This window comes from Panulirus ornatus, chromosome 33, assembly GCF_036320965.1.
Source record: "Panulirus ornatus isolate Po-2019 chromosome 33, ASM3632096v1, whole genome shotgun sequence".
In the NCBI taxonomy this organism is placed as follows: Eukaryota; Metazoa; Arthropoda; class Malacostraca; order Decapoda; family Palinuridae; genus Panulirus; species Panulirus ornatus.
This window is the reverse complement of record NC_092256.1, coordinates 22,720,986-22,792,759: the sequence shown is the minus strand read 5'-3', so window position 1 is coordinate 22,792,759 and position 71,774 is coordinate 22,720,986. Positions and strand designations below refer to the sequence as shown.

General features: G+C 45.7%; 4 protein-coding genes across 5 annotated transcripts; 2 read left to right on the top strand and 2 right to left on the bottom strand.

The window, feature by feature from the left end:
- Window positions 1–752: 752 nt before the first annotated feature.
- LOC139759597 (techylectin-5A-like) lies at window positions 753–9,758 on the bottom strand. 2 transcript variants are annotated; one of them, XM_071681901.1, is made up of 5 exons: window positions 9,629–9,758; window positions 6,918–8,027; window positions 5,697–5,863; window positions 3,703–3,885; window positions 753–3,202 (listed from the first exon to the last, which is right to left on the bottom strand). In XM_071681901.1, the coding sequence occupies exons 2-5, from the start codon at window positions 7,530–7,532 to the stop codon at window positions 3,052–3,054; spliced, it is 1,116 nt and encodes a 371-aa protein (XP_071538002.1). In that variant the 5' UTR covers window positions 7,533–8,027; window positions 9,629–9,758; the 3' UTR covers window positions 753–3,051. The 2 variants fall into 2 exon arrangements, with proteins under 2 accessions (XP_071538002.1, XP_071538004.1); XM_071681903.1 differs by having other exon boundaries at window positions 9,652–9,747.
- A 4,384-nt stretch (window positions 9,759–14,142) lies between these two features.
- On the top strand, window positions 14,143–23,902 carry LOC139759596 (phenoloxidase-activating factor 1-like). The gene is made up of 9 exons (XM_071681900.1): window positions 14,143–14,185; window positions 16,594–16,695; window positions 17,588–17,727; window positions 18,113–18,338; window positions 18,510–18,615; window positions 19,242–19,432; window positions 20,167–20,372; window positions 20,723–20,818; window positions 23,405–23,902. Exons 1-9 carry the CDS (start codon window positions 14,158–14,160, stop codon window positions 23,519–23,521), a joined length of 1,212 nt encoding a protein of 403 aa, XP_071538001.1. The 5' UTR covers window positions 14,143–14,157; the 3' UTR covers window positions 23,522–23,902.
- A 5,727-nt stretch (window positions 23,903–29,629) lies between these two features.
- Window positions 29,630–57,667, top strand: LOC139759670 (uncharacterized). Its single transcript, XM_071682074.1, has 31 exons — window positions 29,630–29,705; window positions 29,904–30,110; window positions 30,652–30,825; window positions 31,215–31,357; window positions 31,668–31,812; window positions 32,049–32,141; window positions 32,761–32,822; window positions 33,415–33,780; window positions 36,038–36,158; window positions 37,191–37,490; window positions 37,762–37,861; window positions 38,257–38,355; window positions 39,668–39,870; window positions 41,382–41,548; window positions 42,053–42,114; window positions 42,324–42,514; window positions 42,855–42,942; window positions 44,341–44,468; window positions 45,332–45,576; window positions 45,667–46,060; window positions 46,559–46,741; window positions 47,315–47,713; window positions 48,288–48,470; window positions 48,630–48,812; window positions 49,489–49,708; window positions 50,158–50,198; window positions 50,549–50,838; window positions 51,058–51,119; window positions 51,352–51,629; window positions 53,036–53,214; window positions 53,692–57,667. Exons 1-30 carry the CDS (start codon window positions 29,630–29,632, stop codon window positions 53,110–53,112), a joined length of 5,280 nt encoding a protein of 1,759 aa, XP_071538175.1. The 3' UTR covers window positions 53,113–53,214; window positions 53,692–57,667.
- Window positions 57,668–58,642: 975 nt separating this feature from the next.
- Window positions 58,643–67,426, bottom strand: LOC139759595 (uncharacterized). Its single transcript, XM_071681899.1, has 4 exons — window positions 67,290–67,426; window positions 60,841–61,053; window positions 59,801–59,978; window positions 58,643–59,511 (listed from the first exon to the last, which is right to left on the bottom strand). Exons 2-4 carry the CDS (start codon window positions 61,046–61,048, stop codon window positions 59,352–59,354), a joined length of 546 nt encoding a protein of 181 aa, XP_071538000.1. The 5' UTR covers window positions 61,049–61,053; window positions 67,290–67,426; the 3' UTR covers window positions 58,643–59,351.
- Window positions 67,427–71,774: the final 4,348 nt, after the last annotated feature.

Below are 71,774 nucleotides of genomic sequence, written 5' to 3'. Positions count from 1 at the left end.
TTCTTCCTGGCTACTAATGCTCGTGCAACAGGAGTTGTGGCCAGCCTGACTGCAGAGAACAGCGGGACGACTACACCACATCCATAGCTTACGGCTTAGTAATACCCGAGTTGTTAGTCATGATCCACCCCAAGCAGCTCATCCGGGTAGAACAGACTCTGTCAAAGTTTACGTATTATCTAAATGAAAAGAAAGACATAAAGTTATACGTATATATACTAACAGGTTTCCCCACCACTTTCGATTCGAAAGATGATCTGTTTGACAGACTAATTACTAGAGTGCAGTGTAGCTGTGCACAGTGTAGCTTAAAGAGATGTAGAGTGGCGTAGTGTATTCTATTCCCTTCTTTCGTATGAAATCCCACACTTCCTTCACTGCAGCTATGTATGATTTTTCTTCAATTGTCCTCGAGGGAGTGGAGAGTGGGGAGAGAGGTCTCTCCCCCACTACTGCTGTAGCCTCATCTCACTTATCTGGGTTAGTTCCAGGGAGAACGTGATATCCACATAGCTAAGTCATATGCCAACAGGATTTCTCTTATTTCCTTCACATTCGGTTTCTGTTAAGTGCGTCTGTATACATCTGTTAATGTCATACTGTTCGGGGTAAGATACAGACTGAAGACCTTGCTCCAGCTCAGCTTTTGTTCAGAGCAGATCCTCCCGGAGAACCGGTTCCACCAGAAACATGTCTCACAGTAACTCACACGAGCAGAAGGATCAAAGGAAAATAAAGGTAAACACACGATAAACTGTCACAGAAGGAACAAAATACATTTTATTGATGAATATTTTCATTACAGCTACGTAAGATACAGACACAATGAGGCTCATGGTCCAAAGAGTATGACACACACGTTTCACATATGAATCAGGAAATGAGAATTTTTGCTTATCAATTATCCAGGAGGGTTTTTTTCAGCCTGCGTGATTCATGGCTGCGTTCATGTCATCAGTGACGCACAGTATGAATCATCACATGCTCACTGAATACATCATTGTTGGCATGTAGGATATGAAGCACCACTATGATACTGTATGAATCTTGACCATCATACTGTATGAATCATGAGTATCATACTGCATGTTTCATCGCTGGCCCACTGTATGAGCCATTATAGACCCAGTAGGGGGAATCATCACTAGCTCACACTGTGAATCATCACTGATTCACAGTGCAGATCATCACAGGCACACCGTCAGGATGGTCACTATGAATCACGCTTGGTTCACTGTATGATTCATCCCTTGCACAATATGGCCTTGAGCTTTGTATACACAGACTGTCAACTGATACCACAGCTCAGCTGCTTCCCAACCCTCGCTCATTGTTGATGACAGATTTTTTTTTCTCTCTGTCGTATTTTAAACTCGTGAAGATGAAGCAGAATTTTGGCTGTTTGGTGTTTTGGCAGTTACGGATCACGAAATGCAAAGCTTGATCATTTCTCACTGTATTACTAGACTTTCGCTTCGTGTTTCTTATTACATCATGAGCCAAGAATAAAGGATAAGAGTAGAGAGAATTAAGTTGGGTAACAATTGCGGTGAAGTATATCCTGGTGTCGCCGGAGAGCGAAGCATATAACTAGGGAGGAACTGCTGTGATATGGTTGTGGAGTGGTGGACTGCGGGAGTGGGGGAAGAGGCGCGTCACTTGAGAGGAAGAAGGGAACGTGCTTGAACTTGACAGGATCCACACCAAACTTGACATCACTCAATTGTTCACCACAAGAGCAGCGATGGGACGACGCAAGGGTCAAAGTTAACTCGAAGCTACGCTTAAAAGACGGAGGAAATCTGAGGATGATGAGGATTTGGGAGAAGATGAGGAACTAACTTGACATTTTGAATGCGACGGGGAGCAGGGAGGACACACAGTGGAGATGGTGATCGTGGGTTTGTGTGGTGAGGCGCGGGGCATCAGTGGTTCACTAGGACTGATCAACGAACCGCAAGTGAATCTTTCTCTAGGTGACTCCCAGGTTCTGAGAGAGTGAGTAGAGGCGGCCAAGTTTGTGTTCTTCCTCGACTGTCAAGATAAATCGAGTCTACGAATAAACGTCTGAGTTAAGGTCGAGTCCAAGAGTTTGGATATCTCCCTGATACAGACCAAGATTTTGTGTCTCTGATGAAATATTTGAACACATGTAAACACAGATCCCGTATATGATACTAATCAGAACTAAAGAAAAAAAATCTAAGCTAAAGAAACAAACTCAGAATTATTTGAACTGTTTCAATGATTAATGAGTAAAACAATGATCAATGAATAAACAAAATCTTCTTATATAAAATGAACTTTTCAGACAAAGTTCGACGTCATTTGTGAATTCCTTTTTCAGCTTTCGCAAACCTGTTGATAATAATATTAGTTTGATATACTTTACATCCCTCATCTCTTAATCAATGCATCTTAGATATATGGCAATATGTCTCATTCAAGAAACACTAAAGAGGAAAAAAATTTCGATACCTGAATGTCGATTGACATTTTTGAAAGCGAGTTAAGTTCAAGGTTTGCTTAGGTTCGACTCCTTGGTCCTCATATGAGTTCAACTTGAGATTTGAGTTTAACCTCAAGTACTCCAGTAATTCAGCTGAGACTGACTTTGAGCGCAAATGAAAGCTGAAACAAATACTAGGATTGGCAAGAGATCCTAGCAATAAAAAGACTGGATTGCAATGAGGCTAAGAAAATACAGCATCTATTCTGAAAACGAACGTGACCTGGTGACATCATGGAACAACAACTTTTAAGAGACACGTATGATTTTTTTATTTTCTGGAAAAAACAACGGATTAGAGTAGAGAAGTTGGGCACCCTTGACCTGACCCTGAGGGTGCAAACATCTCTGAAGTATACGAAAGATTTAGTGAACGCTGAGGGGAGCTGGAAGCACCCTGGACTTAAGCCTGGTGGTGCTGCCAGAATTCCAGAGGCTTTGTAGATCTAACTGGACGCCCTGCTGAGAGCTCTGGACTTGAACCTGAGAGTGACATAATGCCAGGGACGCCCTAAGCTCAACCATGAACTGTGAAGAAGACCTTAGAGCACCCTGGGCTTGACCTTGATGCTGACGCTGGTGAGGACGAGGGGTACCTTCTGGCCATCCTCGTGGGCCCACCAGGTGATGAAGGAGGCGTTCTGACGGTCGGGCGTCACAGGGTACACTCCATTCAGGTGGGCGTCGTAACACCTGGGGAACAGACAAGCAACAACGCTACTAGCTGCATGGTGCACAGAGCTTGAGGGGTTATTTTGCTGAGCATAATACAGGAAGTATGAGTTTTATTGACTGGATTTAAAGGTTAGTTCGGGATGGATGGATACCTACCTGTTACACGAACCTTTGAAACGGACTCTAAGTATCCAGCAGCTGATATCAACAATGACATGTACTCTATATAGACTATACAAAGGGTATAATGGCACCTTATCAAGTCTTCCACCAACGCTGATCTACAAATCAGACCTATAACAAGCGTTAGTCTCCGTAAACTGACACTGGGACGTCAGTACGACAGAGGCCCACTCAAGGCAGACCTGTAGCCTGTGAGAGCAACAACTCAACAAGAGACTGTCACCATGCGTCAGCTAGTGGTAATATGATGATGGTGATGAGTGTACATGACGGAACCCTCTGTAGATGGCATCATGGGATGTGGCACACACTGCGACACAGCAGTCTAGACTCACCTGTCATACCACCAGCCTCCCGAGAAGTACTTAGCGCAGTTGCCGTCGTTGTAAAGGTCGTTATCACGGTCAAGGGAGGTGAAGGATTGTCCATGGTGGTACGTGAAAGCGTCCGTGGCGTTGCCCGAGTAGTTTCCAATGTCTAGTTCATACCCAGAACTCTCACTTCCCACACGGAAGGTGCTGTGTGAAGATTTGTTTCTTGTTATCGTCTGTTTGTACAATATGAGGTGATAAATGATACTAAGGAGTCAGATATACGGCGTGGTGATAGAAAGTGGTTGAGAGAGTTGAAAGGGGGGTGTACTAAAATGGTTTGGACATATGGAGAGACTGAGTGAAGAGAGCTTGACAAAGAGGATATATGCATCAGAAAAAGAGGAAACAAGGAGAACGGGGATAACAAGTTAGAGATGGAAGGATGGAGTGAAAAAGATTTTGAGTGATCAAGGCCTGACTATGCAGGAGGATGAAATGCGTGCACGGAACAGAGTGTACTGAAACGGTGAGGTATACGGGGGTCGACGCACTATCAATGGATTGCAAAAGGGCATGCGAAACGGCCGGGTAAAAAGCGTGGAAAGGTCTGTGAGGCCTGGTTGAGGATGGGGCACGTGGTTTCCATGCATTACACATGACAGCTAGAGAGTGAGTGTGAACGAATGGTGCCTTTTTTCGTCTGTTCCTGATATAAATGTTAAATCATTATAGAATCAGTCTATTTAGTATCTAGTTCAACGAAGACTACATAAGAAGTATGTTCTATATATATCTAATGTATTATCCTTTGTGAAATATTTGGATATGTACACTGCTTATGCACTTTGCAAAAATAGATTCATTCGACCAACTCAGTTCCTGCTGTTTTTGTCTCGCTCACCGTTTTGCTCTTCACCCGAATAGACACTGCTGAAGGAATAGTTTTGCCTCTATTATATTGGATATCTGTAAAAAATATCATGCTGGGAGTCAACGGCGATTAGTAGTGAGATAGTTAAAGGAATTGAGGCGCCTTTGTTGTTTATCACTTCTTTAAATGTACAAGTTCCTCCTAAATTCAATATTAAGAATAATAACCTTTCTTGATAGAAAACGAACAATTCAGGTTTAGGGTAAACATTTAAAGAGAGAATAATACTTTTACCTCGAGGAAGTTTACCTTTATAATGATACAGCGAATAAACGTTTCGTATCAACAGCCATTCATTAAAAGAAAACTTATTAGTGACACTTATTAGTGATAATTCCATATCATATAATCATGTTTGTCCCAATTTGCCACTAGCGAGTGATATTCTTTCAACCCAAGACCATTTGTATATTGAGGGTGTATGTGGTCTTACAGATACCCTTGACACCAGAAGGATTTAAACACTTCCCGGCAGTTAGATATAGCCTGTAGTTGACGGTTCCAATCACCTGGCACTTAATGGGCCCTGACCCCAACCAACCAACCAATGAAGCACGGTCTTCGATTTATCTTTAACACGTGAAGTTGTTCAACATAATTGGGTTGTAGTTATAGCTTAACACTAACGTTCTTACGACCCTGTTAGTTAATAAGCCTAGAGGTCGAATAACCAGTCAACCAGGTTACGATGATTGGCCAGTGATTTTCGAAAGAATAGAATCAGGAAAGATATCAGAAAATGGAATTGGAAAATTGAATTGCAATGGCCGGTGGTAATTATTGATTAATACTATCAATACATATAGAATGGACGTATACCAAATATGGAGCAATTCTGGAAGGGTTCAGAGAAAATAGTAATTTAGGATGAGGTTCACTATGTCAACAGGGACTCATGGCTCTGCACATATACCTGGTTTAGAATGCTTAAGAGTGTAGTCTGAAATCTTATCATTACAAAGTTAACTACCAGAATCTTTTAACATTTCATAGAATTCTAACAATAAAAGGTTAACAAACAGAATTCTTCAACAACCCCGTCTACACTTATGGGATACTGTCCTAAGACCTCTCATGCCTTCACCTGTAGGAGGCCCAGTAGGGGCCCTTCTCAAAGTCCTCCATTTTGATGTAGAGTTCGTAGGTTTTCTGGTTAGTTAGGACGTGAAGGAAGTCGTTGCCGACCCAGAACTCTGACTCGAGGTCCCCAAACCCTGCCTTGTACTCATGCCAGTCTCGGTTGAAGTCCACCTGGGAACACATTGGGGCTGATTAGATCTCTTGGATGGACGATCAGTTTGCTTGGTGATGAAACTGACTTACTTTGCAGTATGTGGTGCGTCATGTCGTTCATTTGCGAGACGATGGTTTATAAAGTCTCTTGATGGTGTTCAGGGCTTTGTGGAGCGTCTCTGGATACAAAATGTCCAACAAATTCACTTTAGAACATGATCAGTATTTGACTAACCGTCTATCGTTCAGGAGGAGGGGGAAACGGAAGGACGGACTGAAGGAGGCCTTTTGGGTATTGGGGTGTGAAGATCAAGGAGGGTAAAGGTATACACGGGAAAGAATGATCTAGATTGATGTGGTATAGGGGAGCAATCTGTCAACGGGCTAAACCGTGGAGTAACCTGTGGGACTTGGCTATGGATGGTAGGCTCTTGTTTTGGAACATCATTAGTATCAGCCACAGACGGGAAATGTGTAAATAAGGACATTGTTCGTTTGCGTCTGATGCTATCATATGATGCTTAGGCGGGAAAGGCAATCAGGTATGAAAAAAGTAAAGGAACAAATAGCCTCTAAGTCAGCTCAACTAATGACAAATCACTACTTGTGTTCATACATTAAGTACATTCGATACACATTACATTTGTTTCTTTCATTGTGATTTTATTGAAATGAATGACGGAGTACAGGAAGCTTACCTTCCCACAGATGCATTGTCTAATTATGGGTATGATTGACTTGTGATGGCAACCATTATCATTGTCCTGAATGATTACAGATCTCCAGTACCTTACATGCGAACTGTAACGTAAGATCATCAGTACCTTACATGCGAACTGTAACGTAAGATCATCAGGACTTTACATGCGAACTGTAACGTAAGATCATCAGGACTTTACATGCGAACTCTCGCAGGCGAAAGGAAAACTCACATACAAACAGCTGCTCCTCTACATATGGATTGTCAGGTACAGATTGCTCTTACCCGTCCACCACCTAAACACAGACAGACATTTCCACACGAGACCTTACGTGCTTTACGTACAAAGACCATGACCATAAAGAACCGTACCTGTTCCATGACCTTCGCTCGTCGCTGGATGACGAGCCACCCACCCTCTCCCGACTCCATCTCGCAGAGGACCTGCCGACCGAACTTCTGCAGGTAGTACACGCCGGAGGCGTTGGAACCCATGTCGTAGAGATCCTGGCAGTCACCAGCGAGAAGGTTCACAGACATCTGGCTGATCTTAGCCACCTGGTCTTCCATCTGCTTGGTCTTATGCTCTACGAAGAGCTTCACATCAGAGAGTTTGGCGAGGATTTGATCCTGAAACATCCGGAGCTCGATCTTGGTCGCATCTGCGCCATTGTTGACGCTTTCACGGACGGACCTGGCGAGCTCGTTCGCGGCCTCCAGGGAGTCGCTCACGTCCTTCATAGATTCCTTCAGCTCCGAGAGAGTTTCCTCTTTGGCTGCGGTGGTCTCCAAACGATCGATGACTTGAAGAAGAGTTTGTGTTGTATTGACCAACACGTTCTGAAGCATTCTCAAGTTGTACTCGCCAACGACGTCCTCGAGTTTGGTCTCCTCGAAGCTGTGAGCCATCACTAGGAGGCTGAGCACAGCCAGGCCGCCCCACAGCCCAGTCATCGTAATGCCTCGATCACCGTCCGCAGTTGTCATGACGCTACGACCCTAACTCTCCACTGTTGTGACACTTCGACACTGACTCTACTCTGTTGTGACACCTCCTCACTGATTCTCCAATGCTCTAACACCTCTTCACTGACTCTCCACTGTTCTAACACCTCTCCACTGATTCTCCAATACTCTAACACCTCTCCACTGACTCCCCACTGTTCTAACACTTCTCCACTGACTCTCCAGGGTTCTGACACCTTCACACTGACTCCCCACTGTTGTGAACACCTCTTGTCACTTGAGAGTTAAGCAACATCAGTCACACATTCTCTTTTCTAATCAAGGAATGCAGAACATGGAGCAGCGTCCTCCTAACACCAAGTCATATGGCATGACGTCATGCGTCGCACCGCACGCGGCACAAGGTCTCTGCTAAATCCCTTGGTCGCACCGCACGCGGCACAAGGTCTCTGCTAACTCCCTTGGTCGCACCGCACGCGGCACAAGGTCTCTGCTAACTCCCTTAAACCAACAAATCTGAAAATGATGGTTTCTTGATGTTCAAAGAATATTGACCAGCAACTTAGGACGAGATGTGGGCAAAAGTAGTAAGGCCAGCGCGTAGCGATCACCGCGCACCGCAGGGTTTTATAGGGTTACAAGAACGAGTTGCGCAATTCTAGTGGTGGAATGATTGTCTACAACCCAAATGTGGGCGAGGCAGGAATGAAAGAGAGCTGCCTGGGTCAAAAGAGTGACATATGACAGCAACTGAAGGTGTGGCTCACTGCGCCGACGTCATTGATCTCGCGGTATCCAGGCAGGTAGTACCGGTGACGTGAGATAGATAGATAGATAGATAGATAGATAAATAGATAGAGATAGCCAGATATAGATTGATAGATAGATAGATAGATAGATAGATAGATAGATAGATAGATAGATAGAGAGAGAGAGAGAGAGAGAGAGAGAGAGAGAGAGAGAGAGAGAGAGAGAGAGAGAGAGAGAGGAGTACAGTTGAGGGGAAGGGGTATAGGGGAAGGGGTATAGGGGAAGGGGTATAGGGGAAGCATTTGGTGGAGTACAGTGCTGGGAGGGAGGGAAGAGGGAAGAGGGGAGGGAAGCATTGTGTGCACACTAAAACGTAAATAAATAATTTTCGAAATAACTCAACTTTCTAGAAACAGAACGAAAGATTTGGTTCTAATTTTCAACATATCTATTCACTTTTAATTATTCATTTTTTTCAATGAGTTATCTTATGCTTAACCTTAAGGAAAGTGACTTAAATGCAAAAACTAATTCAAGTCCAGATTTTCGAAGCTGCTGAAAAGAGTGTCACACGTGGACGAGGTCACTATCAGCATACATACGTAGATCACGATAGCTTCATGAGTTAGTACTGTGTCCTTTGTACGAATAACAGTAAACAGTGGTAAACTACCACCAAGATTTCATCACAGTGCTTAATATACACTACACACCCATAGAAAAGGTGTGCAAGTCTTAACTTCTCGTAAGACTATAAAGGTAATAACTCTTTGTTTCGGAAAAAAAAATGAGGAACTCAGAACAAAGCTACAGCTGCGTCCGCCTGTGCCAGTCTCTGGGGGCAGAGCGGACGCTCTTGACGGACCCTGAAGCGTGACGAACACATGTGTCCCCCTGGTAATGAGTTCTACACTCGTGCTGACGAACAGCCTGGGATGGCACACGCTTCTCGAGGGCTGGATTGTACTTACTGGGTACAAATGACTATCATTTAAGACTTACTGTTTGTCAAAGAGTCACGTTACAAACGTCCGTTGTACCAGGTAATGGTCGTCTGTTGCGCCTGGACGTCTGTTAGTCATGGTTCGCTCTCGCTCCTCCCCCTCCCCGAGTCCCTGCTTTCCCATAGAAGGTGGTGTGTGGAAGGCAAGGAGTTTTCCTCACCGCGTCTTATCCTTCATACGACACACATCACACTGGACGAGACTACACATAGGTAGGAGGGTCTACCATGTCCTCGCATGGTGAGACGTCTTTCACACTATAACAGTAACATTATTTTCTCTCACAGTCGCAGGTTGTAAGTCAGAGTCAACACAATGAATAACTACAACCCTTCATCAAGATTATATTTCTCGCGGCCTCACCTCCGTCGGCCTCCCTGCCACACCTCTACTCCCGTGGCCTCCCTGCCACAACACTACTGGAGCTCCCGTCGTGCCCTCACCTCCCGTGGCCTCCCTGCCACAACACTACTTGAGTGAGGGAGGCCGTCCGAGGATCTGCCCTGTAGCTTCCATCACCAACCGCTACTGACGTCATCTTACCCTCTGTGGGTTTGTTTACACTCGCGGGTCAACTCCAGTATATCCTCATTTCTCTCTAATTTTTCATCTTGTCGTTTTGTTCTGCTGGCTGATGAGGTCATGCTGGTCATGCGCATATTATGCAGGATTTGACACGATTCTCATTGTTTTGTAAGGATGGTACGTAAGGTTAAGGTTAGTACCATCTGTGGCGTTATCATGATAAATTGTGCCAGTGACATACTGAAGATTAGGATAATAATGAAGGAACCAGTGACTGGTGATGATGTCCACTCTCATAACATCTTAGATAAGGGCATCCCAAACACGCGGCTCTGGAGACGAGAGTCCTATGAGCGAGACTCTTCGATATAAGATTCATTGGCATCAGATGCCATGGGATGTCATCCAGATGTGAGACTTATGGTTTCTCGGAGATGATGTTGGCGGTGAGGCAGCTAGAGATGATATTGTCATGGGTGAGATATCAGAGATGAGAAACCAAGATGATTGATACAATGATACAATTCAGTGACAAGACTCTCCCACACATGAGGCATTCTGGTGTGACGCCCAGGGAAAGGACACTCAGATGTAAGCAGGTTAGCGCGCGCCTTCATGAAGTGACCTTGAGTGAGCCAGCGGGAGGGGAGGCCAGATGATCCTCCCAGGCACGATCCTTTGTAGAGTTATGTCACAGGACGTTCTGAGGCGCCCTCGAGATATTTTAGAATCTGGAGGAGTGTTGCAACGCTCTCTAGTTGGCAATTAATTCTTTTTTTTATAGTGTCGGCATTTGTTTGTTCAAACGTTGAAGACTCCAGCCACGAACACAAATGCGCATCATGGCCGAGCCTTCAGTGAAAAATTGAGAGGTTAATGAAAGGGGAGAGAAAGGGAGACAAAGGAAAGTACTTACGAATTTAGGGGGAAATAAAACACCTGTCTTTTAAAAATGTGCGAGAAGGTAGAGAGTTCCAAAGCTTTGAGGTTTAGGGAAAGAAACAGTTATCGAAACGGCCCACCCTTGAGTAGACAACGGCCATATACTAGTCATCTTTACTTGACAGAGTTGAGTCGAAAGCGGGTTGACTCCCAGGCTACCTTAAAAACTTGACTCGCCCAACGCTGAGGTGGTGGTTCACCTCCCTCTTCTGAAACCCTTTTTTTTTTTTTTCACGAGAGCTGGCTGCCTGTGCGCCCCCCACCACTGATATCATCACTGGCGTCATTATCGTCATGTTCATCCTGGTCACCGTTGTTGCCATACCACCGTCACCTCCACCACCACCACACCGACGTACAAACAAACACTGGCAGGTCACCGTGAATATTTAGTCCATGTGATGCTGGAGGTCCGTGTGGTGGCTCTTGTGTCGGCAGTTCACAACTACCGCGAAGAGGGAGAACAAGACAACACATACAGAGAGACAAAGGGACGGACAGCAGAGAGAGAGAGAGAGAGAGAGAGAGAGAGAGAGAGACGTGAACTTATAGAAAACTAATGTGCTTCTTGCTTGTTCATCCTTGCCTTGTGGCCACATTCCAGTGTCTGTTGTGGCCATATTCCAGTGCCTGCTATGGCCATATTTCAGCGCCTTTTGTGGCCAAATTCTAATGTCTGTTTGTGGCCATATTCCAATAGTGTCTGTTGTGGCTATATTCCAGTGTCTGTTGTGGCCATATTCCAGTGCCTTTTGTTGCCATATTCCAGTGTTACATATCCACGCCACATTTTCGTTTTACAAATTCCATGAATTCGTAGCGTCACAAGTAACGCTATATTAGAAACGTTCATAAGTTATCACTCGCTCAAAATATCACTTAAGGTCGCCCAATTTATCACGTGGTGTATCAGTTATCACGTGGTGGTCGTACAAGTCATCACGTGGTGGTCGTACAAGTCATCACGTGGTGGTCGTACAAGTCATCACGTGGTGGTCGTACAAGTCATCACGTGGGGGTCGTACAAGTCATCACGTGGGGGTCGTACAAGTCATCACGTGGGGGTCGTACAAGTCATCACGTGGGGGTCGTACAAGTCATCACGTGGGGGTCGTACAAGTCATCACGTGGGGGTCGTACAAGTCATCACGTGGGGGTCGTACAAGTCATCACGTGGGGGTCGTGCTGTCGTGCAAGTTGTCCTAGAGAGGTTGTCTCCACGTGACGCTGCCGCCTCAGGAGGTTCTCAGAAGCGGCTGACGGCTGCGTTGCTGGCCAGGGTCGGCGAGAAACATGTCTGACGACAACTCTATGAAAAAAAAAATAATAACACGACGAAGGGAATATAATTGTATTCAATCTACTCACTGGTCTACAGACGAATGAAGACTTGGAGAGAGACTGTGTTCTGCCACAAACACAGGCTGTTTCCGAAAACAAAGACATGATAAGAGAAATATAGAACGTCGTTTGTTGGAGAAAGGCCACGATGAGTATGTGGCGCCACATTTACTGGGGACAACACATGTCTCCATGTCGGACGACAAGACCTTTCATGACGACGGCTGTAATGCGCCACCCGGACAGTAGTGGAACAACGTTGTAGACCAGCACTTCAGGATTCGTGGACACCAGGCAGTGTGTTGGTATGAGAGTTTGAGTGAGACGGTGAGTGCTGTGTCGAGCAGGGATTGTGAGAGTAAAGGAAGATTCCACATGGAGCCTCGAGCAGTGGCAGGTCCCTGGCTCAGCCAACCGTACCTGTTCGTGAGTCATGACAGCTCTGCTGGCGAGATTGTGTGAGCTAGGATACATACCTTCACATTTCCTCAAATTCTAGCACTATTATCTCTTAGAGATTATTGTTACATGCTTCTGTCTCTTAGATATGATTGGTACATGCTTCTGTCTCTTAGAGATGATTGTCATATGCTTCTGTCTCTTTCTTTAACAGTGGAGACATTAAATCTTTTGAATACTCACCATGATCGCATAATGTGTGATATATTTTAATGCCATGTGGGATTATATACATACAGGATAACGTACAGGAACTTAAATCTTGACTTGCGGACCCCGAGTCTGAGCCCTGCGGGAGGATTGTAGGAGGAGGCGTCCAGGTTGACCTCAGGAGGGGAAGTTGATCTGTGTGGGGAAACCCTGGTTGTGACGTACCGCTTTTTCCGAAATGTTTTCGTCACAGTGTTCAACAGAAATGGAGGTAACAGAGGCCAGTGCATTACTTTCCTAGTTTGGTTATTAACAGCTATACGTGCTATTAATCCTGGGAGTCTGGGAGGGATACCCATCGTGAGGCATTTCCATGGTAGGGGACTATAGTTAGATTCGTCTAAGAGTGATTCTTTGGGTGGGTTTTCAAGAGGAGTTCAATGTCATTTTTAGAATGGGATCATGTGGATAGAATTCTGCTGAGGATATAAATCTATGGATGCCCCAGGAAGTGCCATACAAAGGACGGGATTCTGTGATGGAACTTCTCTTGGTATGACTCTATACTCGGGAGGCTGGGGCAGAAATTTACAACAGACAAATGCCTTGGAGGACTTTCAAATGTAAGACTATCTTGATGGGATTTCTTGGTCAGAATACAATATATGGGATTCTCTAAGAGGTGCTCTTATGAATGGCACCATGTAAGGGGAACCTATTGGTCGAATACTTAGGAGGGGATCATATGATTTTCTATAAGGGATTCCAGCAGAGGGATTCCATATGTAAGAATCTTAAGATAGGATTATGGTGTTCTACAGCTGGAATACCTTGAAGTGGTGTCGCTTGGGCGAAGCCACTAATACTGAATTATCATCTAGTCATCTACAGTTCAATATAACTCCGGTTCATAGACAAATTTTTTCAGTGTCGACACACTGAGGGGCCTTCAGTACAACATGGCGATGCCTGCACCACGAGACTGGGGAAAATGAAATTGAATAACTGAAAAAGAAAAACGCAAGTTTCCCGGAATTTTGCTTGGGGGCAGCACTGCTGGTGTCGGGTAGACTCTATTATCTATCTTTTAAGACACAGGTTCAGCCATCATCGATGCAACGTGTGAGTATCAACTGTACAGCCACAAGGTACATTTGCTGTAATAAGAACGGCAAAACTCTTACGTTTAAGGTGGTAAATAGCACTTTGAATTGTTCTACCTGGTGAGCTCCGGCTCTTCCATCCTACCAGGGGCTGCCCTATATTCCCCAGACCTTCTGCCGCACTGGCGGGTTCTCAGTGTCCGTGTGTACATCCCAGGTGTTCTGACCGTCTCTCAGGTGAGAAAGTTAGTAACTTTGAAGTACAACAGTGTGGTGGGTAAAGGTGTCGTCGACAACACTTTGTCTAGAGGGACGAGTCTTGCTTGGATCGTTCACAGTCTGAGGGGGTTTTGCTGCGGACGAGTTACAAAGATGAATCATCGAGTATGGAAGGCAACAGGTAATCTGTGAATAAGTCATTTTGCCAGCTGACGACCGACGTTCATGTCAAGATTCGAGAAGTTTTCAAGAGTTTTGGACAGTAATAGATATTTTGGGGATTATGATATGAGTCTTGTGATGTAGTACCTGACATAGTGATTGCTGAATTTAGTCCGAATCTACATGACGTACGGTAAAGAGAATGGGGAACATGTTAACGTTAATGTTCACCAACTCGCAAACATACACAAAAGCACACTTACATATACTGCCATAAGCACACATAGATACAATCTTAAACAGTGCAAATAGGCAGTTATTGACCATGAGTCGACACGGGCTTTCCCAGGGTCGGGCCCGTACGGTTTTGACCCCTAGGTGCTGTAGTCGGCCCACACCCAACCCAGGTGTTCATCGCCACCATGGAGCTGGGTGATGAGTCTCTTGCTTAGGTTGGTGCGTGTGTGTGTGTGTGTGTGTCTATATATATATATATATATATATATATATATATATATATATATATATATATATATATATATATATATATATATATATATATTCTTTCTTTCAAACTATTCGCCATTTCCCGCATTAGCGAGGTAGCGTTAAGAACAGAGGACTGGGCCTCTGAGGGAATACCCTCACCTGGCCCCCTTCTCTGTTCCTTCTTTTGGAAAATTGAAAAAAAAACGAGAGGGGAGGATTTCCAGCCTCCCGCTCCCTCCCCTTTTAGTCGCCTTCTACGACACGCAGGGAATACGTGAGAAGTATTCTTTCTCCCCTATCCCCAGGGATATATATGTATATATATATATATATATAATATATATATATATATATATATATATATATATATATATATATATATATATATATATATATATATATATATATATAGGCGTAAAGACAAGGTTAAAGAATAAGGCTACACGAGTGTTAAACACTCCGACAACACACACACACACACACACGGGGACACGGGGCAACACCTGTGTATAACTTCCTCCTCTGAGCACACGGATGGTGATTCCACACACACACACACACACATACATACCTTGATACATATCTGATGAAGGAGGAGGTCCGTTGCATTCCGGGTTCGCAAGTTGCCGGGCCAAGCAGACCTGCTCAGGCCTGAGCTGGGGGAGGACGTCTGGTACCCCCATCCTTGCTACGGAGCCGGGACGGTGTTGCGGAGATCGGTCAACTCGCCCCTCCCGTGCTCACTCCAGTGGCCAGGACGCCTGATGTTGGCTCCAGGACTCACACTCATACTTTATAACCAGGGACTCAAACTCGGACTAGCTTGGATCATTCTGCTTTAACTATACTGTTCTTCATGACACCCTTTATCCTCACAGTATCCTTATCTTCAATTCGTTAGACCCACGGCCCGACAATCTTTGCAAATATACCCGTATCTTCACTACCGTCAATCACCACACCCCTCACAATAGTCTTACCTTCACCAAGCAGGGTTCATTCTGTATTTCACTATGCCCTTCTTCACTATTTCCTTATCTTCATAAACGCCTTATCATCAGTCCAGCCTTGGACCCAACAGATATCATAGTTCACAATGCTCTTCATCATCTTCACTATCCCCCTGAGTTCCTGAGTTCACAATGCTCTTCATCATCTTCACTATACCTCTACCGTCATTAGGGAGCTTACAACCGGACATGAACCTTGCTTACATTATCTGGTTTCCTGTGCTCTTATGGTCACCATTGCTTCATCCAAGATTTCATTGACCTTTGACCTAACCATTACGAGTTAGGTCAAAGATTTTTTCCACAGACACATGCACACAATACCATTATCAATAAACTCTTTTTACATTAGCTGAGACGGAACGGGGTTCATCCACCCCCTAAAGGTGGATGAACTGCTGGGTTGACTGTGGACCGACTACCACAACCGTGATTCGAACACATGCACTCGATCCTGGGCGGTCCGTGAATGCGTCACGGTCAGGAACGCTAACTGCTACACCACGGAGATTACTGCAATAGTTATCAATATATAAATATCTTTTGATATGTTTTCATTATCATTATCAGCATCACTAAATTTTTCGGTCTAGCTTGAGTCATTCTGGGTGTCAAGTCAGAAAGGCTCTATCTACACTCGACTTTCATCTTCACTATAATACACCTTCGCTATACCCTATCTTTATGAACATCACCAGTACAACATCTTCTTCACAAAAGCTTTGTCTTCATCCCTAATCATTACACCCTCATTATCATTACAACCTTACGTTAACAACAAACTCATTTCCACCACGCATTTCTTTATAACATCATCTTCACTACATCTTCATCATCATAGCTACCACAGTAAAATCTAGCTTCACCTCTGAGAAAACCAAACCTGATCACCAGCGTAGTTAACGTTCATATTTTCTCCCGTGTACAGACAGGATGGTGGCAGCTAAACCGTTGCTGGTGTTCATGGCGATGGTGTTGAGTGCACACATGATGGGGTCAACGCTCGCCAGCGGCAGACACGCCAGGCAAGGTATATATATATATTCTTTCTTTCTTTCAAACTATTCGCCATTTCCCGCGTTAGCGAGGTAGCGTTAAGAACAGAGGACTGGGCCTTTTTTGGAATATCCTCACCTGGCCCCCTCTGTTCCTTCTTTTGGAAAATTAAAAAAAAAAAAAAACGAGAGGGGAGGATTTCCAGCCCCCCGCTCCCTCCCCTTTTAGTCGCCTTCTAAGACACGCAGGGAATACGTGGGAAGTATTCTTAATCCCCTATCCCCAGGGATAATATATATATATATATATATATATATATATATATATATATATATATATATATATATATATATATATATATATATATATATATATATATATATATATATTTTTCAAACTATTCGCCATTTCCCGCATTAGCAAGGTAGCGTTAAGAACAGAGGACTGGGCCTCTGAGGGAATATCCTCACCTGGCCCCCTTATCTGTTCCCTCTTTTGGAAAATTAAAAAAAAAAAAGAGAGGAGGATTTCCAGCCCCCCGCTCCCTCCCCTTTTATATATATATATATATATATATATATATATATATGTATATATATATTACGTAGAGAGATAGATCGATAGATAGATGGATATATGGATAAATAGATAAACAGTTTGATCCACCTCTTGCTTTCTGAGAGTTTATACTTTCTTCCTTTCGCTGCACACACACACACACACACACACACACACGAGCGTATGGCTCGCTCTCCATACGGGACAAATAGGTAATCACACAGACACATTCTGTTACAGGAACAGGACAGACCTAACCTCACTATCACAGCTATGTACATTCATACACCTCTGGCTAAATCTATCTCTACTTACTGCCAGATAAAGTTCCTTATAGGACCGTAGAACTCCTATTCTCTCTCCACCAGTGAGGACCTGCAGGAGTGGCACATCGTGTGAGCCCCTGGACACCTGTCAGTACTTTCAAGATCGCCTTCGGAGACCGAACAGAGATATCATCGCCGAGATCCAAGAGTCTGTGTGTCGCTACGAACGAGTTAATCCCAAGGTAAGTTCCTACTGGTGCACTCTACTCTTGTTATTATCATCAGGATACTGAGGCATACTGACCAGAATAAAGTGCATAGGAATGCGCACCTTCATAGAACATACAAACCTCCAACAGCCAGGATCGAATCTGGGACCCCTGTATTTCTACACATCTTCAGAAGCAAACACACACACACACACACACACACACACACACACACAGAAGTATCCTGTCTCATAATTTCCTAACGGGATCTATCTTTGAATCAATACCAATGACTATACGATATACCAGACTATATAATATACCTGAGTATATGATATACCTGACTATATAACATACCTGACTATACGATATACCTAACCATACGATATATCTATATTCCTGTTGTTTTGATTTCCAGGTATGTTGTCCTGTGTCTGACAGCGTGACACCCACACCCACACCCACATTACCCACTCTAGGCACAAGGCCCACGCAGCCCACGCCCACTGTCAACCCTGGGAATGGTGAGGCCTTGTTGCCCGCATCGTGTGGACAGAGCCTCTTACAACTCAAGGTATTTCACGGCGAGGATGCTCCCCTCGGTGCTTTCCCGTGGATGGCCATCCTTGGATTTAAACCTCCACGTGAGTAACGAACACAGTCGAGGAATGAGGAGAGAGAGAGAGAGAGAGAGAGAGAGAGAGAGAGAGAGAGAGAGAGAGAGAGAGAGAGAGAGAGAGAGAGAGAGAGAGAGAGAGAGAGAGAGAGAGAGAGAGAGAGCAGCACAACTAACTCCTACATCTGGCCCCCCACAGGTTTAGAAGATCTGAATTGGTATTGCGGAGGATCGCTCATCACAGAGAGATACGTCGTCTCTGCGGCTCACTGTGTGGCAAAGAATTACGCTGGTGGACACGTACTGTGAGTATAGCCTATCACGTTGCTGTGAGGACTATAGTAGACATTCATATCATTACCGCCTTCTACATCCTGTGAAGATTTCCATGCTCAATCCAATAGAGTATGGCTACCTGCAGGTACGCTGAAGTTCGAAGCAAATAATGTTAGTACGTTTGTGTCTGTATGACTGATGGTGCTTCCTTGTTGTATTTCTTATACATCACAAGAATCCTGTTCTTTTGCCATGTTTTTGAACTGAATCTCTAACATGATAACGAACGCTATTTTCTACTGAAACAACACGTAAATATAATTCAAAACTTTGCTTATACTCATTGTAAGAATAACTTGCAAAATAGATACAGTCGAAAAGAACTTCTGAAGAGCTAAAGAGATCAGTTGCCTTTTACCAGATATTTAAGAAAGTGAAAGGACGAACCAATATCGCTAGATGATCTAACAACTTTGCTAAGGGAATTACCCGAACAGGTAGACATATATACACCAATCATAAGGAAATCGTTATTCTATTTATTAGGGAAGTCAGAGAGACATGTTTCTCCATAGTCACTGGTGACACTGAGCAAACATACTGCACCTTACTTACACCTGCCACTAATTACAACCTTTTTTCCACATTCCTCCAGAACTGTTGTGAGGCTTGGGGAACATAACCGTGACACCGACCGAGACTGTCCGGCGTCAGGAGGTGACTGTGCACTACCCGTCCAGGACTTCAAACCTGAGGAAATCATCATTCACCCAAACTTCGACAAGCGCGGCGCAGCCAGCGACGACATCTTCCTCATCAGGCTGGACAGGCCAGCCACTTTCAACAGTGAGTCATCAGAGAGGCTTGAGGACCGAGGTCTTCGTCTGCCTCATCTGAGGCGCCAGGGACGACATGACTGGGTCTTCACCAAGATATAATGAATCCTCAGTGGTTGTGAAGAGTGACAGTTCTTAGCTCTTGCGTGCTGAGGTTTCTGGGGCGTTTACTCATCATCTGGTGCCTCCCAGGGGTGTTGAACCAAGGGTTCTCGAGGGGTTGTGTAAGAAGGTTTTGGAATCTCACTGATTTTATGATTACAAACGAGCGCCATATTTGACGGTCCTCTTTTCGGGAATCAGTGTTGTAGCCCCGGGTACTTGTGTGCCCCTGCCAAGGGAGAGGAAGGAGTAAGAAAGCAGAGGGAGAGGGTGGGATCACTTGACCCACACAAGGTCCTGTTGTTTCTAGCATCTGATTTTTCTGCTGTTGTTGACCATCACTTCTGAGGAATGTTTTTGGTCATTCTTCTGATAAGATAAGGATGGCAGGGTTGGGGTGTGGGGGGATCAAGCGTTTAAGTTCTGCAGGTCAATCGCAGTGATGTTAGTCGTAAGACAGTCTGATACTCACGAATTTTGCTCTGCTCATAAAAAAAGCATTCGTCGATCATTTTTACTACGAAAGAGGGAACACATTTACTGAACTGGTGCACATAACTATACTGAGCTTTGGAGGGCTTTTGTAAATCTGAGTTGATGCTCTTGAACCTAACTATCTCTAGCTTTGATTCTTCTCCTCAGCGTACGTGAGGCCGATCTGCCTGCCTCCCGCTGACCTGGACGTGGGATCCTTCGTCGGGAGTAGACAGGCTGTGGTGGCAGGCTGGGGCAAAACGCAAGAGAGCGATCAGGCTTCAATTCTTCAGTATGCTCGACTCCCTTTCGTCGATCTGGAGACTTGCCGAACCTACTTTGCGACATCCGGAATCAACCTCTCACCGGAGCAGGTACATCTTCATTTTTATCTCCTCTTACCTTAGATTTGACCTTGCCTAAGGTTTAATGTTCTTTCTGATCTAATTCTTAAAGAAATCTTATATCTTATTTACCCTTTTCATCTCAAATGATATGCATAATGTCACATAACGTTGGAAGACTATAAAGTGCCTTCCATGTAAAGTTAGCGTCGTCTTCTGTTCTCCACATTCACGTCTTGATGTTAATGTCAAGATCTCTTCTTTATCCAGGTGGATTTATGTGTTGTAGTTACTAATGTTTTCGGTTCCGTGATTCACTGTCATTGATGAATGTTCTCCGAGCCCTGAGACATCCTCAGTCAGCCCTCACTCTCCGGCAGGTCTGTTTCGGTGGAGAAGGTGCGCGTGATTCCTGCGCGCGTGACTCGGGTGGACCTCTCTTCCTCCCGGATCCGGGAAGCGCCAATTTTGTTCTAGTAAGTCTTCTGGCCTCGCCCTCCCTGCCCTGTTCCCTGCCCCATATGTCTACATGTTGCTGGCCCATTCCTTTATCCCAGCTGGGATGGTATAACTTAAACCATAGCCAACATAATGCACTGGCTGTCTGCATGATGCACTGTCTGTCTGCCTGATGCACTGGCTGTCTGCGTGATGCACTGGCTGACTGCATGATGCATTGGCTGACTGCATGATGCACTGGCTGACTGCGTGATGCACTGGTTGTCTGCGTGATGCACTGGCTGTCTGCATGATGCACTGGCTGACTGCATGATGCACTGGCTGACTGCGTGACGCACTGGCTGACTGCATGATGCACTGGCTGTCTGCATGATGCACTGGCTGACTGCATGATGCACTGGCTGTCTGTGTGATGCACTGGCTAACTGCGTGATGCACTGGCTGTCTGCATGATGCACTGGCTGTCTGCATGATGCACTGGCTGACTGCATGATGCACTGGCTGACTGCGTGATGCACTGGCTAACTGCATGATGCACTGGCTGTCTGCGTGATGCACTGGCTGTCTGCATGATGCACTGGCTGACTGCATGATGCACTGGCTGACTGCGTGACGCACTGGCTGACTGCATTATGCACTGGCTGTCTGTGTGATGCACTGGCTGACTTGCGTGATGCACTGGCTGTCTGCGTGATGCACTGGCTGTCTGCATGATGCCACTGGCTGACTGTCATGATGGCACTGGCTGACTGCGTGACGCAACTGGCTGGACTGCAGTATGCACTGGCTGTCTGCGTGAGGCTCTGGCCTGACTTTGCGTGATGCACTGGCCTGGACTTGCATGATGCACTGACAGACTGCATAGTAATAATGGCTGACATGGTAGTTGCACTTGCTGTCTCAGGATGCACTGGCTGTCTGTGTGATGCACTGGCTGACTGCGAATGCACTGGCTGTCTGCGCTGATGCACTGGCGGTCCTCATGATTGCACTTTACTGTCTGTGTGATGCACTGGCTGACTTGCGTGATGCACTGGCTGACTGCATGATGCACTGGCTGACTGCATGATGCACTGGCTGACTGCATGATGCACTGGCTGACTGCATAGTATAATGGCTGACTTGTATGGTGCACTTGCTGACTGCATGATGCACTGGCTGGACTGCATGATGCCTGACTGACTGCATAGTATAATGGCTGACTTGTATGGTGCACTTGCTGACTGCATGATGCACTGGCTGACTGCATGATGCACTGACTGACTGCATAGTATAATGGCTGACTTGTATGGTGCACTTGCTGACTGCATGATGCACTGGCTGAGTGCATGATGCACTGACTGACTGCATAGTATAATGGCTGACTTGTATGGTGCACTTGCTGACTGCATGATGCACTGGCTGACTGCATGATGCACTGACTGACTGCATAGTATAATGGCTGACTTGTATGGTGCACTTGCTGACTGCATGATGCACTGGCTGACTGCATGATGCACTGACTGACTGCATAGTATAATGGCTGACTTGTATGGTGCACTTGCTGACTGCATGATGTACTGGCTGACTGCATAGTATAATGGCTGACTTGTATGGTGCACTTGCTGACTGCATGATGCACTGACTGATTGCATAGTATAATGGCTGACTTGTATGGTGCACTTGCTGACTGCATGATGTACTGGCTGACTGCATGTTGTACTGACAGACTGCATGATATACTGTCTGATTTGTATGGTGTACCGGTGGATTTGGATGGTGTACTGGGGGGGCTGAAAGATGTACTGGATCACTGCAAGATACCCTAAAAGACTCTGGTAGGTTCGTGAGGGAGACATTATCCTACCAAGAAACGTGGATCTATCTGGACTGTTTTAACATTCACTTGAGGAAGGTTTTGGTGATAAGGCTGCACCAGTATATCATGGGCTAACGAGTCACACTGAGTTATCAACTCTCACTTGTAATTCAAGGCTCAAAACTGAGGATTCCGCTATGTAAGGGTTCATGTGAGGGTTCACGTGAGGGTTCATGTGAGGGCCCATGTGAGGGTTCATTGAGGGGCCCATGTGAGGGTTCATTGAGGGGCCCATGTGAGGGTTCATGTGCGGGTTCATATGAGGGTTCATGTGAGGGCTCATGTGAGGGCCCATGTGAGGGTTCATTGAGGGGCCCATGTGAGGGTTCATGTGCGGGTTCATATGAGGGTTTATGTGAGGGCTCATGTGAGGGCCCATGTGAGGGTTCATGTGAGGGTTCATGTGAGGGCCCATGTGAGGGTTCACGTGAGGGTTCATGTGCGGGTTCATATGAGGGTTCATGTGAGGGTTCATGTGAGGGTTATTGTGCGGGTTCATATGAGGGTTCATGTGAGGGCTCATGTGAGGGCCCATGTGAGGGCCCATGTGAGGGTTCATGTGAGGGCCCATGTGAGGGTTCATGTGAGGGTTCATGTGCGGGTTCATATGAGGGTTCATGTGAGGGCTCATGTGAGGGTCCATGTGAGGGCCCATGTGAGGGCTGTGAGGGCCATGTGAGGGCCCATGTAAGGGACATTATCATATGTTTGCTTCACACTGGTCCCCACTCTCTCTCCCCCACAGATAGGTGTAGTGTCCTTCGGATTAAGTGACCTGGGCTGCGGCGCGATAGGTGTGCCAGCTGTGTACGCGAACGTTGCCTCCTACAGGTCCTGGATTACAAGCAACCTGAGGCCCTAGCTCCTGCACCACCTGCCCTCTGACCATACCGTGAACAGTAGCACGACACCAGCTGTGACATGAACGCTCTCTGTGACCCCCCCATACCTTAAGAACCAGCTGTTATATCGCTACCGAGGATACCAGCTGCAAGGTCACGTGAGCTACGATGCGTGGTGAGATGCGGAACCACTTGCTCACCGGCAACGCCTTCTGTTATCCCATTACCTGCGACGTCAGCTGTGACGTCACGGACTAGGGTTACATGGTGTGACGTCACTACTTAGAGTAGGGCAGGTGTGATGAAGGAACAAAAACTATGTCATCATGTTCTTCCTCCTACCTCTTAGTGACGCAAGCTTTTCTCACTAAATGAAAGTAAATAAAAGAAAACTTTCATTGTTTCACTAGTTTTAATGGGACGATAACCCTGGGACGTGGTTGTTATTTGCTGGGATAAAAGACATTTGTGTGTGTGTATGTGTGTGTGTGTGTGCGCTATGTGCAAAAAGTAATATACGAAAGCGCTTGACACCGCATTTTCCGTTTCTTAGTGGTTTTACCCGCATCTTGCATTCATAAATATACATTTTTGTGTTTTTATATACCTATTTATGTTTGTGTTTGTCTGTATGTGCTTGCATGTGTATAGACGTATGTGTGTTTATGTGTATATGTATTTGTTTGCTTGTGTACAATCAATCACCTGTGATGATCTATCTCTGCAGTGCTGGAAGAGAGAGTTGGACACTCGTGAGGTCGCATCATTCTCCATACCATCAAATTGTCTTATAAAACTTGATATACCGCCAGCATCAGCACTCACCTTGCCACACGTGTGCTCTGAGGACACACTAGCAGGGGTACTTACAGGGTCTGACGCTCTTCTTTGCTGGTGTCACGTGATCATCACTTGGGTTAGACTGTTATAATCACTTGGGTTAGACTGTTATAATCACTTGGGTTAGACTGTTATAATCACTTGGGTTAGACTGTTATAATCACTTGGGTTAGACTGTTATAATCACTTGGGTCAGACTGTTATAATCACTTGGGTTAGACTGTTATAATCACTTGGGTTAGACTGTTATAATCACTTGGGTCAGACTGTTATAATCACTTGGGTCAGACTGTTATAATCACTTGGGTCAGACTGTTATAATCACTTGGGTTAGACTGTTATAATCACTTGGGTCAGACTGTTATAATCACTTGGGTCAGACTGTTATAATCACTTGGGTTAGACTGTTATAATCACTTGGGTTAGACTGTTATAATCACTTGGGTCAGACTGTTATAATCACTTGGGTCAGACTGTTATAATCACTTGGGTCAGACTGTTATAATCACTTGGGTCAGACTGTTATAATCACTTGGGTCAGACTGTTATAATCACTTGGGTCAGACTGTTATAATTACTCTTACCACTGTATGTCCTGTGTTGTGATTATAATCAAGAAAGAGAGTGTGTGTTCTTTTAGGTACATCTGACTCCATGTTAGTCACTCACTTTTACATTCTTGATGTTTAACGTCTTCCTGAATACCTTTACGTAACTCCGGCTATGTCAGTGAAGGTCATGTTTCAGTGGTTGGGTCACATGTTGGTAGCAGTGTTTAGGTGGCTTTGACAAACCATTCTTCGTTGTGACCTCCTTAACGACCATCGCCCTGGTGATAGACGATCGCGTACGCGTCCGCCAGTTTCTCCTCCCGCCCACATACTTCAAACTGCCGCCATGATAAAAATAAAAAGGTCAATTTTTCTCGCTCTTTCTTCACCGTGGATTGCACTAACAGGTGCGTGCACTCTAGCCCCAGTAAAAACATGATGATAACAATGGGAATGAATAAAGGCAGACAGTATGAATTATGTACATGTGTATATATGTATATGTCTGTGTGTGTATGTATATATATGTATACGTTGAGATGTATAGGTATGTATGTTTGCGTGTGTGGACGTATGTATATACATGAGTATGTGGGTGGGTTGGGCCATTCTTTCGTCTGTTTCCTTGCGCTACCTCGCTAACGCGGGAGACAGCGACAAAGCAAAATAAATAAATAAAAAATAAAAAACAAATACATGTTGAGTTTAGCAACACTTTGAATTCTAAATGAAGATAGATTTACAAGTAGCTTTTTTGTGTGTGTTTGTCATTAGTAGGAGCCAGTGTTTGGTATGAACCACTAACACATCTAGGGAGGTGTATTGCTCACTGGTGTGGGGTCTGTGGTGGTCACTGGTGTGGGGGGTCTGTGGTGATCACTGGTGTGGGGGTCTGTGGTGGTCACTGGTGTGGGGGGTCTGTGGTAGTCACTGGTGTGGGGGGTCTGTGGTAGTCACTGGTGTGGGGGGTCTGTGGTGATCACTGGTGTGGGGGGTCTGTGGTGATCACTGGTGTGGGGGGTCTGTGGTGGTCACTGGTGTGGGGGGTCTGTGGTGATCACTGGTGTGGGGGGTCTGTGGTGATCACTGGTGTGGGGGGTCTGTGGTGATCACTGGTGTGGGGGGTCTGTGGTGATCACTGGTGTGGGGGGTCTGTGGTGATCACTGGTGTGGGGGGTCTGTGGTGATCACTGGTGTGGGGGGTCTGTGGTGATCACTGGTGTGGGGGGTCTGTGGTGATCACTGGTGTGGGGGGTCTGTGGTGGTCACTGGTGTGGGGGGTCTGTGGTGATCACTGGTGTGGGGGGTCTGTGGTGATCACTGGTGTGGGGGGTCTGTGGTGATCACTGGTGTGGGGGGTCTGTGGTGATCACTGGTGTGGGGGGTCTGTGGTGGTCACTGGTGTGGGGGGTCTGTGGTGGTCACTGGTGTGGGGGGTCTGTGGTGGTCACTGGTGTGGGGGGTCTGTGGTGGTCACTGGTGTGGGGGGTCTGTGGTGGTCACTGGTGTGGGGGGTCTGTGGTGGTCACTGGTGTGGGGGGTCTGTGGTGGTCACTGGTGTGGGGGGTCTGTGGTGGTCACTGGTGTGGGGGGTCTGTGGTGGTCACTGGTGTGGGGGGTCTGTGGTGATCACTGGTGTGGGGGGTCTGTGGTAGTCACTGGTGTGGGGGGGTCTGTGGTGATCACTGGTGTGGGGGGTCTGTGGTGGTCACTGGTGTGGGGGGTCTGTGGTGATCACTGGTGTGGGGGTCTGTGGTGGTCACTGGTGTGGGGGGTCTGTGGTGATCACTGGTGTGGGGGGTCTGTGGTAGTCACTGGTGTGGGGGGGTCTGTGGTGATCACTGGTGTGGGGGGTCTGTGGTGGTCACTGGTGTGGGGGGTCTGTGGTGATCACTGGTGTGGGGGGTCTGTGGTGATCACTGGTGTGGGGGGTCTGTGGTGATCACTGGTGTGGGGGGTCTGTGGTGATCACTGGTGTGGGGGGTCTGTGGTGGTCACTGGTGTGGGGGGTCTGTGGTGGTCACTGGTGTGGGGGGGTCTGTGGTGGTCAATGGTATGAGGGTGGAGGTCTGTAGTGGTGAAAAGCTTAGTGGTTCCTCCTACTTATGTGGGATGGGATCCTATGAAGTCGTGTGTATGATGGCATGCGTTACTCACTTATGCAGAGGTGTTCCTTAATGATATGATTTTCAGCAAGCGTCGACAACGAAACAAAGACATGAACAGTACGGCAAATATACACATACACAAAAAAAAACCAACAACAGGCAAGTGGTTAGACGCAGAACTTGTCCCCGGAGTCATGAGGTGATGAACGAGGCAGACAAGTTAACAGAACTAGCACTGAAGGGAAAGCTAAGTGATGTAACACAAGACCCTCGGATGGTCCAAGGCCTGAGTGAGGGGACTGACACTGACTTAATGCAGGGATCAGACAGATAGGTAGGAAGGCACACACGCGAGCGAGATATTGACTAAGTAATATCCCATATGACCGAGGTATACTAGAGAGACGAGCACAGACACTGTTGTCACCGTAAGAGACACGTGAAGGCTAATCATTCCCACCTGGAAATCATTCTCATCGCTGGTGTCTCATGTGTTGTGCAGATCCCGTGACTCACACCAGCACGAACAAGATCCGTGAGGACGACTACGGGGAATTGCTGTCAATGGACAGTTTACTCCCGTGCCAACCATAGAACCGGCCACCCATATCCACAGAATCAGAGATTAGCCTTTACGTTTCAGCGATGAGGTTGCGTCCCACCGGCCTGACTTCGTCTCTGCCAGGGTTTCGTGAAGATGGCAGACCTCAACCCACGCTCTCGTCCTCCTGACATTGTGTACGCTCTGTTGCCCAGCGAGATGGACGTCAGACACCGTGGGAAAGGATCCACACTGTCCTGGGACCATAAAAAGTGAAGCCGAATGAATAAATCACCATTGAGAGAGAGAGAGAGAGAGAGAGAGAGAGAGAGAGAGAGAGAGAGAGAGAGAGAGAGAGAGAGAGAGAGAGAGAGAGAGAGAGAGAGAGAGAGAGAGAGAGAGAGAGAGAGAGAGAGAGAGAGAGAGAGAGAGAGAGAGGCAAGTTTATGTTAATTGTGAAAGTATGTGTGTCTGACTGTATATCTATGTACGTCTATAAGTGTGTGTGTGTGTGTGTGTGTGTGTGTGTGTGTGTGTCTTTGTGAATGTGTATGCGCGTATATGTTTCTCGCGGTAGCTGAGAAAGAGTGGCGCGTGACAGGAAGCCGCCAGTGTCGTGCCTCCAGCATATTCTTAGCTGATAATGAGAGGCCAAATCAACACTTCGCCTGACTGACACCGACTGACTCCTAACGTCAACCAAGTCAGATCTTATTGCAACACAGTTTCGGGAAAATATAGAAGTAAATATGTAGTTAGAGAGAGAGAGAGAGAGAGAGAGAGAGAGAGAGAGAGAGAGAGAGAGAGAGAGAGAGAGAGAGAGAGAGAGAGAGAGAGAGAGAGAGAGAGAGAGAGAGAGAGAGAGAGCAGTGCTCAAGTATCATAGAGTCCAACGGAAGAAAATCCTACCCAAGAGAAATCATTCCAGTTATCACTTATTTACGCCCAGCCCTGGACCACCAGTGCTTGACGCCCACCAATCAACATGTCCACCGTCGCCAGGCCCGCGGCAGTGAACCCAGGCACTAGACCCTCTCCAGACGGCTGGGAAGGAGGACTCTCAAGCCTTTGTCTCTAGTCTCAGGTTGGATCCATGCTCCGGCGATTCCCCAGTTGGTAGAGGAGACCCGATCGGAGCCATCGAGGCAAGTTGTGTAGCAGGTTGAAGAAGGTCTTGAGATATACGTACGTGGCAGTTTCCAGGAGGAGAACTTTCACGTTGAAGGATATTCATAGACCTCCGTAAACCAACCCTAGAAGGAAGCTGAAACGGCCCAAGACAAGTGGTGAAGCAAGTCCTTCTGCAGCAGGACCTGACACCATGGCGTGGAGGCCGACGCTGATTCTCCTGCTGCTGTCGCTCGCAGCTCCTTTCGGTCAGTCTGCTCTATAGGGTCATTACAGTGACCTACTGGGCGTAGTACTTACTTGAGTTATTGATGATGGTTCTTGATGGGAGAGGAATATTTGTGGGTGAAGCTGGTATCATCTCATTGGTGTCATCGCTTGTGTTACCAGAGAATACAGACAGTGTGTGAATGTGTGTGTGTCTGTGTGTGTGTGTGTGTGTGTGTGTGTGTGTGTGTGTGTGTGTGTGTGTGTGTGTGTGTGTGTGCACTCCTTCGGTGAGGGAGTTTTTCCTCCTGCAAGTCGGCCGATGGCGCAGGGGCAACGTAATGCTGCTGACGAGAAGTGCCAGCAAATAATAGCTAATGGGTCGTTGTGTCAGTGGATGACTGTAGATGTGTTTGTAGATAGACGTAGATGTTAGAGTTCTATATCACATGACCAAAACAACCAACTGATCACCTAAGCCAAGATGGGATAAAAGTGACATAAAGAATTGTCTGTTTTCTAAGAATGTAGGCTGTAAGACACTCTCTGATACCAGTAGCCAACATGATACATTGCGTCAATTTGCGGAAACTAAAAAATTAAGCTAATTTCCATTTCCATTTTCTGTATTGTCATGACTTTTTCTTCTTCTTCTATGGTAATTTAGGCAAAGGTATTGGCGGAAACGCGAACCAAAAATTCCTGGATCAGGTGAGGGAAGACGTTCGTCTCTGGGGGTGTGAGAATCGCACGATGGGATACGACCAGAGGAGGATACTCATGGCTTTCCCTGGAGACCCGGCATGGGACGACCCCGGCCACTGCAATCGTGAGTACAGAGGGAGAGAAGGGCTGTGACGAGAGGGAGGGAAGGAGGAGGAGGAGGAGGAGGAGGAGGAGGAGGAGTAACCTTAATTACAAAGCACTACTGATATATGATGTAACGTTTCTGTTGGTACACACACGGACACAGTAGGATTCATGCCTGGCACAATGAACCTCACTCTCCATCCGGCTGTGCCCACAGGTCTCATCCACACACCACCGCCGTGCAGTGACTCATATCCTGAACTAGAGGGCTCCTCCCCCGTCAAAATCTACAACCTCTATATGTTTAAGTATGCAGTGTACTCCGAGTGTAAGGATGGCAAGAGGCTCCTGTCTGGTCATCCTGGTTACCTGACGCAGTGTGGGGCGGGCACCTGGGCGCAGATATACGATGTCTGCGACGAAGGTGAGGGATGCTTTTCCCAGGCAGGTCTGCGAGGGGGTTAGCGATATGGCAAAGTTGAAGTTAGGGTGGTTACCTAACACTATGTCTGTAAGTCACCTTTAAAGATCATGGAAATATATTACAACCCTCGTGGGCTTCATCCAATCAGCAACATAGGTTATATATATTAGGAAACATGAGTGGTATATCTTCAGCATCGAACAAGAAAAACAATTATCTAGTATCATACGATATGAATCATTACAGACAACTTCTCATGATGTAAGTAATGTATTTAATGTATATATATATATATATATATATATATATATATATATATATATATATATATATATATATATATATATATATATATATATATATATATATATATATATATATATATATATATATATATATATATATATATATATATATATATATATATATATATATATATATATATATATATATATATATATATATATATATATATATATATATATATATGTAGCAGAGGGCAATCCCCCAAGAAAGGCTCCTTCATGTGCGTCTTCGACAGGTTGTGAGCTGCCTCGCGACTGCTGCTCCATCGCCTCCCTCAATTACACAGGCACTGACGAAAGCAATTACATGGTTGTGCCGAGCGGCGACCCTGACGCGAATGTGACCGAAGTAAGTGCACGACCATTGCCGCCCCTGACGCGGCTCTCTCTTACTTCTCTTTTCCTGACAAGTGAGTCTTGTTTACTTGCTTTACAAGGGTGTCTTACTTTCTAACTAGCAAGGAGGCATTCCTACTTACTTGCTTTGTTGGGTCTGTCTTTTTACTTGTCGAGGGACAATCTATCAATGGTGCCTTCTTCCATAGTATTCCATCCTTAGTACTCTATATATACATCCTTATTACTCTCTATATACATCCTTATTACTCTATATATACATCCTTATTACTTTCTATATACATCCTTATTACTGTGTATACACACATCGGGTGAATCTCACAGACAACGTATGTATTAGACCAGGCTTGGAATTAGTCTCGGTCCTCCTGTAAGTTGGTGCAATCTGCGTCACGCATGACCTCAGCATAACGTATGACCTCAGCATAACGCATGACCTCAGCATCACACATGACCTCAGTATCACACATGACCTCAACATCACGCATGACCTTAGTATCACACATGACCGAAGCATCACGCATGATCTTAGTATCACACATGACCTCAGCATCACACATGACCTCAACATCACTCATGGCCTCAGCATAACGTATGACCTCAGCATCACACATGACCTCAGTATCACACGAAAACATATCCAGTCCTTCTGGCAAGTTACTTCCTTCATTATCTTTCCACAAATTGCTTCATTTTATTGTTCGTGACCTCGACTGTGGCGTGTTTTTCTCCTCGTCTTGTCAGCTTCTATCAGGAGTAACTAATACTTTACAAATCGTACTTATTAATTGTCTCAAGACTTACCTTACAGGGGATATGCTTTATTGCAACCGTTATATTTACTAATTAAGAGGAGCATTGGTGTCTTTCTCTCTCTCCCCTCCGTCTGTGACAGGTGTGGTGTCCTCCGGCAGCAGGAAACGATGTGGCTGAAAAAGGATGGACGCTGGTGCTACAGCACGACAAAGATTCCGATTACCTCAGCATGACCAGCTGGAGCTATGTTCAAGGCACCATCTATTCATCCTCCTACTTCATCGGTAAGTGAGGAACGGCGTCGTCGTAAGCTTGGTCGTCTGCCTGGCGTCGTGGGCACACCGTAACAGTAGTGTCAAGTACCGCCCCTGGCTAGACAAAGATCTCAATCAGCCATTCGTAAGAAGTAATTCTATCTTTTTAATCGCTGGTGGAAGAATGTTCATGAACGCTTGTTATCCAGGAAGGTGTTGCAGTCGGTGTTACTCTGCTTAACATAAGGATCTCTGTGTCTGGTCAGGTATCATGAGTTTGCATTACCAAGAACTACAGAACTATCGTGAAAGATGTGACCTTTCTGATCACCTCCTCGAAGATGAACTAATGGCATCCAGTCATGTCTCATGAAGATATTGATCATGAATATTGCTTTCTTTTTATTCCATGTATTCTTGGCATTTAGAGCATTGAGATAAGAAGTTTACATGTCTTTATGCTTTACGGGGGACTGGTCTGATGGAATGTAAATCAATATTTGCTTTGGAAATCGTACCTGTACTGGTATGTCAGGACGAGGATCATCTGCTTTACATTCCAGTCATCTTAATCAACTATTCATTGCCTCATCAACATCCACTGAGAAATTACCTGAAATGGATCACTTTGATGTCCTGCTTCTCTTATGTGCTGGTGTGTCCAAATGCTCAAGTATGAAAAACTGTGCTTCATTAAGGTTTTTGTCTGTGTTTAAATTGAATATGAAACATTGTTATACCTGTGTTAGACCATTCCTTGGAATAATCTTTCGCCACGTTTCGAAAAAAAAAAAGTATTGGTAACTTTCTCGAACTGTCTCTACATAACTTTCCCAAAATTAAAGGAAGGGGCCCTTTCCGTGCACCTTTTTCCAAGGTACATTCATAAAAAAACGTAGCGATTTCCATCATCCTTACATGAGCTTGGGGGAGACGCAGACCGTGTCCGATCACCTCACTCACCACTCTCCTCCACAGGAATCCAGCACCTGGCAGACCTGTGTTGGGACGGCACCAACGAGCGGCCTCTCATCATGCAGGTTAGTTACGCAAACTGCTAAACTACCTGTTTGCTCCAGAAAACTGCGCTTTTAAGCCTCTGACCCCCATTAATGTAATACCGATGAAACTAGGGTGCTCCAGGTTGATGTTACACCGTGAGTGAAAAGTCACATTTGACGCGGGTGCATCGCCGTCAGCTGACACAACAGAGAGCACAGTCTCGTCAAAAACAAAAAAAAAAACCTCTTTTCAAAAGAGTCCATCCTGCCCCTGCTACTGAGAGCAGCGCATTCCCTTTGAGCAGCAGGTGCTCCCGGTAAAGAGGTTCTCGGATAACACCAGGATCCATTTACAAAAGGTTCCTCAGGTATGAGATAAGTTAGATATGAAGTGTACAGAATCCAAGCTCCAGAATTTCATCTTAGATGATAATTACTCCTCAGATATCCTGCACTCACTCTACACAGACACGCCACCACACCTCCTCCTCCTCCTCCTCCTCCTGACCTGTGCACCTGAGATGGCCATGATGGTGTCCGGCCTTCTCGGTGCTGTGGGAACCATAATGAAGGGAATCTCTATTTCTATCATTTTGTTTACTTCCATCATTCTTTGTTTCCTTCATTCTGAGAGACGAAACTTCAACCATTTCCGTCACTGGAGTTGTCAGGTCGACACCCCCTTGTTCTGTGTATGCCTTCGTCTTACACTTGTACGTGTTCGCTACATCTCTCGCGTTCATTGTTCCCCCCGTTCGCTTGCCGTCTGTCCACCGCTACTCACTTGGCGCACGACTTTACTTCAACCTGCCAGCTGTTTGCTTCCTGCAGGTGTACTGTTATTAACCCCCGAGCCCCTCCACAGATCACCATGGAGGAAGACGACGAGGTCGAGGAGGGGGACCGCTTCCTGCACGCCACCTACGACCACGTCATCATCAGCAGGGACACATACGTCTTGAAATCACTGGGACTCTACAGTGGCAACGCTGGTGCGTGAGAACGTCTGTCCCACCTCTGTACATGATGGGGAAAGTATGTGAATCTGGATTAACACAATAGATTATAACAGGCGGCAGGCATCTCATCAGGTCCTGATGTGAACTAGATATCGTAACAAAACAATGATAGAATGATATATAATCAGCATGCTCATAACTCGAGGAGAATGTGCATACAAACAAAGTTAGGGTGAGAGGAATAACTGTAGATGTATAAGATTGTTTGGGTTAGGATGCTAACGACTTACTGTGCCTCGTATCACTACGTAATTAACGACTTACTGTGCCTCGTATCACTACGTGATTAACGACTTACTGTGCCTAGTATCACTATGTGATTAACGGCAAGATAAGGGATAACGAACCGATTCATAGCTAGGAATAAACCTATAGTTAAGAGGCAACCCAAGGCTATGACGCAACGTGTGGCTAGGAGCAAACACATGGTAAGGAACTAACCCATGGCTAGGGACTAACACATGGCTAGGGACTAACCCATGGCTAAGAACCAACACATGGCTAGGAACTAACACATGGCTAGGAACTAACCCATGGCTAGGGACTAACCCATGGCTAAGAACCAACACATGGCTAGGAACTAACACATGGTAAGGAACTAACACATGGTAAGGAACTAACCCATGGCTAGGGACTAACCCATGGCTAAGAACCAACACATGGCTAGGAACTAAAACATGGCTAGGAAGCAACCTTGGCTAGGCACGGGTGACATAATGAATGTTTATAGAATCGTGAAATATGATGTAAGAGAGCAATGTTTACGGTGGAGACAGTTAAGGGAAGGTATAGCGAGAGCAATGTTTACGGTGGAGACAGTTAAGGGAAGGTATAGCGAGAGCAATGTTTACGGTGGAGACAGTTAAGGGAAGGTATAGCGAGAGCAATGTTTACGGTGGAGACAGTTAAGGGAAGGTATAGCGAGAGCAATGTTTACGGTGGAGACAGTTAAGGGAAGGTATAGCGAGAGCAATGTTTACGGTGGAGACAGTTAAGGGAAGGTATAGCGAGAGCAATGTTTACGGTGGAGACAGTTAAGGGAAGGTATAGCGAGAGCAATGTTTACGGTGGAGACAGTTAAGGGAAGGTATAGCGAGAGCAATGTTTACGGTGGAGACAGTTAAGGGAAGGTATAGCGAGAGCAATGTTAACGTTATACAGTGCTGTTACGCTCATCATCCTACAGGGGACCATCTGGCTGGCAGAGTTGGCCACAGCTTCTGTCCTGACCGTAATGAGGACAACAAGGAGCCCTGCTGGTGGGGAGGACTCTCACCTGACCGCGACGTGAGTCGTACCTGGTCACACACCAGGTCATATAGTAGGTCACGCACCACGTCATATAGTAGGTCACGCACCAGGTCATATAGTAGGTCACGCACCAGGTCATATAGTAGGTCACGCACCAGGTCATCTAGTAGGTCACACAGCTGGTCATATGGTAGGTCACACAGCTGGTCATATGGGAGAGAGAGAGAGAGAGAGAGAGAGAGAGAGAGAGAGAGAGAGAGAGAGAGAGAGAGAGAGAGAGAGAGAGAGAGAGAGAGAGAGAGAGAGAGAGAGAGAGAGAGAGAGAGAGAGAGAGAGAGAGAGAGAGAGAGAGAGAGAGAGAGAGAGAATTATAGAGCAAGTCATAAACCAAATCATACGTCAGAACACAAAATAGATCGCACGGCAACTCATACAGCAAGTCACAGGAGAGGTCATACATGTAGATATATAGCTGGGCACAGAGGAGGTCACAGGAGAGGTCATACATGTAGATATATAGCTGGTCACAGAGGAGGTCACAGGGCAGGTCATACATGTAGATATATAGCTGGGCACAGAGGAGGTCACAGGAGAGGTCATACATGTAGATATATAGCTGGGCACAGAGGAGGTCACAGGAGAGGTCATACATGTAGATATATAGCTGGGCACAGAGGAGGTCACAGGAGAGGTCATACATGTAGATATATAGCTGGGCACAGAGGAGGTCACAGGAGAGGTCATACATGTAGATATATAGCTGGTCACAGAGGAGGTCACAGGGCAGGTCATACATGTAGGTATAAAGGTGGTCACACAGGGCAGATCATACAACCCTCACATTATGTGTTTCATTGATTGTCAAACACTTTCTACCGTGTTACACCTCCAGTAACACAACCACACTGCCAGCCTTTCCTGTTCCGGCACTAAACTTAACCATTACGTTATGATCGTGTATGTCTGAGCCATTTTTACATGTAGCAACCTAACGCCGCCGCCTGTATCCACCGCCAGAGCTTCCTGACGAGTACCGCTCCCTTCTGGGGTGACATCTTCCTGACGACCGTCAAGATCGTGGTTCGACCCAAGGCTTGCGATGAAGGTAGGGAGCCACCGTTGTGAGGGTGTGGTGTGAGGTGGTTTGATCGTGTAATGAAACGGCAAGAGAGATGCGTGTTTATAAGAAAGAGAGTGTGGTTAAGAGAGCTGAAGAGGTGTGTTGCTGAAATGGTTTGGACATGTGGAGAAAGAGTTCGGAGAGGTTGGCAAAGAGGATACTAGTCAAAAGTGGAGTGAACAAGGAGAATGGGTGACCAAACTGGAGGTGGAAGAATAGACTGCAAAAGATTTTGAGCGATCGGGGCCCTAACATGCAAAAGGGTAAAAGGTGTCTACGGGATAGAGTACATTGGAACGATGTGGTATATTGGGGTTGACGTCCTGTCAGTAGATTGAACCAGGGCACGTGAAGCGTTCAGGGTAAATCAGGGAAAGGTCTGTGGGGTTTGGCTGCGAATATGGAGCTGTGGTTTCAGTGCATTGCCCATGACAGCTAGGGAATGGATGTGAGCGAATGTGACCATTCTTCCTCTGTTCCGACGGTCTCTGGCTGATGTCCTCCTAAGTCGACCGGTCGGGAGGACGGTGATCCAGCCGTGAACGGTCGTACCATAAGGACAGTGACCCTGGTCACAGATGGACTTTACCGTGATGAAAGTGACTCAAGTCACAGACCGGTTCATCATGGCAGTAAGCCAAACCGCTATTGAAAGACAACCTTGTATAGGCAGAACAAACCAATTAGTCGTAGGGATCATTTCTTAGTACATAGCTCCCGTGGATACTAGAAGAGGCATCAGTGTTAGATGTGTGGGAGTCCATGTGACCGGTGGCTATGTTCTGACACGGACAATGCTCAGAAGCGCTGAAGGTTCTTGCTGAGCCAAAGTGTACGTCGTTCTACTTTACGTACTTTTTTACATAAATGAAAAAGAATCATGATAATAATCCACGGTCCTTGAAATGTTAGTTTGGGTGGAATATCAAATTTGTGAAGCGATCGTAAGCTAGGAACAAATTCATCCATTGTTGAGCACATGACGTAATACTGCTACCATGTCATCTTCCTCCGCAGTCCTCTCCTGTCCTCTGCTCACCTCCTTCCTAAATATCGAAGACGAGACTACTGTCCCCCTGAGCCGTGCCCCAGGCACGACCTTCGACCACAAGTGTGCAGAATTGATGATGGGGGTTAGGGAAGACGGCACCACTTCGGAGAATGGGACTTTTATCTGCCAGTCTCTGCCGTTAAAGGAGGTCAGCCAAAGTGGAGAGAAGTCATCCCATGCACCCGTAAGTCATGCCCTCATACCGGCCAAGACTTTGTGCATAACCGCCATTGCAGGGTACCAGTGGCCACTCTATGTCACCCAATGTCAGGTGCTGTCTTCAGAACGCATGGCAAGTCCTGACGTCCGATTAACTGACATATATATGTTGCAATTAAGTGTACTTGTATAGTGGAGAGTGTGAACTGACTCGCTGTCCTTTCATACTGTTTCAGAAGTCTAATAAGACATGCATCCGACCGAATGCTTGTCGGCTTTCACATGTCAAGGTCCACCGTCCCAACTGTAGTCGGTCAAAGGTACCAAAACATACTGACCCTTGTTGACATATGTCCAACTAGTGTTTACTCTCGACAGTTGTGTGTCCAGACGGGTACGTCAAGTCCCAGGACGGTCAGGCTTGCCTCACCTTCTCCTCGAGGAATGCTCAGCAGGGCCACACAGAGGCAGTAGCCAAGTGAGTTTCTTGCGTAAGTTGTGTTGGTATGAGGTTTTCTCATCATCTGCCTCCCATGCACTCCTCTCTCTCTCTCTCTCTCTCTCTCTCTCTCTCTCTCTCTCTCTCTCTCTCTCTCTCTCTCTCTCTCTCTCTCTCTCTCTCTCTCTCTCTCTCTCTCTCTCTCTCTCTCTATGTCCCTGACTTGCATTTTGTCCTCGTCTGTCTCTCAGTCTGTTTCTGTGCCTCTCATGTTGTCTCTCACTTGATCCTTTGTGCTGTCTCCATCCTCTTCCTCACTGCCTCTCACCTGTCATGTGTTCTTGCCTATCAAGAAGTCTCACCTGTCATGTTTTACCTGTAACGCCTTATCTGACGTATATTCTCTCACCTGCCGTTTGGTATGTGCGTTCCAGATGTGCCAAGCTGAATGCATCCTTGGCTTTCATTCATGACCCGGAAGACCTCAAGACAGCAAAGAGTGACAGATTCTACCTAACCGCTTACACTATCAGGTTAGTGACAGTGGTAGAACACAGTGGCTGGTCTCACTAGAGGACTGTGATGTCTGGTCATACAGGAGGGTGACAGTCATGAATTACAATAGGAAAGAGTGATGGGCGCTGATCGTGGAGTGATAATGATGGGTTATAGTGCTATCACAGGTGACAGTGATGGGTTATAGTGTTATCACAGGTGATACTGATGGGTTATAGTGTTATCACAGGTGATAATGATGGGTTATAGTGTTATCACAGGTGATAATGATGGGTTATAGTGTTATCACAGGTGATAATGATGGGTTATAGTGTTATCACAGGTGATAATGATGTGTTATAGTGTTATCACAGGTGATACTGATGGGTTATAGTGCTATCACAGGTGATAATGATGGGTTATAGTGTTATCACAGGTGATAATGATGGGTTATAGTGTTATCACAGGTGATAATGATGGGTTATAGTGTTATCACAGGTGATACTGATGGGTTATAGTGTTATCACAGGTGATAATGATGGGTTATAGTGTTATCACAGGTGATAATGATGGGTTATAGTGTTATCACAGGTGATAATGATGGGTTATAGTGTTATCACAGGTGATAATGATGGGTTATAGTGTTATCACAGGTGATAATGATGGGTTATAGTGTTATCACAGGTGATAATGATGTGTTATAGTGTTATCACAGGTGATACTGATGGGTTATAGTGCTATCACAGGTGATAATGATGGGTTATAGTGTTATCACAGGTGATAATGATGGGTTATAGTGTTATCACAGGTGATAATGATGGGTTATAGTGTTATCACAGGTGATAATGATGTGTTATAGTGTTATCACAGGTGATACTGATGGGTTATAGTGCTATCACAGGTGATACTGATGGGTTATAGTGTTATCACAGGTGATAATGATGGGTTGTAGTGTTATCACAGGTGATAATGATGGGTTATAGTGTTATCACAGGTGATAATGATGGGTTATAGTGTTATCAGATGCCCGGTTTGTCGCCACTAACCATCAGTTGAAGCAATGACACGAATCATGAGAATATTTATTTCCCTCTTGCACCTAACAAAGAAAAACATTTGTTCCTTTAACGAAACCTCGATGAAGAATAAAGAAGATATGGCAGGAACAAAACAAAACAAAAAATAAAATCCTTGTGCTTTTCTCTCAAACCCAAAGTATATCAAGTTCGTGAGACACCTCATGACAACAGCTTCAATTTTGATCATATGGCTCATGGACCATCAAAATGCGTCTTGGGTTAGACGCATCAAGTTGTCCCTCAATGACTCGTCTTATATCCTTTGCTCCAGGAGGGACGGAGAAGTGTTTCCCGAGATTCCAGGAACCTTCCAGGACAACGGGTTTACCTGTGCAGCCAAACATGACGGTTGTTATGTGAGTCAACCTTGGCTGTATTCCACCTTTGTGCAGTACCAGCGCCAGGGTTCCACACACAGACCACAAGGGGAAGTACTGGTGCCTCTCCTCCACCCGTGTACTACTCCAAGGAGCAGTACTGGTGCTTGTACTCCACCCTTGTACTACTCCAAGGAGCAGTATTGGTGCCTGTCCTTCACCCGTGTACTACTCCAAGGGGCAGCATTGGTGAATGTACTCCACCCATGTACTACCATAGGGGGTAGTACTGGTGCCTGTACTCCATCCATGTACTACCATGAGTGGCAGTGCTGGTGCTTGTACTGTACCCATGTACTACCACGATGAGTAGTACTGATTGCCTGTACTCTATCCGCGTACCACTCATACCTTCCACACTAGTAGACAGGAGGTTAAGTCTCCTATTGCACCTTACACCGTGGACGGTAGATACATGCTGACTATGTGTGTTGTGTTGGGTATTTCTTTTTCTCCAGCACTTACGCGTCGCTGGCTAACGTGTAAATGCTGCCGCTCACACCACACCAGAGCACTACACATACGGAGGTGGCCGTCTCGGTCCACATGTAACATCGGATACTGACGGAAGTATGCGTTGCTTACCACTCATTCATTATGATAAAGATCTTTCACTATGCATCTCTCTCCTACATATCACCTCTCACACAGCGCATCAGGACTTGCCTCGCACATAGCACGTCAGAGAGAGAGAGAGAGAGAGAGAGAGAGAGAGAGAGAGAGAGAGAGAGAGAGAGAGAGAGAGAGAGAGAGAGAGAGAGAGAGAGAGAGAGAGAGAGAGAGAGAGAGAGAGAGAGAGAGAGAGAGAGAGAGAGAGAGAGAGAGAGAGATGATCAATATCAATAATCAATCTATCAACCTTGACAGGAAAAGCGGAGGGACCGGTGTGTGGTGATGCAGAAGGACGGGCAATACGCATCTCAAGGGTGTCACAGATCCACACACTACGCCTGCATGAGGCCTGGTGAGTCACGCGCGTCACCCCGCTGTCCTCTTTACTCATGCCTATGAGAAACTTTGTCTTTAGAGGAAAACGGACTTTGAACTAGATTAACAAAATTGGTTCATGCATGACGGGTATTCATGATTCTCGTATGTGCGACGTAGCAGTATTTCCTTCTGTGTCTGTCGTCTCACGCCATTACTGTCTGATGGTCATAACTTCTTCATCAGAGACGATTGGTTAGGTTATAAGCCGTCAGATCATCCTCCTGAGTACAAGGACCATCACAGTGTATGTACCACTGGTGAGTATAATGACCAGCATACTGTATGTTCCACTGGTGAGTATAATGACCAGCATACTGTATGTTCCACTGGAGACACTGTTTCTTCCAGTGGTCACGTCTCAAAGGTCTCCAGTCTTCACTGTTATGTCCAGAAATTTGTAAATTTCTGAAACAGCGATCAAGTTATCTTCTGCCTAAGTCGTCTCAGACACTAGAAATCTGTACATTTTCCTTCTAATTTGTGAGATGTCGGTAGGTAACGAGAGGCAACACCTAGGGATGTGTCTCCCATACACCATAATAAACTGCAACGAATAAACTCTCTCCTCAACCATATATGACCTTACCCATTCTCTCGTGGTATGGGTGTGGACGGCAGCCAGGTGCCCCACCTCCTACACCCTCTACAAAGGGCGCTGCTACAAGATTCTCAACGTGAACTCCTCCACCCACCTCGAAGCCCTCGACAGATGTAACTATGACGGCTCCGGTCTCGCCTACCCTGAGGATCTGCAAACACTGGACTTTCTGGCCCAACTGGCAAAGGTATTCTCTCTCTCTCTCTCTCTCTCTCTCTCTCTCTCTCTCTCTCTCTCTCTCTCTCTCTCTCTCTCTCTCTCTCTCTCTCTCTCTCTCTCTCTCTCTCTCTCTCTCTCTCTCTCTCTCTCTCTCTCTCTCTCTCTCTCTGTATATATAAAAGAAACTGCTTTTTATGGAGAGAAGAATAGTATGTTCTTGACATTGTATTGTGCAGGCCTATGTGCTGGCGGTAATTTAATCCAATATTCATAAATCTGTCGAAAATGTCCTGATCATGTGCTCCAGTTTACTTCAGTGTTCACCAGGGATCTCCTACTTCTAAACCTTCTTAGAATTAGGCAGCACTAGTTGCCGTGACACCAGTAGCTGTCACACAAGTTACAGATCACAATGTTACTACTGAACCATACACTGGCACTGTGGTCTAACAGGACCATTTATCTATTTTCCTGTTTAGCACTTGACTGTTTTCTGAACGACCTGACATAGTCCACATCTTTGTTCTTGCAGTCGGAGGTGGAGTGGGCAGGAGAAGCGACCACAGCGGCACTGGCTCTCGGGTTCACCACAAGGTAAGACCTCACTTATTGCGCCCTACAGACCAACTCAGTCAAACACGGCTAGTATAACTCTAGACGAGCCTGTGTGTGTGTGTGTGACTCTTAGAAACTGAAAAATGATAAAAGGAAGAACATTGGTCAGACGTTCATCATGTTCTGTGTTTCGTGTTTTCGTTCTTCATTACGTGAAGGATACATGGCAGTGTTTCCTTATGGCCCAGGTGGGAGAACTTGACCCTTTCTGGACTGTATTCACCTGACGCAGACGTGGCCGCTGCTTTGAACACTTCAGACAACAGCCTCTCCTACACCCTTCTCACCATCAACCAGTCCAGTGATGACTGGTTCGTGGAACATGTGCCGCCCAACTCTGCCATCAACCACGCCATCTGCCAATTCAGAGGTCCCATCGGTAAGTTGGCGGAGTCCTGACATACGGAGTGGAGGAGTAACGGGCGGGGTTTGGACACACGGAGTGAGGGAGTAACGGGCGGGGTTTGGATGTATATCCGGCATGATCCTCTAACCCACTACTGGTCTTCCTGTCGTATGTGGATAATTATACACATTATAGACACATTAACACACATCTGATGTGATAAATGGATATAATATACACATGATAGGTACATTAACAGACTTATGCGAATGACATGCTACCAAGGATGCCATACGACGCGTTGCAAATAAACATAGAAAAAGTCAGTCTTTATTTTCTTAATGACGAGGACTAAACCAGTGTTCTCCCGCAGCGTGCTGGCAGGCCAAGCCATGGGCGATGAACTTGAATAATGATTGGGATAATCTGCGTCATGTCCTCGGCATGAACCTGACTTACTGGTGAGTCCTTTATGAACAGTCAGATAGTCGTGAGCTTCTGCAACCTTCTAAGGGTCTTTATATTTTTCCAAATAGGTTAGATGCGACAAAAAAACAAAAACAAAAACAAGAGAACAAGTGGGATCATCGGTGAAGAGTGAATGGAGAAGTGGTACCAGGTAATGAAGACGTGAGGATGAGATGGAATGAATGTTTTGAAAGACCCTTGAATGTGTATGATGACAGAGTGTCAGATGCTGGGTGTATGGGTCGGGGAGGTGTGCGGAATGAGTCATGGAGGGTGGTCTGATGGAGAGAGAAGAGGTGGTGAAAGCCTTGCGTAAGATGAAATGTGGCAAGGCGGCTGGAGTGGATGGTATTTCAGTTCAATTAAGAAAGGGCACGACTGTGTCGATGAATAGTTAGTTAAGATTTTCAGTACATGTATAGATCATGGTGAGGTGCCTAAGGATTGGCAGAATACATGTATAGTGCCGCTACATGAAGGCAAGGGGTGGTCAAAGGTGAGTATTCAAACTACAGAGGTATAAGACTTTTGAATATACCCGGTAAGGTGTATGGGAGAGTGGTGACCGAAAGGATGACGTCATGAACAGAGCATTAGACTGGGAAGAAAAATATAGTTTCAGGAGTGATAGAGGATGCATGGAGAATGTGTGTGAGAAATACTTGGGGAAGCGGAAGGATCTGTTTGTGGCCATTATTAATCTGGAGAAAGCATATGGGGTTCATAGAATGCTTTATGGGCGGTATTATGAATATGTTTGGGAGGAAAACTATCAGAAGCATTGAGGAGTATTCATAAAGAACTGAGCCGTGTGTGAGAGAAGGTAGAGAGGAAGGTGAGTGCTTCTAGGTGAAGGTCGGTCTGCGGCAGGGGTATGTGACGTCACCATAGTTGTTTATGTTCATGGATGGGGTGATGAGGGAGGTAAATGGAAGGCTCTTGGAGGGAGAGGCAAGTATGCAGTCCGTGGGTGAGGGGGGCTTGGAAGTGAGTCAGTTGTTGTTTGCTGATGACACGGCACTAGTGGCAGACTCGAGTGATGAACTGTGGAAGCTGGTATGAGTTGTGGATGGAGGAAATAGGGTATCTTAGATGCCTGGGAGTGCACAAGGCAACGAATGGAAATATGGAAGCGGAGGTGTCATCTGGTGGTTGAGGGGGAGAAGTTCCAGGAAGCATTGTGGACTGTTGTCTGGGAAGGCGAAAATGTGTGTGGTAATAGTAGTTCCAGCGACGTTGTGTGGGCACGAGGCTTTGGTTACAGATGAGAATGTGTGGAGAACGATAGATGCACTCGACATAGAATGATCGAAACCATATTTGTTGTAAGGAGGGTAAGTAATACCAGGGTAAGCGAGAGGCGTGACGATGACATATAGATATGTACACAGGTGCAAAGATGGATACTTCGTGGACGGTGTTGTGGGCGACAAGACGCCACAGTACCGCCAGTGTCTGGGTCAGCTGGGGGGATGGTGGCCCCGTCACCCACCCTTGAAGCCTTGCATCCCTGTAGAAGGTCAGTATCTCCTGTACATTCACGTGTGATGTCCACCTACTGACAGGTATGAACACCTCCTTCATGTATGTACGTGTGTATGTACACAATATCAGTCAACTAGGACAATATAGTGTACACAAATCATCCTACCACAAGACCCATACGGTGCAAAGGATGATTTTGTGAGGTCAATACATCTCTGGAATGGAGGTCGAAGTTCAGCGAAGCGACACATTTCAGCCAGTGTTTACGATACCTGGTTCATACCATGTCCAAGTAACACCGGTGATAGATCAGTGACGGTCATTTTCCTCCTTTTGAAGAGGTCAAAGGTTACCAAATGGTGAAATACTTCGACACTAATCTATACTATTTCATTCATTGTCGATGAAATCAGTACAAAGATATTCAACGAACATGTTTGTATATTACTACACTTTGGTGCCGAAGACTAGTATTTTAAAGAAGCCACACGTTACTAGCTGTGCACAATCTAAGTATTATTTTGCACATTTTCAGTTGTGTTTCAGTTAACGTTGCCGAACCTTACCACAGAGATCCCCACACTCTGCTTCCTAAGTACTCAGAAAATGCTACGTAATCTGACTGATCTTAATGACTCTTGGCGTAAATATATCCAATGCGTTTACGGAAGGAGACAATAATACTGCATTCTTACGTTAACCTTTCATTATGTATCTAAAACCATGATATTGTTCTATATTCATACATATGTACATAAGCTTTCTGTACCTCTATCACTACTTATGTATATCTTCCATTCGTTTATGAAACACATTCTCTAAGCACTTGGATCCTGTGGAGCTACCTCCACGTAAACCAGTCGACTCGCTAGTACATATCTACCTCCTTTTCCTCAGTCTGTCTGGAGACCTTCCCGCGTGCTCCAGCGGATATGATCCTCCAGTGGACCAGCTCCTCTCGCTACGAGACCTACACGATACGTTACAATTGCCAGTACTACGGCATGTCCAACAGGGAGGGTCTGTGGCAGCAGACCCTCACCTGCACCCATCAGGTCAACACCACCTACCGCTACGAGGGAAACGTCACCCAGTGCGACCGTACGTTTGTGTGTATGATATGGCAGGACAGTAATGTGATGTAACTGTATTACTTACTTTCAAGGATACTATGAAAAAAATGCATACGACCGTATCACATTGGTGTGCAGTGGTCATATCCTTACTAACAGCTCCGTTACTGTCATGTCTCTCTTTCTCCAGGATGTTTTACGCCTCCTACTGTTACCAACGCTGACACAGACTGGCAAAGTGGCATCTGGCTGATAGGTGACAGCGTGAATGCTACCTGCCACCCAGGTTATCTGGTGACCTACAACGTGGACCATCAGCTCATCAACTGCACCAACATGGGCTGGGTCAGCCTACCCTGCCTCAAAGGTACTGTGGACACTGCTGGTCCAGCCTACCCTGCCATACAGGTAGTGGGGACACAGATCGTACGAGGGAATACTTTGTGTCGCGTATCTCATGGTTGTGTTGTTTTCCTGGAGTGTGATGTCTTAGGATGGAATAGAATTAGTGTGAGGGCGCGTCCCTACGTTAGTGTGGACGGGACTGATCGGAGTTAGACTGTAGATAATGCCAGAGGTATATCATTAAGACCCGTGAACACCGCAGTAGCGAGAGATCCTCATCCCTTACTGCAGTAGCAGCAACAACACACACTCTCGCAGGTGACTGGCATCTTCTGGCTGGTGTTTAAGCTGCTTGGCCGCCACCTTCCCTCGACAGTTCTCACACCTCCGGCTAAATGGATCAATATATCAGAAACCTGCACCTCCTCACAACCTCATACTACTCCTGTCTCTTCACCAGCCGTGCCGAAACTCACTCATTTTTTGTAACATTTTCAAAGTAATGAGGAAAACGATCTTACTGTATTCCCAATCTTCACATGGCAACAGACATACTGTATCTGTTTCTATAAAGGATTTGCTGAAGCAGTACAATTAGTCCGTTGACAGCTATTCATTCACGAACACAAGAATGGTCAAGTTCTTACATGAAATTTCTTCCTGACATTTCCTCTACATGTTTGAGACTAGCCCACTCTACCTGCAGTGTGTCATGGTGAGCCACAAGTGGCTAACGCCTCTACCAGCTGGGTGGAGGGTATGTGGACTGAGGGTAGTTCCGTCCACGTTACGTGTCACGATGACCTCTACTTCCCCAGTCTTAAAGCTAAAGAGAGCGACGTTCACTGCACTGCTGAGGGCTGGGCCAGCCACCCGCCCTGTCAACAAGGTAAGATGATTTGGTTTCCACTGAAATCATGAAGACAGGCTGTGTGTACGTGTGCTTCTTTGTATGTGTCATTTTCTATCTATCTATCTGAGAATGGAGTTTCATATACCATGCTCCTTATCTTCATTTATATGTGACTTACAAGATTTATCTTTTATTGTTTAGTGTTCAAAGTATCCACTTAGTCTGCCTTCCAGTAGTCCGCTACACTGCTGCTGTATATGTTGCTTACCAACATGATGACCGACTTCATAATCTTCTGTCGCATCCCTCAGTTTGAACATCTTCGTTCTATAAGCAAACGTCTTATACCAACATGACTGAATCAGTTCAGAAACTTGATGGTAGATGTCGTATTGTCATTTGTCCCTCTGACCTGCGATGTTGGCTGGTCCACACCTGCTCTTCTCCACTCGTGGCTCAGTCTATCTATTGCTCCTTTATCTGTTCATTTGCCATCCTATGCCTCTGTGTTTCTCCAGAAACATATTTCCCCTTCTATGTACCTGTAGATTTGTTCACTCACAAAAATATGTACAGTTTGATTCAAGTCTTTTCCTTGTACTGCAACAGTGTGTCTTGAGGAACTAAAAGTGGAGAACGCTACTGTGGATGATGAAGACAGGATGTGGGCAGTGGGGGATAACGCTTCTGTCACCTGTCTTCCCTATCATTTCTTCCTCACCAATGCCAGCCTACAACATTACTTCTCCCTTATCAATGCCATCCTGCAATATCACGTCAGTCTCACCAGTACCACCCTGCAACATCACTTCAACCTCACCAATGCAACCCTGCATCATCATATCAACACCAGCAGAACCATCCTGCAACAATACGCTAACCTCACCAGTGCCGCCAGTCTCCAACCTCACGCCAACCTCACCAATGCCACCACCGTTGCCACCCTGCAACGGTCAGTGGTGGAGTGTAGGCTCGGGGGCTGGGAACAGATCACAGGCTGTACAAGAGGTGAGGCTCTCGATGTTAACCGGAGAGATCCTACTGTTTAGTTATGTGGTTGTGGAAACTAAAAGAGATTACCTTTGAGTGATTTAATCATGTTATTTTCTTTTCTGTTTGATAGTAGAGGAAAACGATATCAATGTCTCTCGTGAGAGACACCCTTGCACTATGACTGTAGGTTTTCAAGGATAAAAAGTGGTAGTTCTAGGTCAACCAAATGATCCCTGTATGAACTTTTTTATTCCAGTATCCATTATCCCTCATTCTTGAACCCTAATAGACTACTTCACCATCTTGAGTAAAGACATTTTCCTTCATTTTTATCGACTACCTTAATCAATCTGAAGATAATCCTACTCTTCTTTTAGACTCTCAATTTCAAGAAATTATCTTCGCCTTTCCTTCAGTCTCCTCAACTCATCCTTGTGATCATTCATCCATTTCACTTGGCCTTGCTCCACCTCACCGTCATCCGTCACTTCACTTGGCCTTGCTCCAACTCACCGTCATCCGTCACTTCACTTGGCCTTGCTCCAACTCACTACAAACATCTTAGGAAAGTGATTTTGGTGTGCCGCAGTGTGCGAGGATGAGCCACGGGTTGAGAACGCCATTACCTCCTGGGAGGTGGGGTTGTGGGTGAAGGGGGACAAGGTCAACGCTACTTGCCACGAGGACCACTACCTGCTACCCGAGGGCAGCCAGCACTACACCGTCGAGTGTACGGACAGCGGGTGGCAAGCCAACAGCTCCTGCGACAAAGGTGAGTCCTCATCATTGGTCCTCATTCCCTTGACGTATGATTCCCATCATACATAGCGTGACCTGAACTTTTCTTTTCGTTGTATGTCCTGTATAACAGATGGTCAAGTGGTAAATAATCACCATCAGTAAGTGGTCCTCCTGTGCCTGTTTCTTGTAGTGTGCCTTGGCGAGCCGCAGATGATCAACGCTACCACTGACTGGGTGGAGCGCCTGTGGCCTGTCGGGCAGTCCGTCAACGCCACATGCAAGGACGACCTGTACTTCCTGACGTTGTACTCTCAGACCCGCAGTGTCCTGTGTTCTCCCGAGGGCTGGGAGACCCAACCGTCCTGCCAAGAAGGTAATGTGGTCTGTGACGAACCTCTGGAGGTGGTTGTCCGTCAAGACAAACTATAGTAGAGTCTTATTAACAAGAAATATTAGGTTTTTCACGTCCTACTTTGTTTACATCTGTACTGTGAGCTGGCTGTACACAGAATCCTGTCGAAAATACATAAAGAGACAGCAAGACCATGCCTCCTTGCTTTCTAAAGATGGTGAATACATCATCCACTTATATCTGGGCTCAGTGTGATACGACTGTTGTTGGAGTTTGGAATTTTGGATCCAATCCAAAGACAGTGTCATGCACTAAAATCTCTGGCGAATTGGGAAAAAAATTAAGCACATAATGTGCACAAACAGCTCACGTAGGGGAGTACTTATCTTACCTCTGGTTTATGGGTGTCAGATCCATATCTAGATAGCTTGGGATATATAGAATAAAAGATGATGATGTGGGAAAGATATGCAATGACAAGAAATCAGTAGAAAGGAACGTAAATAAAAGGTCTTTTAGGATGATATGGTGATGTAGAACTTAGGGCAGATGATAAGTAGTGGTCAAGAAAATGTGCTGGAGTGTCAGAGAAAGTATCTGCAAATTTTTGATCAGTGATTCTAAAAGATTATGATAAGCAGGAGTGAACTCCATACTTACTGTAAGGATACCACTGATGGGCCTCTTAAACTGACAGTGCCACCGAACCCAGCCTGTAGCAGGGAGCCGGAGGTGGGGAACGCCACCACAGACTGGCACAACAGCTCCTGGTCGGTGGGTGAGGTGGTGACTGCCACCTGTCATGATCTGCATTACTTCATCAACGACTCCAGCCAGCAGCAACAGCAGCTGGTGTTGTGCCTGGAGGACGGCTGGCAGAACATCACTGGGTGTCAGAGAAGTATGAATTTTGCCATGTTGTTTCATTAACTGTTCTCGGGCGAGAGCTATACACTACCGTAAAGTCCCTACAAAAACATTTTTCTTCTCACTTCCATGCTGTTTAGCAAGTGATTTAGACGTCTGTCTATAAAACACGTGAGATGATGATGATGATGTCATCCATACGTGGTGTCCTCATATCATTCAGTCGTATGATGACTGAGGAAAGTCAATTCCTAACATCATCATGAGGCTGGACGACCAAACCTCAGGAGATTAGGTAAAGTGACTTAAAGTTCTCATATAATCCAAGCTCTCAGGAGCGACGCTGGCTTTGCAAGGCTCATGCGAACTGAACCTGGTGTTTTGCCGTCTTAATGGACAAGGTTGCGACATTATAAGATAATGTCAGTTTACATGTGTTAAACTAGAGTTTGTCTCTGGTTCTGTACATGACTCTAGCTTCCATTTACCATAATTCTAGATGGAACTCCAGGTTTTACCTACCAAGTCAGCATTTCAAAGGTATACATACATATATTAATTCATTGCTTTTCTCTTCCCTCAGTATCAGATTAATCTTGTGTTGGAAGCTGCTCTGTCTCTCTGTCTCTCTGTCCGTCTGTCTGTCTGTCTCTCTCTCTCTCTCTCTCTCTCTCTCTCTCTCTCTCTCTCTCTCTCTCTCTCTCTCTCTCTCTCTCTCTCTCTCTCTCTCTCTCTCTCTCTCTCAATGATTTATTTCTGTGAAGAGAAAAAAAAACTAAGAATGAAATCTCAAGAATGTTTATCATCATTTTTGTTTGGTTTTAAAGCAATTCAGGTGAAAAATATCTGACAAAAATCATCCACTGCGCCACCTGGACTGTATACCCATATATCAGTGTCCAGTCCAGTGTGTGAGGTGGAGCCTCTGGTAGCGAACGCCAAGACCACCTGGGTGGAGGGAACCTGGCGGGTTGGCGACCAGGTCACCGTCAACTGTGAGGAGGACCACATGTTCGTCAGCGAGGAGAGCCAACAGCTGCAGATGATATGCACCGAGTATGGCTGGGAGGACAGCCCAGGGTGCAAGAGTCGAGACGCCTTAAGACCGACTTTACACGTTTTATGTTGGACGATCGTGTGTTGCCGTCAGTATATATGGCAGATGATCTACCAGAGCGTCGTGTGTTGAAGGAGACAAACTTTGGAATAATCTTTAGTAGGATAAATGCTTGAAAATGACATAACTGAAGGATATTGAAATTATCCAACATTTATGTGAATATATTCTTATGTTCCTCTATCATATAGAACATAGTTATCCTTCATGATAATCTATCTATCTATTTCGTGGTCCCAATACTATGACTAAAATTTCCTTCATTTTCATGACCTTCTGCAGGTCGAAGACTCCATAATAACTGACAAAGAACTGTGTCACGAGGTTCTCAATCTGCTGTCTCAGTGTGAACCTTGATCTCTCCCTTGTGTGGAGCAATGCATACGATAATCATATCATCTTCCGAGTAGATTGATCGACGTGAGAAATACTCGCCACAGATAGTCTTTGTTACAGATCAGAAGCTGGTTACTTCTGGACATTACAGTATTGTTCATCTATCACTCACCGTGCATCGTAGGTTCTCAGCGGTGTTGGCTAAGTGTACTGTTGGTTGATGATAGAAATGACATGCAGGATGAACCTAGTTTTCCACCTTGCGTACCAGAAACATCAAGATTTTTCTATACTAAATATAATCAGTGAAGTCGTGTCTTTGTTTGTGAGGGCAGCGTGTGAGGGTGAGCCGCACATTGGGGGCGCCACCACGGACTGGCAGGCTGGGCTGTGGACGGAGGGGGAAGCTGTTAACGCCACCTGCCACCCGAACCACTACCTCATGCCCAGTGGCGGACGTATCCTGACGGTGTCGTGTACGGACGCTGGCTGGGAGAACGCGACAGAGTGTGAGGCAGGTGAGGGTTAACCCACCCACAACACTACACAAATAGTGTTGTAGTAGTGTAGGGGATGTGTATATTATCTTTCCTTTCTCATCCTTCTTTCGACATCGTAACTTTACAGCACCAGCCATACAACGTGAACATAGAGAAGAGAAAACTCTCATCACTTTATTCCTTTGCGAAGTCTGTCTTCTGGTCAGTTTCTTGCAGACCGTCTATCATATTCCAGACACTCGGCGGAGATGTGAGGCCAAGACAAGTGGAACCTAATCCTTCTGTGTCAGGCTTATCCACAACAGAATGACTGTCGCCCTCTCGAACATGAGACGAACTCGTAACGCCCTAGCGACGGACCGATGTCATACCTCACCACAACTAACACGTCTGACAGCAGACACCACATGCTTAAACTCACAGAGGGAATACATAAACACTAGCGCCCACTGTTATATATACTGCTAATCTTCTTCTAAACAGTTGCTCACTCCTTAGAGTTGTCACCATTTCTACCCTGGCAAGGTCTGTTACCCCACGTGGAAAGAATTCAGAATTTAGAATTCAGAGATACCTAAAGCCCACTGCCTTCTGCCCTGCATCACGCTATGGAAAGTATGCAGTCGTCAACCCTGCTCAGGATTGATGTCATCCATCTTCACTGTGATGATCGTTCAGATATCATCTCGATTTCATCCACCGTTGCTTCCTCGACTCACGCTCATCCCGCTCATCATGTCCCTGTAATCTGTCTACTTTTCTGGCTGACTCGATAACTGTGGCTGACTCGGTAACTGTGGCTGACTCGGTATCTGTGGCTGACTCGGTAACTGTGGCTGACTCGGTAACTGTGGCTGACTCGGTAACTGTGGCTAACTCGGTAACTGTGGCTGACTCGGTAACTGTGGCTGACTCGGTAACTGTGGCTAACTCGGTAACTGTGGCTGACTCGGTAACTGTGGCTGACTCGGTAACTGATGCATTCTTCACCTCTATCATGTTTATCACAATACGTATATCATCATTATTATGAACAATATAAGAACACAACATAACTACCTCATACATTAAAAATATAGCTGTCATAACTATTTGGTAGAAAACAATAAAAGAATTAGAGTAATGGAAATTGTACGTGTTAGAAAAACTATCCTCTCACTATAAACGATAATTTCTTTACTCTTACTTGACGGTGATAACTTTCTTTACTGTAGTACACAAGGAAGGATATCCTCCTCTGTTACTCACCTTCCAGATAGCGTCCTCCTCCATGCTTTCCACTCAACAGGAAGGAAGTGAACGCTGAGCCAGTCATAGGCTAAGCCTCACAGTATGTCCATCCGCCACAATCAATCGTCACTCACACACGTGACAGACATATCATCCACCTTGACCCACAGTAATCCGTATACCTCCCATGGCAGGTTGTGTGAGAGACACGGAGAACGGGAACTTCACCTTCGAGTGGGAGAATAGAGCATGGACCGTGGGGAGGCAGTAACGTTCACCTGTCCTGAGGAACACCTTACCAGAGACGGTGACAATATCACCATCTTCAACTGCACCTCCAGCGGCTGGCACAACCCGTCTCCCTGCGTCAAGTGTAAGCTGGTCACTCCCCTTGCCACGGGGCAACTCCCTCCCCCTTGCATGACCAATGTTACCCACACCTTCCTCATCATCATGCACCTACGTCTCCTACCGATTCATGCCAGCAGCACTAGACTACACTGTAAGAATGACCTCGAATTTTCCACCACCCGCGCGTGAGGCATGACTCTCATATCTTGAGTGTGGTCCGGTCTTCTCTCTCATATCTTTCAACTGCTTATCTGTCGACTTCTGCAGTGCGTGATGTGTGTTATCTGTGATGTCATTCCCTATCATCGTCTTTCCTCTACCTACTTCGGCTTACCTTTCCATGTATCTTTTTCTTTCCTATACCATCTCTTTTATGTCCTACAGTTGTGCCTCTAGCCTCTTAGGTACTGCTTTTTCGTTGACTGGCTCAAGTTACATCATATTTTGATCCCTTGAATCCTCCCCCCCTTTCTCTCTCTAACTGTCGCCTCCTCCCCAGTGTGTGTGGACGAACCCCTGGTGGAGAATGCCGAGATCGATTGGTTGAACAGGTCATGGTGGGTGGGGGACAACTTGAATGCCACTTGCCACGAGCAATACCACGTGCCCCACCTCGATCCCCAGAATCGCGTGTTCACCCTGAGTGTCACGTGCACTATGGACGGCTGGGGCAACATGACAGGCTGTGTCAACTGTAAGTCCACCAGACAGTTCACAATTATTGGTATCCGATTGAGAAATTTACCGTCATAATTGTTGCATGGTGTGTAGCAAGGCTCTCACAGGCACCAGTGACCCGAGTGATACTTGCTGGAACTCAGTCAATTTACATTTGTATTTTCTAACCTTAAATCTCAGTTTTCTCTCTGATCACCAGTATGGCTTCCGTAAAGCGAGATCTCCTGATGATATTCTTTCCTATCTCATTAATGTCTGGTCATCATCCCTAAAAGAATCTGGGGAATTCTTATGTAGTTGTCCTTAACATAAGCAAAGCTTTTGACAGGGTGTGGCATCGGGGTCGCATCTCTGAGCTCTCCTCTTTTGGCTTCCCTTTATCACTTTATGCCATCATATCTAGCTTCCTCTCCGATCGATTTATCTCTGCGGTTGTTGATGGACCACCCTGACCAACCCCCTTCCATCAACAGTGGTGTCCCTCAAGGTTCTGTCCTGTCCCTTAAACTTTTTCTCCTTTCTATCAACGATTTCCTCGCTGCCACAAATAACCAAGTGCACACATACGCTGACGAATCAACACTGCATTTCTCCACATCCTTCAGTTCTACTCCTTATTTTTCTCACTCGATCTGCATCTCGTCTCAACACAATTTCTTCAATGAATAAGATCTGGACAGGATCTCAGTAGGGTAAACGAAATCTAGTTAAATTTGATGCCTCCAAAACCCAGTTTCTACCCATCTCTCTATCGGAAACTCCTCACAACTCTCTCATCTTTCGTTTGACGGCTCTGTAATTTCACCTCTTAACTCGACATAAACAAAAAATAAAAGAAAAAATGGTGCTTGTGACTGTCTAATAAGCTGGCTGTAAATATTTCTCGTTTTCCAGAATAATATCTTGATCAATAACCCATAAAAAGTGCTACTTAATCATCCTAATATATTTCAGAACTACAGGACACCTGAATGACTGTGCAACATATGTTTCTCTCTAAAAACAAAACAAAACAAAAAAAAATACAGGAAGTTTACTTTACATCTAAACTCATCTCTTGTTGACATCTTACGTTATAATGTTATATCAACTGAAAATCATGTAATATGATCTTGGATTTTATTGCTTGACATTCTCTTTTGCTTCATAAACAAAGTTGTCAGTGGTTACCACTCAACCTTATGGAAAATATCTCCCTCAGAATCATCAGAATAACTCATGTTTTACACCGTAAGTGATACATTTCTCCCCGTCGCTGGCTGATCTTCAACCTCGGCAGGGCATCCTAATGATGTGTTCTCTTATGATTCCAGATCATTGACCCTTCTGTCACTCTCTCCTTCCTGTCTTAATCTCTTCTCTTCTCTCTTGGTTATGGAGGAGGAGGAGGAGGAGGAGGTGAGGTGAGGTGAGAGGTGTGGGGTTGATTGTTCATACTGGTATGACTGTGTCATGTTGTATACCATGTTGATGTGAGTGGCTGATGGTCATATGACGGGTAAAGTGAATGCGAGTTGAAGCGAGTGAAGGTTAACGTGGATGAAACAGAATATGATACATTTCGTCGTCACACTCTCGTGCAAATGAAAAAAAAGACTTGTGCATTAAGTGGCATTACATCACATGGCTGAGACACTGATCACAAAAGTCTTGATAGAAACCCGAGTTGTTGCTACAACCTGGAACTATCATCATCTATCACTTCGTTGAACTATGAGACTGTACAGCCAGTCTGTCCCACCACAGCCTGCCCGTCCCACCACATCCTGCCCTTCCCACCACAGCCTGCCCGTCCCACCACAGCCTGCCCGTCCCACCACAGCCTGCCCGTCCCACCACAGTCTGCCCGTCTCATCCATAGACTGCACGTCCCACCCATAGGTTACACATCCCGCCCTCAGCCCTCGGTAATGTCATGTATATCTTTTCATATCCACAAAAATTTTTCGTCGAAGTTCTTCCACCCAACATTCGGTCTTCCCTCAGGCACATTCTCCCACCTCCTGTGGTAGCCTGGTCACAACTCAGTCTCACGAGCGTGGTCATGGTCTGTTTCATCCACTGTGTCAGGGAGGAGGCGGCTCTGTGGCTGTGTTGTGCTGAGTTTCAGGAGAGAGCGAGTGTCCTGCGCAAGCGTGAATGTTGTGGTCCATAGTCAGCTGTTGCTCCTGCCTAACCGTGGCAGAACACAGCCTCCTGTTCACTGCTAACTATATACTTGATGTTGATATGATATGTTAATTATATCTATGTATGAATGATGATTGATGTCCAGCTGATGTGTAACTCATATGCAAATGTGTCCCGTGGGATTTAGGATGTGATTACTGCTGTAGGAAATCATTAGACTGTATTTTCTCTCTTGCATTCCAGATTATGTAGTTATTTTATATTGTTAAAACAAGTTTGAAAGAAGTGTTTCATTCACCTTTATGGTACGTTTCTTCATTTTGTCTTCGGTTCCGATCATCACGTATTGTCTTTACCTCAAGATTCATCAGTAACTGCTGCTAAGAACCTGAAGTTTGATTCACCTGGACGACACATAACATTCCTGCTGAACGCCAGCTCCCGTGACCGATGTAAGGCAACTGAATTAATATGGCGATCAAGACTGTTTAACAGGAGATGCTCGTGTGAATATGAGTCTTAACAACAATACGATGTATGATAAGTCGACACTCAAACTTTCCTTCATACATCCTAACCAAATATCAGCCAGAATGCAATGTGGTTTGAACACTCTTCGTCGTAAGCTTTTCAGACAAAAATAATCATGATTTTCTTAGATGCTCTAAGAAAAATCTGCCCCTCTGTTTCCCTGCGCTACAGTTGACCTTATTTTACTTCTAAGCCAGTGAAGTGTGATCTTAAGACAGATGCTTCACTGAATTCCTCTATCAGTAATAATTCTTGTTTGATGAAGGAAAAGATATAGCACTCGATATATGAAATAACTTAGTATCTGTTTCAGAGTTCAACTTTGGGGAAATCCCACATCATCTGCATTAAAGAAACTATTCGCTCCTAATTTCTTATGAAATTTCCATAGGATTATATTCTCATCATACAACATTGTCTTTATTTCTTTTTTCTCCTACCATCTGTTGAGCTAGAGGGAGCGGTGGATGGGAGGTGCATTGTTCTATGCAAACCTGTCCCAACTACTTATAAGATAATGATCACAGATAATTTCCATTACTGACCATCAGGTCTCCTGTAATCTGTCCTTCCCATCTACTCCCAAATATTTCTTGACGAATCACAGAGCACTTATCGTACTCTACTGTAACTCTCCATTCTTCGTTTTCTACATTACCAATCCTTGTCATAGAAAACACAGGGATATTTTAGGGATGGGTAACTATTAATTATGTTATGTACCTTAAAATCACCCTAATCTGTTATCAGAACTCTATTTCAATGACTATGTAGGTTATTCATTATGCCATTTGTTTGATAATGCCTTTTTCTTAAGGGTACACAGAACTTATGATGAAAAATCTAGAAACTAATTGTTGGGAGGGTGGGTGGTTATAATATACTAGTGTCCCCCATCATCTCCGTTTTCTTCAGTTCATCAAGATTATAGAAAACAAAGTTTCTTTGGTTATGGGAACACATTTTGTTTTGCTGTATGTATGAGGATCAAAGTGAACAAGAGATACAGCTTCATTATGCAATGATGCACATGCAACAAATGCCAAACCACTTCAATGATATGAGTTTTCTTTGTCATCATCAGTATAGGCTGTGGGGTGAGAAATGTTTGAAAATCACATTCAATGGCTCATTCACTAGTTTAATGATGATGATAATGATAATATAAGAACACATCGCCAGCCCTGGCACAAACAACCTCACACTGGGAAACCTTTCCAGCAGGAACGTCCAGGGCTGTGACAGATGCTGGCTAAGAGCAGATACCAAGATAAAGAAGTACTTAAGACATGGCCCTAAGAAATTCTAGCTGCAACCCTATATACTCCTACAGCTAAATTTCTCCTGCTTACGACTGTAAAGTGATGAGTGAGTAGAATACTTCGTCAACATATCGATGAGAATATTACATGTCAACAATGAGGACAGAATAAAGCTGATCTTTGGTAAAACATCAAAATTGGCAACCTGATATATATATATATATATATATATATATGATAACCAGGATGACATTTGCTCTTTGAAAGGCCATTCTGGGAAATGTAATTGTTTGCACATGAATATTGTTTGATGAAGATGTTTACCTATTATCGCTTTCCAGATAATGCAGTCAACAAACAATGAAGTTTGCTGGTTGCTGTCGTGACTCTTTTACATGACTGTCATCCTGGTGGTTTACACTCATGACTTGCATTACCGTCATCACCTACATGCTGAGCAGGTGTCATGTGTCATGACATACGGAGTGATCTAAGGTCACATGCAGCCAAGACGTCAGACTAGTTGATATGAGGGTCTTTCATTCTCCCCTTGACTGAGAATATTACGTAATATCTTAAGGTTTTCGAGAAGCTTTCATGGAGAAAACTTGTTTTGACCTCAGTGTTGAATTGAAACAGATTAGTGACGTATACATGTTTATCTCAAGTAATTCCAAACGCTTCATGTTGCACGTACCATCAAGTCAATATCATAGTTTTCGTGTTGACACTTTCAACTATAACATTCTTGTTTCATATATTCATTTCAAGATATATAAAAGAATAAGAATAAATATATTACATAACGATATCATCAACAGGATGCCATAAAACAGACGACTCATAAAATGAGGTTTGTTTAACTTTAATATTCTCAAACTACTTACAATGACTTTGATAATTTCAACAATCCCCAAATTGCTCACACGACTCACAATTGGATACTGGCCGTATTATCTTAGGAAGTAAGCACTGAATACCTGATTCACTCTGTCAAATGTGGGAAAAGACAGATTGATATCAGAAAGTGGATTCTTTCCTGTGGAGAGGATATCCAAAGCCTCATATAGCAGTATTGTCGACCAAGACATTATAATTGCTCGAGATAGTGAGTTGGTCTTCGCTTCAAGTGAGGGACAAAACATGAGTTTAGAGCTGGTGTTGTGGGAGGTCGGTTACGTAACGAGACGTAAATGGGAGCTATAAACCTGACCCCCAGCTCACACCTTGGAAGACAATAACACCCACGTTAGCAATGTTGTTGTCTGTCCTTCCTCGGTGTTACCTCTACCGACCCTGCCGACCTGGAATTGACGTATCCTCCACACAAGCACACACACACACACACACACACACACACACTCAACAGGATTATCATGGTAGGTAACTGTAAAACAAAATAGGAATAATTAACTCTCCCTCTCTCTATATAGAGAGCACTGTAACTCATCACCATCATCATCATTATCATCATCATCATCATCATCATCATTATCATCATCATCATCATCATCACCATCCCTACAGGTACATCATAAACATAAAGTTCACGTGGGTGTCAGTAGTGTGGGAGGTCAGAGAGGCCCACATGTGGGCAGTGCTGGACGTACGGTTGGCAGCTGTTCGCTTCCTTCCCGTACTGCGCTGCCGCCTGTAGTTGTCGTACGGAATCGGCAAAGTCCTCACTTGTTTGACCCAACATGTCTTCCGTCACCTGGCTGGAGGACAGGTCAGGTCAGACGAGATCATCTGATCTATCTTAAAGAATGTCTGCTATTCTGAAGGCTGCAGTGAGGGTCAGAATTACACCGTCTAACAAACGACTGAATACCTTGTACGAGAGTCACAAGTCACTAACTGTACTGCTACACTTAACCTCCTTAAAGACTTAGAATAACTAACTCTCTATGGCAGGGGAATGTGTTGCTCTGTATTTTGTCAGTAGTCTACTTTGAACAACCAAATGCTTGTCTGTGTCCACCCAAACGTTGTGAACTGATACCATACCTGAGGAGGTGAGTGAGCGTGCCAGCCATGGGTTTGTTGACAGTATCAGGTGGGAGGAGGTGCGCCTCACATACAAGCCGTCGGCGACACTCGACCTCCTGTACGTCGTACATGGCCCACGCCTTCTCCAGGAGGTCCAGCACCTCCACCAGGCCCAAGGTATTGTAGCTCTGGTTACCTGGTAGGGAAAGGCAATGATGGTCAGGCAGTTGGCATACCAGTGAGGGAAGGGTATGTGATGGTGAGCATGATAGGTGATGGGCATGTGGTAAGAACTGGGAATACTCATCATGATTACTTTGATACTTAGAATTATAAGTAACACTAAAATGAAGTAAGGAAAGCTAGTGTTATCACAGGATCCTTTCATGGGATTTCTGCAGCTTTAAGAGTCCGCTACAATTAGTAGCTGGGGAAGGGTGGCCTTCTGTGGGGGGAAATGTTCCTTGACGAAACTTTACTTCTTTTCGTCCATCGACGATGACACAGCGTCACTAAAGGTGACTTTTCAGTCGCGTGTGACCACATGGAGGTAGACTTATGAACAGCTGTGGCAGAGACGAAATGTGGTGATGGAATGAATAGTTGTTGCAGAGATAGACTACCGTGGTGGTGAGATGGTACATTGCATTGCAGTTTGATATCATTTCAGGTCGAGAGCCATCAGCTAACCTCATTAACTAGGCATCTGGAATCATCCATGTATCACACACCCTCGTCCTCTCCATAGCTCACACACTTCTTATTTTCACTCCTCACCTCGATGTTGTTGGTCCTCTTCTTTCATGGCCTCTCCCTTCTCAAAGTTTACCAGACTGTCCTCTCCCTTCCCTAAGGTCACCAGACTCTCCTCTCCCTTCCCTAAGGTCACCAGACTGTCCTCTCCCTTCTCAAAGTTTACCAGACTGTCCTCTCCCTTCCCTAAGGTCACCAGACTGTCCTCTCCCTTCCTTAGTGGTCACCAGACCACTGTACCAAGCTTAACTCCCCCTCAAGCCCCCTTGAACTACCGCGCTCCGGATGACTGGCCCTAGACTCACCGGTATACTCCCACTCTCTCCCGGAGCGGCGGCCGTTGGTGGTGTTGGAGTAGTAGTAGTAATAGAGGGCGATGGCTGTGATGATGAAGAAGAGACCGAGAGCAAGTCCAGCCGTGGTGACCAGGGTCGTGGCGTTGTACGCGTACACGAAGAAGCGAGCCTCGTCCGCCGCCTGGTGGACCAGCAGAGGGTCGGCCAAGGGCTGCATGTCGTCTGGCAGGGAGGGAAATACTTGGCTTTAAGGGGATGAGGAACTAGCGTGAGGGAGGGAGGGAGTGGCAAGGCATGGGGGGGGGGGGTGAAGTGTTATCTGGCCAGTATGAAGTCAGCCGAGACAGATGCACAGAGACAGTTTTCAAGGTTGCACAGGATCAATCCTGATAGATATATAGAGTAACACTTGACATAAGTATAGAGTTACACTTGATAGATATATAGTGCTACACTTGACAGATATATAGTGTTACACTTGACTGACATATGCAGATAGAGTCCAGATAGGTGTAAATAAGATTTAACAAATAGAAACATGCAGTCAAGATGACACAGTTGAGTGAGACCTTCGTTTTCTCATGAAACATTGTCAATGTTTTCATTCTTTTTACGGGACTTTCTTATGCTTTATTCCCCAAATTCTCCAGCCGACGTCTAGATCATGCCCGATAAAAAGCAAAATCGGTTTTCGATTGTGAGTCTAGGTAGAGAGAATATCGATGACTTGGAATAAAAGAACGAGCTACACTTTCCCATGGACTGCCTTACGTGGGATCAGTATGTGATGCAGGTAATCGCGTTGATGCAACAGGAATAGACAGAAAGATAAGATTACTGAGGTATCAGGCGTTTACCTTCAGATCTATATACATTACAGGTTAATGCTGATACTATAAACAAACCTGTTTATAGTCATCTAAATCTACATCTAAGGTTGGTGCGTCTACTCAGCTAGAAAGAAAACTTGTTTTCCGTCAAGATCGGTCACGTGCAATGGCCATTGTCTCAGTTTTTGTTTCTGGATTTATCAGTGAACAACAAGTGTGTTCGTCCCAAGTGGACACAGACGACGATGGTTGTGTAGTCTGGCTGTGTGTGTGTGTGTGTGTGTGTGTGTGTGTGTGTGTGTGTGTGTGTTAACAAGGTAGTAATAAGGATGGTGTGGACCCAGGAGGAGACATCTCTGTTTTTGTTGCTCATTCTGGGAGGTGTCTTGTAATATATAGATTCACTCCAGACGATCCGAGTGTTGGTGAATGAAACGAATTTCATTCTTACAGTTTTCTACAAGTTCATGTCAAACTGGTATTGCTCTGCGTCTCTTAGAAAATAAGGATTAAAATCCAGTAGCCATGAAAAGAAAAAAAAAATCTGAGAACAAATTGAAAACATTCTTTTTCACAAGAGCGCGTGACTTGAGCAGCAGGCCAGCACTCACATCTGAGGGTGACCTTCCCGAGATGCAGCAGTGGTCTCTCACAACAGCACACTGGTGTCTCGTTGCTCAGGGGCGCTCAACCCACCGAGCCTGATTGAGTCAAGGTGAGGGTTAGCAAGGGAATATGGCGTCACTAATGGTGCGTTTCACTCTAATTACCGCACCCGCCTTGGCTCTGGAGGCAGCGGAGGGGCGAGACTTAATGCCACAGTAGAATATAGGTTGCATGGACGGAGACTTTGATGGCGGGGAAGTGGGTGAGGTTCACGCGACACACATACCTTGGTTCGCTGCCTTGATACGCCAGGCGGATATTCGCTGGTGCCTTTATCTGTGACTGAGTGGACAGAAGGAGCCAGGTGGTGCCATTGATGGTGGAATACAGGTGTACGAGCCTCGCATCAGTGCACTGGAACAAGTGTACAGACTAGGGATCTGTATACAGGTGCACTGGTACGGGTGTACAGGCTACAAGAACAGGATACAAGTACTGTATATATTTCCGTTAACAGGGATCGCATCCACTGGCCTCTCACGTCTACCCTACAGAAGGATGATACAAAGACATGTATTCAAATGAAACTCAGAGGGTCGAGGGCTTTTTTTCTACAGTAATTCTATGGTTCAGTTTAACACTGAGTGGCGTGAAGCACAGTGGACCATGGTAACACACAGGACGGCCACCACAACCTATCATTACACCAGCAGGTCTCTGTACCATGACACATGCAGTAGAAAACAACACATATGTTGGGTGTTCGCACGCTAGTGAGCCAAGCAGAAGAACAGCAGACCAGGTGACGCCTTTGCTGCTATGAATACCATTCCTGGTACACGTGTAACGAGATGATTGAGACAGCAACGGAGATTAAGATGAGTAAACCGTGCATGGATATTTGTGGGTTAGTGAGACCCTTATGTTATCCAGGAGGAGCGAAGAGTGAGGGGCGACGCCTGGTCACAACTGAGTTTGCTTATGGTTATGTGGCAACTGAGGGAAAGGAATGTAAGTAGACGTGGGAGACGTTTACATCATAATGCTGTCTATGATGTCAGGCTGCTGCAACCTAGGAAAACCTTAACGTTGTCAGTGTTGTAATGATACTAACTGGGTATCACACGGCGGCGCTACCACTTGGGTCAAGGAAACTGGCGAGAATTGGGCTGTGAGAATACATACATTCTTTCCCCCACGAACCTCTCACCGTTAAATGGAAATACTCTGAAGCAGTTAACTGTTCGCCAGCAGTTCACTGTCTGCTGTAAAGTGTCCCAACTGACAGGTAGAATGGAGGGCTTCCAGCAGCTTGTCCAGTGTTATCTATTCTGATTATGATCAGGCAGATCCTTAGACTAGCTCATCAGTGCTCGACATCGTACGTCGCCTGATCCACCCTGGCGAGGAAAGGTCAAGGAATGGCTTCATGTTGTCAGTAAGATTTATAGCAGTCATACACAGGGAATAAGTGAGGTAAACTGAATGCTACTTAAAGTAACTAAATGTAGATTATCTCCTCAGAGAGGGGCAGACTCATCTTGGTTGAAGGTGACGTGCTGAACGTGACGAACTTCTCACACTTGGATCGAATCTCCTCTTGGTCACTTGTAGACCCCATGACCTGTACAACTTTCGTTCATCCGCGTATGAAGAAAAAAGAAAGATAGAAATACGTTGCGATATGATGGCTACTTAGATGACTAAGACAACATGACAACACTGAATACTTTCTCCGTCAATGGATACCTCAAATGTTGAAAATTCTAAGTCAAAGCATTTTCACCCTAAGGACCATAACTACATAACACATGGAGAGTATACAAGGTCTGAGAATGATCTTGAACCCTTCATGAAGACTTACATCTTCAGTCTTCATCGACCGGTGGTTATAACTACCTGGATGACCTTGATGACCCTGACAGTCGTTAGGCCTAGAGCCCAAACAGCGAACCATCTTCCTCAGTGTGATGACGGCGGACAGAGCCAGGTACACCCGCGGCCGCAGGTCCACGTAGAGAGCCTGCAGGGAGGACGTGGACGTCTGTGAACTCACGTGTGGCGGGGTGAGGCGAGGCAGGATGTTAGGAAACAGTAACGGGAGCAGCAGTGTCGTCCAGGCACACTGCTTCTCATGCCTATGCGTCAAGCCTCGTAGAGTCGCGTGTTCGTCGTCTCAGTAACTTTCGTAACTATCGCAGTCCTCCTCCTACAGTACATCATCAGCATTTTTGAAAAATTCTTTCGCAAAGCTATGACGAATAACCTTGAGTATGTCTAGTGGTTGCCACCCCGTGACTTACAACATCCATTTGGTCATTCAAGAGAACTATGAATAAAACCGTCAGTCACGTGCTTAGTGAATGACAGCTTTTGATAGGGCGTTGTGACGAGCCTGCCTTTCGTCAGATGTGTGACGGAGGTTTTGCTGCACCATCCACACCACCGCCGCCGCCAGGAGGCGTGTCGGGGGCGTGGCTGAGGATCACTACCGACGACCGTGTAGCACTGGACATCCTCGCGTCACTGGTGTGTGCGTCTGTGATCCATATGCCCGAAACCTTGAACTACATTTGCCGTGGAAGATCGACAGTCAACAACGAATACATCATTCCAAAGATAGGTGGGAAATATTCAGAATACAAGCATAGGGCGGTGATCATCATCAGCGGACGCCAGCTGACGACGGTCGCTTGTGGCTCAGGTACAGTTACAACGAACACTGCACCTCCGCTGGAAGTCTCGTGATCCACTTTCTTTAACGACAGCTGGGCTTATGATGGCCAGGCTGGACCACACGTCGCACGCCTCTAACGGGATCGCGGTGCTCGATCACGCAGTCATAACACTCACGTGTCTTGTGGCGAGACGTCAGTGGATAGTGAGAGGGTCTGTGTACATGATTTATATGTAGTCTCTTCACTACGCTCATGCGTCCCTTGAGCATGAGCTGTACCATGGAAACGTAGCACTGTGTCAGTTTCTGTCCAATATACGATGATGATAATGATGATGATGATTTGTATATATATAATCTGTTCATAACAATTATGTTCAACAGGAAAATGACAGTTATATAGATGTTATATAGATGGACTGTGACGTCATTAGAGCTGATAGACTGGAGCAAGTTTATTCTGGAGTGTTGCTCATGCTGGGGGCGCCCTGGTCTGACTTCAGCTTGGCCAGCCAACACTACACTATAGCAGCCACGACCAGTGACTCAGTCCTCATACTGTCCGCGTCATATCATGTCTTGAACCGCCACAAGAATGGTCCCCTGCATAAGAAAATCAGTGAGGGAGTTGTGGTAGCAGGGCGACCGGTGTTGTCCCCCCTCACACCCTCCGATCTGGTGTCTAGGGTTGGGTTCCTGGGTGAGGGTGGTCTTAACTTGCCTGCGTCAGGCAGACACTGTTGTCACTGTCGAGTTAGATCTATATATCGGGTGGCTCACGACGTCCTATGATGTCTTTTAAGACTAAGACTTTTATTTTTTTCTCATGATTTGTCACGGGTAAAGACTTAGTTATCAAGCGCTGAAACGTATACTTCAAGCTGAGGTGTAATGACCAGTCATTTTCTTGACAGTCAAGTCCATTGTGGTGTTTCCATTTTCAGTTCCGTTGTCTGGAACTGTATAGTCTTGCATACATTTCCTCCCAGCCATTTCCCACCTTTTCCTCCCCCTCTCACCACTCCTCCCCCATTTGGCCCCTCGGTGACCACTACAGTTCCATCCCTCCCCCCATCGACCAGCTAACACATAACGTGGCCACCACAGAACTGGAGTTGCCTCCGTTGTGGACCTTCCTGGGGAGAGAATGTCCTCCTGGTGGAGGGCCCGTCGCTGCGGGGCGTCCTGCCTTACACCCAGCACCTCAACTGACTCAACAACATCGTCGACTTTACCCCAAGGAAGAACATTTCTCAGGATCATCGCACGTAGCTCATGACGCGCTGCTCCGGTGTGACTCGTGTGTTGCTGTCAGTAGCGTATGTGTACACTTGATACTTGGACGTGACTTGACGATGTTATAAGTAGGGTATGTATACGCTTAGTGCTCTAGTGTGACACGTGTGCTACTATTAGTAGGGTATGTATACACTTGTCATTCTAGTGTGGCACGTGTGCTGCTCTAAGTAGGGTATGTATACGATTAGTACTCTAGTGTGACACGTGTGCTGCTATAAGTAGGGTATGTATACACTTATAAAGAATATCGACTGGAAGGTTTACAACATGACAACACCTGGACACTTGAATATTTGAATATTTCATCTTGCATTAACACCTGAACACAACGTCTGAAGTTAACATCTAAGAGCAGCACCTGGACACAACATATTCACCACGAATCCTGCACAAAGCGTGAATGCAATGAGGTACCTACACACAACACATGAATACAACATCTAGGTGCAACGTCTCAGCATACCTGGTGAACACAGTAGCAAAACATGAACACGTACAGACAGTCCTGGGAACAACAACTGAATACAACATTCAGAAGTTATAAAGCACATAACTAGAACACGACAAACAACAATAGCAGATCATAACTGTGAACAAAACACTAAATAAATGAAGTGAAAATGGTATCTGAATGGACTTGAACACCACAATGATCGTCTCGCTATTCACTTCCTGATCGCCACTTGCAAGGTGAACACCACGAGCCAGGACACACTGACATCCAGTGCTCATCACTGTCGTAATGAGTCGTCACCAGCTGGACGCCATGACAGTCACCAGCTGGTCACAACCTTAACCACCTGATCTAGGGAGGTGGCCACTTGCCCACGTCTTGAACATGATAAGGTGTATGACGAGTTGTTCATCAGCCGTCTGAACTATCCACAGGAATGACTAACGGAGGCAATTTATGAATTCTGGAGGAAAAAAAGATATAACAGCTTTCCTTGCAAGCAAGACCACTATCTTCCCTCAGGTCTAGTTAGACAAGGATCTTTCCGTCATACGAAAGTTTATGTAAACGTTACAGAAAAAAAAGAACTTACATTTTAGCCTGATCTGTCCAGCGTCTGTCACTCCAGACCCTCAACGCTCACACACACACACACACACACGTCCTTCTGACACGAAGATCCACTTGGGAGTGTTACAGAGGGAGAGATACTCGCTTCTTAAGGCCTTCCCCCCACCCCACCACTCTCCCGCCCGTTACTGGCTCCGCCCACGTCTTGATAGAGGGGGAGGCCAGAGCCTCGGGGCTAGTGCTGCAGGAGGGACTGAAACATCACAACAAATGAATGATATTCTTCACGCAACAGAGACAGAGTCTTAGATGATATTGGAAAACTGATGATGACCTGGATGGTCACTCTGTTGGCACAGCTTGTGGCGTCCTTGAGACAACACTACCACACTGGTGGCACAGCTTGTGGTGTCCTTGAGACAACGCTACCACACTGGTGGCACAGCTTGTGGCGTCCTTGAGACAACACTACCACACTGGTGGCTCAGCTTGTGGTGTTCCTGATACAACACTGGTAATATAAGGATTAGACTCAGCTCCTGAGGTCTTTGTGGAGTAAGGCACTAGGAGGAGGGAGAGAGAGAGAGAGAGAGAGAGAGAGAGGGGGAGAGAGAGAGAGAGAGAGAGAGAGAGAGAGAGAGAGAGAGAGAGAGAGAGCAAAACAAATATGGTTGAAGAGAGGCGGTCGGAGGAGATTTGAAAAGATAGGAATCTTTTGATGTCTTCCTTGGTAAAGGTTGCGGAAGAGCCGTCTCAGATGATCCACCAGTACTCCAGACGAGGACGGATGAAGCCTGCGTGGATATGGAATAGCTACTTAGAATGAAAATGATTGTGACACTCAAACAACACCTACAGTTTTCATATGAGATTCTGTTATACAGAGTAGATTGTACTGTCTATCTCGAGTGACTCTAAATTGTTGAAGAGTGTTGCCAGAGTTGATGTATTCCCCGAGCGGCGGAACAAATCAAACTTTCTCAAACCAGGAAGCTTTTGTGTCATTAACCATCACTTATCTTCCGCGGAAACGTTATGTATATTCGTTATGTACGTACGCACATATACGTCAGCACGAGTGGCTGAAAGTGTCAGCCTAGACAATCTGGTAAGAAGGTCACGAGGGAGATGATGAGGGGAGAGCTGCCATCCATCAGATTCTATCTTCTAACCACTAATTATGAGATGGTTGTCCACCGTAACGCAGGCAGCAGATGGCTGGCTCGGGGGCCATAATGACACGCACTAACCTCATAACACAGTACATCTAAAGGAAACGCCCGACTGTGCTCGGCTATGTGGTCTAAGGGACGGGTGATCTTCAAGTGAGGACATCCACTCCTCCCTTCCCGTATCTGGAGGGATTTTCAGTGAAATCTAGGTCGATGAGAACAGTTGACACCTTGATTATCATGGACTTGCCAAGATCGTTGCTGTCTAACATGTCCCTGACGACCTCAATAGCATTCTGTATGTAGCTCCAGGAACCCCTTCTCCTCCCTCCGTGGCTAGTGACCTCCCATGATCTCTCTCTCTCTCACTCTTGCCTCTTGTCCTATACGCGTGAATGTGTTTCGCTCATCCCTCTATCCCTCTCGCCTAGTCCTCTTCCATAGTGTCCTTCCCTCCCACGTAATGGTAGCCTTCGGGGCCAACAGTGAGCGTAATTACTTGTCACCTGAGCACACTGGCCAGGTATGTGACCCACACCCGAGACATACGAGTGCATCACTACACCAGCAGCTCACACAGCCTCCTCCTTCGACATGATTGTGCTCTCTCTCTCTCTCTCTCTCTCTCTCTCTCTCTCTCTCTCTCTCTCTCTCTCTCTCTCTCTCTCTCTCTCTCACTCTCACACACACACACACACACACACATCAGACACTAGCAGCTACGTGAAGCTACAGAGGGTTAGAGGACTTGGTTAACTTACTGAGTAAAACTTTGACTGTACCCTTAATGTACACCATCACACCTCCTGCAGGAGCACCATCACACCTCCTGCAGGAGCCTCATCACACCTCCTACAGGAACCTCATCACACCTCTTGCAGGAGCACGATCACACCTCCTGCAGGAGCATCGTCACACCTCCTGCAGGAACCTCATCACACCTCTTGCAGGAGCACGATCACACCTCCCGCAGGGGCCTCATCAGACCTCCTGCAGGAGCCTCGTCACACCTTCTGCAGCAGCACCTTCACACCTCCTGCAGGGGTCTGGCCTCACTGTACCTTGTATAAACCTCAGGAACTCTATATCCCAACTTTACCCATTAATTCTGTACAAACTTCTGCGAAGTCGGAAGTCCTTCTTTTATGACGAAGAATGAACATGGCGGCGGACCTGGCTCTCTTTTGTACCTGGAGACCTGACAGGTCTCGGGAAGAATCTTAACCTGGTCAGTGCTGGCGAATCTTGGCCTGGCAGGTGTTCGAGAGGCTTATGACCTGGCTGGGTTGTGGCTTGGCTGATGTTATGGTAGGTCACGACCTAGCTGGATCGTGACCTGACTGAAGGTAGGGTAGGTCACGACCTAGCTGGGTCATGGCCTGACTGAAGGTAGGGTAGGTCACGACCTAGCTGGATCGTGACCTGACTGATGGTAGGGTAGGTCACGACCTAGCTGGGTCGTGACCTGACTGATGGTAGGGTAGGTCACGACCTAGCTGGGTCGTGACCTGACTGATGGTAGGGTAGGTCACGACCTAGCTGGGTCGTGACCTGACTGATGGTAGGGTAGGTCACGACCTAGCTGGGTCGTGACCTGACTGATGGTAGGGTAGGTCACGACCTAGCTGGGTCGTGACCTGACTGATGGTAGGGTAGGTCCTTAAAAGGTGGTCTTGTGGGTCTAGACGTTTAGTCTACCGTACTGCAGGAGTTGATTCATTTATGTTCCTACGAGAAATAATTCCTTCCACCATCTGGTACAGCTTTATTAAGAACCTTGGCCATCTTTAATGAACCAAGAGTCTGCCATAAAAGCCCCTCACGCCCAATTAAGATCTGATGTTAAGTGCTCGACAGCTAAATGTGACCTAATTATCGAATTTTTGGTGCTCGTTGGTGGTAGTTCCCTCTGCACCTTCACCAGTTATCTTCACAACCACAGTATTGCAATGGTTATGTGTGTGTGTGTGTGTGTGTGTGTGTGTGTGTGTGTGTTTCCGGAATTCGATAGATAACATTCTTCACAATTTGCCTATATAGTAAATTGTCCTTTTCTTTTACCACAAAAAGAACATTATATATATATATATATATATATATATATATATATATATATATATATATATATATATATATATATATATATATATATATATATATATATATATATATATATATATATATATATCCAGAGCTTTATGAATACTTCGAGGAAATATGGATCCCTTTAATGCTACTATTGGAGGGTAACGAGCCAGGCTGATGTTGTGTGCAGCTTCGTTTATTACTGGAGACTGACTGTGTCTGACTGAAGTTTTATGGCCAGGCAGCCGCTTGGGATCTCCATCTCCAAGAACGGCGTCATAAGGCTATAACCATCACCCCGTCATGAGCGAAGTAGTGGTCTGTGTCTTATAAATCCTCACGTTTAATGTTCTTGGCTGAGTCGTTCCTCTTCCTTATATTCTGTGATTCACACTGTTGTCTGAGTGGATGAAGCTCTTTCTTCATTTTTCCATTCTATCCAGATTTCTTGGAGAGGCAGCGTTTGGCTCCATGGTGACGTTGAGTGTCAGTGTTGGGGTTTCTGAGGCTTCATGATGACGTGGACAGTCCTGGAGTGTCAGTGTTGGGGTTTCTGAGGCTTCATGGTGACGTAGACAGTCCTGGAGTGCCAGTGTTGGGGTTTCTGAGGCTTCATGGTGACGTGGACAGTCCTGGAGTGTCAGTGTTGGGGTTTCTGAGGCTTCATGGTGACGTAGACAGTCCTGGAGTGCCAGTGTTGGGGTTTCTGAGGCTTCGTGATGACGTGGACAGTCCTGGAGTGCCAGTGTTGGGGTTTCTGAGGCTTCGTGATGACGTGGACAGTCCTGGAGTGCCAGTGTTGGGGTTCATGAGGTCACAGGTCACCCAGGAGATTCATGCGTCCATCTCGTCCTGTGGCTGGAGACGTGTCCTCAGTTTCTTCGCTTGACGAATGATCCACATGGAGGACACCACAGGTAATAGATCGCTCCGTCTACCACGAATCTCATTTCCAGAATCAAACCACCGCGTCGTGATATATATTCTCCTCTGCGCATGGTTAATACCTTACATTAGAGATGTGTTTGTATGTATTTAATTTTCTCATTACTTATATTTCTACAATATATTTTTTTCCCGTTTCACCCAAGACTGCTTCTACCTGCCTGCCTTATGTAATCCTCGTAGGGAAGACCTTGTTAGAGGTGAGAGTGAGTGACACATTGCTGGGGGGAAGGTTACCAACCTGGAGTGTGAAGCATCTGTTCTCTCTCCTCACTTATACTTCTGTTCCTTCCTTACTTCCAGTT

Bases quoted from the DNA above. Each gene is read 5' to 3' on its own strand.
- LOC139759597 (XM_071681901.1), bottom strand. From the start codon at position 7,532: ATGACAACTGCGGACGGTGATCGAGGCATTACGATGACTGGGCTGTGG. The intron at 3,886-5,696 runs GTGAAGGCATGA...ATCTTCACACAG, and splicing joins CCCTACTGGGCCTCCTACAG to CACCTTCCGTGTGGGAAGTG. The intron at 3,203-3,702 runs GTGAGTCTAGAC...TCTGTTCCCCAG, and splicing joins GGAGGCTGGTGGTATGACAG to GTGTTACGACGCCCACCTGA.
- LOC139759596 (XM_071681900.1), top strand. From the start codon at position 14,158: ATGAATCATCGAGTATGGAAGGCAACAG. The intron at 16,696-17,587 runs GTATATATATAT...TCTCTCCACCAG, and splicing joins CGGCAGACACGCCAGGCAAG to TGAGGACCTGCAGGAGTGGC. The intron at 20,819-23,404 runs GTAAGTCTTCTG...TCTCCCCCACAG, and splicing joins GAAGCGCCAATTTTGTTCTA to ATAGGTGTAGTGTCCTTCGG.
- LOC139759670 (XM_071682074.1), top strand. From the start codon at position 29,630: ATGGGATACGACCAGAGGAGGATACTCATGGCTTTCCCTGGAGACCCG. The intron at 37,491-37,761 runs GTCAGGTGCTGT...TACTCTCGACAG, and splicing joins GCCACTCTATGTCACCCAAT to TTGTGTGTCCAGACGGGTAC. The intron at 48,813-49,488 runs GTAATGTGGTCT...TTAAACTGACAG, and splicing joins CCAACCGTCCTGCCAAGAAG to TGCCACCGAACCCAGCCTGT.
- LOC139759595 (XM_071681899.1), bottom strand. From the start codon at position 61,048: ATGCAGCCCTTGGCCGACCCTCTGCTGGTCCACCAGGCGGCGGACGAG. The intron at 59,979-60,840 runs GTGAGTCTAGGG...TTTCCCTACCAG, and splicing joins GAGAGAGTGGGAGTATACCG to GTAACCAGAGCTACAATACC. The intron at 59,512-59,800 runs GTATGGTATCAG...CCTGTCCTCCAG, and splicing joins ACGCTCACTCACCTCCTCAG to CCAGGTGACGGAAGACATGT.